This window comes from Quercus lobata, chromosome 11 (genome assembly GCF_001633185.2).
Source record: "Quercus lobata isolate SW786 chromosome 11, ValleyOak3.0 Primary Assembly, whole genome shotgun sequence".
In the NCBI taxonomy this organism is placed as follows: domain Eukaryota; kingdom Viridiplantae; phylum Streptophyta; class Magnoliopsida; order Fagales; family Fagaceae; genus Quercus; species Quercus lobata.
In genome coordinates, this window is record NC_044914.1 from 33,876,780 (window position 1) to 33,948,292 (window position 71,513).

General features: G+C 36.3%; 7 protein-coding genes and 1 pseudogene across 7 annotated transcripts; 6 read left to right on the plus strand and 2 right to left on the minus strand.

Annotated features, from left to right (window-relative positions):
- The first annotated feature begins 103 nt into the window (after positions 1-103).
- LOC115966754 lies at positions 104-1,141 on the plus strand. The gene has a single exon (XM_031085922.1). It carries the CDS (start codon positions 104-106, stop codon positions 1,139-1,141), a length of 1,038 nt encoding a protein of 345 aa, XP_030941782.1.
- Positions 1,142-3,605: 2,464 nt separating this feature from the next.
- LOC115966756 lies at positions 3,606-5,058 on the plus strand. The gene is made up of 3 exons (XM_031085923.1): positions 3,606-3,910; positions 4,373-4,566; positions 4,685-5,058. Exons 1-3 carry the CDS (start codon positions 3,606-3,608, stop codon positions 5,056-5,058), a joined length of 873 nt encoding a protein of 290 aa, XP_030941783.1.
- Positions 5,059-22,003: 16,945 nt separating this feature from the next.
- LOC115966757 lies at positions 22,004-24,317 on the minus strand (annotated as a pseudogene).
- A 6,014-nt stretch (positions 24,318-30,331) lies between these two features.
- LOC115968191 (reticulon-like protein B11) lies at positions 30,332-34,928 on the plus strand. Its single transcript, XM_031087501.1, has 6 exons — positions 30,332-30,496; positions 30,762-30,942; positions 31,659-31,800; positions 31,918-31,987; positions 32,071-32,240; positions 34,496-34,928. The coding sequence occupies exons 1-5, from the start codon at positions 30,436-30,438 to the stop codon at positions 32,238-32,240; spliced, it is 624 nt and encodes a 207-aa protein (XP_030943361.1). The 5' UTR covers positions 30,332-30,435; the 3' UTR covers positions 34,496-34,928.
- A 1,277-nt stretch (positions 34,929-36,205) lies between these two features.
- Positions 36,206-36,937, minus strand: LOC115968192 (protein PELPK2-like). The gene has a single exon (XM_031087502.1). The coding sequence runs from the start codon at positions 36,846-36,848 to the stop codon at positions 36,423-36,425; it is 426 nt and encodes a 141-aa protein (XP_030943362.1). The 5' UTR covers positions 36,849-36,937; the 3' UTR covers positions 36,206-36,422.
- A 667-nt stretch (positions 36,938-37,604) lies between these two features.
- LOC115968193 (protein TIC 21, chloroplastic) lies at positions 37,605-41,049 on the plus strand. The gene is made up of 4 exons (XM_031087503.1): positions 37,605-37,985; positions 38,828-39,085; positions 39,443-39,646; positions 40,569-41,049. The coding sequence occupies exons 1-4, from the start codon at positions 37,692-37,694 to the stop codon at positions 40,680-40,682; spliced, it is 870 nt and encodes a 289-aa protein (XP_030943363.1). The 5' UTR covers positions 37,605-37,691; the 3' UTR covers positions 40,683-41,049.
- A 7,964-nt stretch (positions 41,050-49,013) lies between these two features.
- On the plus strand, positions 49,014-54,105 carry LOC115969103 (receptor protein kinase-like protein At4g34220). Its single transcript, XM_031088672.1, has 2 exons — positions 49,014-51,185; positions 53,234-54,105. Exons 1-2 carry the CDS (start codon positions 49,547-49,549, stop codon positions 53,896-53,898), a joined length of 2,304 nt encoding a protein of 767 aa, XP_030944532.1. The 5' UTR covers positions 49,014-49,546; the 3' UTR covers positions 53,899-54,105.
- Positions 54,106-60,170: 6,065 nt separating this feature from the next.
- LOC115967269 (probable carbohydrate esterase At4g34215) lies at positions 60,171-62,185 on the plus strand. The gene is made up of 2 exons (XM_031086345.1): positions 60,171-60,900; positions 61,645-62,185. The coding sequence occupies exons 1-2, from the start codon at positions 60,334-60,336 to the stop codon at positions 61,864-61,866; spliced, it is 789 nt and encodes a 262-aa protein (XP_030942205.1). The 5' UTR covers positions 60,171-60,333; the 3' UTR covers positions 61,867-62,185.
- The last annotated feature ends 9,328 nt before the right edge of the window (positions 62,186-71,513 follow it).

Genomic DNA, 71,513 nt, shown 5'->3' on the forward strand with positions numbered 1-71,513 from the left:
AAACCAAAAAGGTACCAGTGCCAAACGAAGGGACCAAGAGAAGCCAGAGGGTAGCAACGCCCCAAGCAGACTAGAGCAGTAAAAGATAAGCCTTCCATCCCTCATGGATTCGGCCCCTCCACCTATTATCGCAGAGATGCAGGCGATGAAGGAGCAGATGGAGGTCATGATGAATGCCCTCAAGGGACGAGTGTCTAATGATCTTGACGACCTGGTAAACAGAATTGACTCACCATTCACTACCTTCATCAACTCATTCCCCCTGCCCCAGAAATTCTGCATGCCCCAGATCAAAAGCTACGACAGGGTCAAGGACCCCCTCGATCATCTAGAGACTTTCAAGACCATAATGCACCTTCAAGGGGTACCAGACGAGATCATGTGTAGGGCATTTCCGATGACGCTGAAGGGCCCTACGAGGGTTTGGTTCAGTAGATTGACACTAAGCTCCATCAATACTTTCAAAGAGTTGAGCGCCCAATTTACCTCGCACTTCATTGGGGGACATAGGTACAAAAGGTCCACCGCGTGCTTAATGAGCATCAAGCAGCGAGAAGACGAGACGCTGCGGTCCTACATAACTCGTTTCAACAAGGAAGCCCTTTCAATTGACAAAACTGACGATAAGATACTCATAGCTGCATTCACTAACGGGCTACGGAAGGGTAAGTTTTTGTTTTTTTTATACAAGAATGACCCAAAGACCATGACGGACGTACTCTACAGAGCCACCAAATACATGAATGCAGAAGATGCATTGCTAGCCCACGAAGAAAAACCTAAGAAGAGGGAGAGACAGGAGGACACACGACAGGATAGGGGGCGAAAGGTTGCTAGAACCGGAGATCAACGAGATGAAAGGCACCCTAGACCCCCCACTGGAAAGTTCACCAATTTCACCCCATTAACCGCCCCGATAGATCAAGTCTTGATGCAGATCAAAGATGAAGAAGCACTGACGTTCCCTGGTAAACTAAAGGGAGATCCCAACAAGAGGTCAAGGGATAAGTATTGTCGCTTTCACCGAGACCACGGGCACGACACAGCCAACTGCTACCACCTGAAACAGCGGATTGAGGCCCTTATTAGACAAGGGAAGCTACAGAGGTTCGTCAGCAAGGAAAGAACCAATTCGCCATAGGAACAGGCCCCATGACCGGAGAACGAGCGCCTTAGACCACCTATAAAGGACATAAGAATGATCGTAGGGGGCATAACCACAGCCGGATCTTCCAAAAAAGCCCGCAAAACCTACCTAAGAATGGTCCATAACGTCCAACTTATAGGATCCGTACCCAAGATGCCACGAATAGATAACCCCGTTATCGGATTTTCAGAGGAAGACACTCGGAGACTTCACCATCCTCATGACGATGCACTTGTGGTCAGCTTGCAAATAGGGGATTATAACATGCATCGGGTCCTCGTCGACAAAGGTAGCTCAGCAGACATCCTGTACTATCCGGCATTCCAGCAAATGAGAATAGACAGGGAACAGTTGACCCCAACGAATGCCCCACTCGTGGGATTTGGGGGAACGAAGGTGTTCCCTTTGGGTGTAATAACACTAGCTGTGATGACAGGTGACTATCCTCAGCAGATCACTAAGGAGGTAACTTTTCTCGTAGTCGACTGCTCGTCCGCCTACAATGCCATCCTCAGGCGACCCACTCTTAATTCCTGGAAGGCAGTGACTTCAATATACCATCTGATGATTAAATTCCCGACAGAGTATGGGGTGGGAGAACTGCGAGGAAATCAAATAGCAGCACGGGAATGCTATATTGCCATATTAGAAATAGAGGATCAACAGCAAACAATGTGTATCGAAAAGCAACGAGCACTAGCAGAGCCGATTGAAGAGCTGGAAGAGGTGAGACTTGATGACACACGGCCTAAACAGACGACTAAAATTGGCATACTAGCTAGTTGGCCGATGCGCCAAACGATCACGACTTTCCTCAGAGATAACCAAGACGTGTTCACCTGGAGTCATGAAGACATGCTAGGAATCGACCCGTCAGTCATGGTCCACAAGTTAAATGTGTCGCCCTCATTCCTTCCAATCCGGCAAAAGAAACGAGTCTTCGCCCAGGAGCGGGACAAGGCCATAGCTGAGGAAGTTCGAAAGTTACTGGAGGTAGGTTTCATCTGGGAAGTATATTACCCCGACTGGTTGGCAAACATCGTCATGGTTAAAAAGGCCAATGGAAACTGGAGGATGTGCGTAGACTTCATGGACCTTAACAAGGCTTGCCCTAAAGACAGCTACCCACTCCCAAGGATAGATACCTTGGTAGATTTGACTGCGAGACACCAGCTCCTAAGTTTTGTGGATGCTTTTTCCGACTACAACCAGATCAGGATGGACAAATTTGATCAAGAGAAGACCTCCTTCATTACAAGCCAGGGATTATTCTACTACAAGGTGATGCCTTTCGGACTCAAAAATGCTGGGGCAACATACCAAAGGCTAATGAACAAGATGTTTGCACATCAGATCGGCAGGAACGTACAGGTTTATGTTGACGACATGTTGGTAAAAAGCCTGCATGAAGTTGATCACCTAGACGACCTCAGGGAGACATTTGACACACTTCGATCATTCAACATGAAGTTGAATCCAAACAAGTGCGCGTTTGGAGTGACAGCCAAGAAGTTCTTAGGCTTCATGGTGTCCCAAAGAGGAATAGAGGTCAACCCAGAGAAGGTGCGGGCCATAATGAAGTTGGAGCCACCAAGGACGGTTAAGGAGGTCCAAAGTTTAAACATAAAGATTGCAGCCCTAAACAGGTTCGTCTCAAGGGCGACGAACATGTGTCTACCATTCTTCTGCACTCTAAGGAAATCATTCGAGTGGATGGATGAATGCCAGATGGCATTCAACAACTTAAAGGCATATCTCTCATCTCTAACGTTGCTCAGTCCATCCATGCCGGGAGAAGAGCTTTACCTATATTTAGCTGTTTCACAAGCTGCAGTAAGCACAACTTTGGTAAAAGAAGAGGATGGATCCCAGAAACCAGTCTACTTTACTAGCTGAGCACTCTGAGGGGCAGAAGAGAGGTACCCTCAAATGGAGAAGTTGGCTTTCGCATTGATAATCGTGGCGCGAAGACTTAAGCCATACTTCCAAGCGTATACCATCGTTGTCTTAATAGACAAGCCATTGAGAAAAGCCATGAGTAGCCCAGAAGCAGCAGGAAGAATGGATTTGCGGGCAGTAGAGCTGAGCGAGTTTGACATCCAATATTGCCCGTGGACAGCCGTAAAAGGGCACGTTGTAGCTGACTTCATCGCTGAGTTCACTCTCGGAGACGGCCAGGTGGCAGAAGAGAAAGGACAATGGAATATCTATATAGAAGGATCTTCGAATAGACGAGCCGGAGGAGCCGGCGTAGTGATCCAAACTCCGCAGAGGGACAAGATCCAATGTATGATCCGACTGGATTTCCCCACAACCAATAACAAGGCAGAGTATGAAGCCTTGGTGGCAAGGCTAGACCTTGCAAAGGCTACGGGAGCAGAAAAACATAGTCGTACACTACGATTCACAAGTGGTAACAAGTCAGATCGATGGTGACTACGAGTGCAAGAACGATAGAATGAAGAGGTATTTAGAAGAAGTAAAATACCGAATCAGCGACCTCGAAGTCAAATTCATTCAAATCTCAAGGGAAGAAAACGAATGTGCCGATCATCTAGCAAAAGCTGCATTAGCTGAGTTTATGCTTGTCCCCGAACAGGTATTATCATTCGTTCAACTCTCCTCACTTATCAATGACGGAATAAGTATGCAGGAAGTAGACTCTGAATGCAATTGGACTACGCCATTAATATTCTACCTAAAAACTGGTGTGTTACCGGACGAGAAGGGCGCCGCAAGAAAGTTGAAGGTCCAGGCATCACGGTTAGTGCTGATAAAGGACGTCTTATATAAAAGAGGTTTCTCTCGACCGTACCTGAGGTGTTTAGGCCAAGAGGAAGCAAATTATATGATGAGAGAAGTACACGAGGGTATCTGCGGAAACCATTCAGGCGCGCGATCATTAGTACACAAGTTGATCCGAGCAGGATACTACTGGCCTACAAAGATGAAGGACGCGCAAGCTTATGTCCAGTCCTGCGACAAATGCCAGAGGTTCAGCAATTTCATCAGACAGCCGTCCGAAGAACTGACCCTTATGACGGCACCCTAGTCGTTCGCACAATGGGGACTTCATATCATGGGCACATTCCCGACGGCGATCTGGCAGCTAAAATTCCTAGTAGTTGGCATAGACTACTTCACTAAGTAGGTAGAAGCGGAAGCCTTAGCCACCATCATGGAGAAGAACATTCGAAGTTTTGTCTGGAGGAATATCATATGCAGGTACGGGATACCCAGAGTACTGGTCTCTGACAATGGTAAGCAATTCGACAACAGCGCATTCAGAGACTTCTGTTCAGAGCTAGGGATCAAGAATCACTACTTGTCTCCTGCACACCCACAGGAAAATGGGCAAGTCGAAGTCACGAACTGGTCCTTGCTCAAGATAATCAAGACACAGCTTAAGGGGGCAAAGGGTATCTGGCCGGACGAACTACCAAGCGTCCTATGGGCATACCGGACCACAGCAAGAACAACCACTAGAGAACACACCATTTCGACTTGCATATGGAACTGAAGTTGTCATTCCCGCAGAAGTGGGGCTCACAAGCTACCGGGTGGAGAGCTACAGTGAAGATAGGAACAAAGAGGCCATGCGCCTCCAGCTCGACCTAGTGGACGAAGTCAGAGCGGTAGCAGAGCAACGGTTAGCGCTTTATCAGAATCTCATGGCAAAACACTACAACACCACAGTGGGGCATAGGGACTTCCAGGTCGATGATCTTGTACTACGGAAAGTAATGGGTGTCGCTAGAGATCCTTCGCAAGGAAAGCTTGGCCCCAACTGGGAAGGACCCTACAGGATCGCATCATGGCAAAGGAAGGGGACCTACCACCTCGAGACAATGGACGGACAAAAGTTGCAGCACCCTTGGAACACGGAGCATCTACAGAAATACTACCAGTAGAGAGAATATGAAAACCAGCGATGATCCCCAATTTCCCAATTTATTTAATTTTAGCTACAATTACTAGTTTTCATTTAATAATTTTTGCTACAATATCTTATGCCTTTTTAAGCCCAAGGGGGCAAGTACTTTTCCTACAATTGCATTTTCTTTTTAAAGAGGAATTATTCAGACACAACCATGTTTTTCCAATTAAATTCAAATAAAAGGACGGATAACCATGGGTGCAGATAACTACCAGAGTCCACAAAGTGGATGGATCACCCATAGGGTGAGAATATCTACAAAGTCCACAAAGTGGACGGATCACCCATAAGGTGAAAATATTTACAAAGTTCACAAAGTAGACGAATCACCCATACGGTGAAAATATTTACAAAGTCCATAAAGTGGGCGGATCACTGATAAGGTGAAAATAGTTAGTCCACAAAGTGGACGGATCACCCATAGGGTGAGAATATCTACAAAGTCCACAAAGTGGACGAATCACCCATAGGGTGAAAATATTTACAAAGTCCACAAAGTGGACGGATCACCCATAAGGTAAAAATATTCAATCCACAAAGCGGACGGATCACCGATAGGGTGAAAATAGTTACAAAATCCACAAAGTGGACGGATCGTCCATAAGGTGATATACAAAGTGGACGGATCACCCAGTGGGTGGTAATACCTACCAAGCCCACAAAGTGGAAGGATCACACATGGGTTGGAGATATTTACCAAGTCCAAAAAATGGATGCATCATCCTAGACGGGCAGTAGTCAAAGCCCATTAATAGACGGATGAAAGTAAATTACGCTAAGTAGGCGAATCGTCCCTGACATAAGAAAACTCCTTAAGTCAATAAAAATGGACAGTTAAAATGAAATCCACAAAATAGACAGGTAGTCCCAGACGAATAGCATTTAATATGGAAAAACCGCCAGTTGGGTGACGACCAGCCCATAAAGTGGCGAATGACAATAAATTCAAATTGGACGGACACAAGCCCGTCAACTGCACGGATCACCCTGTTAGGTGAAAATTTCCATGTCCGCAATAAAGGACGGGATAGGTTACCTAAATATTCAAGTAGGACGGATCGTCCAAAAACAAAAACTATACAAGTCCATAAAAATGGCCAGCTCTCTGTATAATGAACAACTTGAAGAGGACGGATATTTATGCATCATTCAAAAAAAATATAATAAAGATTGATATAGCAAGCATAAAATTGTAAAATAATGCAATAACAACGGATAAAACCCTCAGAAGGTAATTGTTTAATACACAAAATTAAGGACGGATCGTTCTCAAAAAAAAAAAAAAAAAAAAATCTACATTTTCGAGTCGGCATCTTGAACATTTTTTGCTGGAGCTGATTCTCCGTCGCCTTGAATTGCCTCCTCAGCAAAGAGGTCGTCTGTGTTCTTTGAGGCGATGGGCAAAGCAGACGTCTGGTCTTGATCATTGACATTTATCATTGACACGTCCAGTTCAGGGTAGGCTTTCTTAACTTGATGGAGCACGTCATCAAAACCTTGAAGGAATGAGCCCCCCAGCTCGCCCAATAAAGCATCAGAATCACAGTATTCTCGGACCGCTACCTCCTTAGCCTGACGGAGCTTTTCCTTCAAGTCTTAGATTTCCTTTTCTTTGACATCTAGGGCCTTCCCAGCCTCATCCATCTTTTACTCAAGCTCTTTCCTTACCTGTTCTGAAAGGTCAAACTTTTTCTCCATAGTGGACTTCCACTTGCTAAGTTGACTTGGCTCACTCTTCGTCTGCTCCGCCTTTGCTCGAACACGTTCCAAGGCCGCCTCACGGTTAAGGCACCGGTCCATTAGGCCATTCATCATGACCAAGGACTGAAACAAACAAGTTAAGAGTGTTAGACAAAAACAAAGTAGAGTGGACGGGCGTAAACCGACAGACAAACATTACCTGTGCAACAGCAAAGAGACCCGTCTCCCCCATCGCCTTCTTCGAGTGATTACCCAAATCCTTGTAATCCTCAAATGAGATTATAGAAGAAAGCTTCTCCAGGGCAAATTTGGAGTCGTCACGAAGGAGAGGAGGAGGCTTCTCTTGGCTTGTGGACGGGGCCTTAATCAAACCTTTGCCTAACCCATGCTTTACTGAGGTGACGATCTTCGCACCCTCAGTCATTAACCCGAAGACGGGTTCCAGAGAGACTTTTTGTTGCTTAAGTGGACAGTCAGATTTGGACGGAGGCTTTCTTTTTATCGACGGAGCCGTCCCCTTAGGAACCACTTCGCCGAACTCTTTTCTTTTGGCAGCCTGTGCCTTTATTAAAGCCCTCCTCTTAGCATCGTCCATCTCTACAAAGAAGGACGGATAAAGTCATTAACTAAATTGAAGCCATTTATACAAAATGAAGGTTGACGGACTTACGTCTGTGAATTCTTTTGTTATATCTGACGGCTTCGGGAGTGGGTTCAGGACCGTCACAATACCAATGAATGGTGTTTAGGTTTATCAACTTTGCCCAAGTCCTTTCTTTTGGCTTGGTCTTCTGAAAAATCTTCTCGAGGAAGCTAAACTCCTCAATACTAACTTGTGGGCGCCATCTACCTGCAGAGGAAATGGACGGTTAGAAGAAAGAATCATAATTGACGAATATAAAAAGTATTTGCGAATTAGGATGGATGCATACGAGATGAATGTAATACTCCCCAAGTTGTGTCGACGGGCATATACTTCGTCTCTCCTGGATGGCTCATCCACTCGTCACCCTCTAGGAAGAAGTAACGACTCTTCTAGTCTCTATTTGAGTCGGGAGTTTCAAAAATGACCTTCAACAATGGGCTCCTACTGGCAAAACTATTCATTTCCCTTGACTTGTCAATTTCGTCTGGACGGTAGCAATGAAGGAATTCACGCACCGTCAGCCTCCTAGTGCCGTCTGTCATAGCACCATAGAGAATCTCCATTACTATGAAGACCCTCCAGGCATTTGGGGATATCTAGGTGACAGACAGACCCAAATATTTTAAAAGTTCTCTATGTAAGGTGCTTAGCGGAAACCTAAGTCCCGCCTTCAGCATCTGCTCGTACACTCCGACACCTTCTACCCCCTCGTAATAACATTTCTCTAATACGTAGGGTAGACGGATTGGAATGTGGTTTGGAATTTGAAAGTTAGCCCTAAAAGTGTTGAAATGTTTCTCCCTAATGACAGATGTGAATTTATGCACTATCCACTTTGATAGCATGATGAACTCCCTAAGTCCATCAACACCGATGACGGATCCCAATGGTTGATCCTCGTCGTCATCAGACGTATCTTCTACTTCAACCATCTCCATATCGTCATTTGTTGAGGACGAGGAAGAGGCGGACGGACTCCTCTCTTCGCCAGGACTCTCTAGGTCTTTATGACCGGACGGGTATACTTCCTCGTATTCCACCCCGTCACGAACTACTGACTGATTACTTGACGCACTAGACATTGCCTACAATTGACGAGAAAACCTAAGACTGACGGATCTAGTAGTGACTGACGGGTGTGTAGGTCTAGCAAAATGTAAGCACAAAATGCAAGACTTGGAAAAAAATAATAATAACAATACTCACTGCTCTCTGAGTAACAAAAATTCGACGGTTGTATAGTTGATGGGTACAGATGTTCGACAGAGTGCTCTGACAAGGTTGACGATGGTGCTCTGACAATATGTTTTGGCTGAAAAGTGTAGAAATGAGGGAGGAGAAGTGTGTTATATATATGTGAGATGCACGGAAGACGAAGCGACGCTTCGATCCGGTACAAAATCCAATCAAAAAGTGACACGTGGCATGCCTCATAAATGCTTGACAACCGGTCAACAAATGTTCGCAATTCATGTCCTCTTGAAGAACCGTCAACTTCAAGAATCTTCAACCGTCAACTTCAATAATCTTAAACCATCAAACCTAAATAATCTTGGACCATCAACCCCAATTAAAATTGAACCGTCACCCTATTGGTCTGTCCACCTAAATCGTGACGGACCATAGGGTGAAGGGGGTAGCTAAAGGGGTAAAAAATAGCATGGCAAACCTTCACCATATTGGGCCTGACGGATCCTAGCCCATGGGCCAGCAATAGGTGAGAGCCCAGGGCCTAGCATGACTTAAAATACGTGTTACACACGTTTGAAATCTGGTAGAATCCCAAAGGAAATCAAAATCCTAGTACAAGGAAGATACGTGCGTCAATGAAAGACCCTCTCTACAAGGAAATGTCTTGCCCATCACGTTTGAGATTCCTTAAGTAGAGTCTTATAAGGAAAAGACTTCTACATTAAGGAAGAAAGGCCAACCTTCTACTACTATAAAAGCCCCAATACCCTCACAAATCAAGGTACGCATAATTTCCCATTCTCTAGCACTCTAGAGTTGAGAATAGTTCTAACTTGACCTTCGGAGGGTATTTGGCCGGCACCACATTGGTGCCCTCTACTAGATCACTTCTTTCTTCTTGCAGGTTGTTAGTTCAAGCGTGCGAAGATCGTGCAGCTCACTGGTGATTTTACGGCATCATCACTAACAAAAGGAAAAAAGAGAGAAAATGAGGATTAAGTTTACAAGGTGAACAAACATGAACTTTGCAGTAGTTTATTTTGGTCGAAGTTGTCGAAAAATTGTTTCAAGTGAAGTACAACAAAAAAGAATATTGTTCCATTATCTCATAATATCCTATTTCTGTCAACACAATTAAAAGAAATATAACATATATTTTTGCAATAGAAAAATAGTTTCAAAATTAACTAACCAAAGAGAAATGCATCCAAACTTTTGTTTGGCATGCATTCATATATCAACATCCTCTCATCTCCTTTGACACAACAACCAAGAAGCCTAACAAGATTTTGAAGATGGAGTTTAGAAATTACCACCACCTCATTCATAAATTCCTCTAACCCCTGTGTAGAGGTTCTAAAAAAATTTTTTTACTGCAATTTCTTATCCATTTGACAGTTTTCCCTATAAACAAAACTTAAATCATTAACTATATATTCATGGAATTCGATAACACACACACACACATGCATAACATTTATTGTTATTATACTCCAATTTAGCCACATCATCGACAATTTCATTATTGTTTTTCTTCCATATTTTTGCTATAGTTTTATTAATATTTAAATTCAGTCACATCATACCTATCATTAAATTATTTATATGTTCTTTCATTTTCATTTTAAAAATTAAACATATAATATTTTACTTAAATTCTATTGAAGGTATTTTGGAATCAAGGACCCATGCATCCATCACACGTGAATCAAGGCTCCTCGAATCAAGCAATCACACCAAAGCTGGCAACCAAAGTCAAATACGTGCCAAATAAAGGAAATCCCTCAATGGGATATTTTCATTTAATGTAAATATTATAATGGCAGATTTGTTGCCTTTCATTGTGTACAAATTCAACCTATATATATATATATATATATATATATATATTTATATATGAAAGTCCCCACCACATATTTGCAGTGTGTGGGAATTCAGAATCACTTTGCTCTTTTAAATTCAAATAATAAAATTGTCCTCATGAAACGTTGCAATGTATCAAAGGAAAAATGGAACACAAAAAACACATGCCAATTTAAAAACATTAAATTTTAGAAAAAGAATTGATAAGGATATCAGGCCAAAAATAACATAAACAAATTAATAGTTGTGGATATACTAACAAATTAATAGTTGTGGATATACTAACTTAAAGCATGGGTCCATGACTAGTAAATCTTTAGAAGAGCAACCATTACCCACTACACGGGGCCGAATCCACCCTGACCAAGCTTGTTAGAGAGATTGAAGTTGTTTGTTGCAATCGCTAGCTTCTCAAAATTGAATAGTGGTAGTTCTGGACTTCAACCTCGTTTTTGTTGTCACTAGGAAAAGTTTTCTGTGATTTCCCTTTGTTGAACAACAAGAACCCCTTTTCTTTCTTTTTCCTTGCTGATTTATAGTCTATGAAGCATGGGTGTGTTTCAAGACTCGGGTGCGGGTGCGGGTGCGGGACTCGGTAATTTTTGAAAAAGGTGGGTACAGGTGTGGCGGGACTTGGCAATTAAAAAATTATTAAAAATATTTTTATTTAGATTTTCTATTTATTTTTACTATTAAAATATTCTTAAAAAAACACATTAGATTCACAAAACAAAGAAAGAAGAAGGCAAAAAACACAAAACAAAAAAGAAATGTCCTACCCTCTCACCTAATATCAGATCATGCATTGTACCCATCTCAACCAACACGTGTACATCAAGGTAAAATGACCAAAACAACCACATGACTTTGGGTGCAACTAGGGGGTCCAATAGAATACAAAGCAAAGGGCATTTTGGGGTAATCAAAGTCTTTTTATACTGCAACTCTTTGTCATAGGACAACAGAGTAGCATTTGTGTTGTGTTGTTGTGGAGACGTCGAGACAGAGAGCAGAGACAGAGAGAGGCAGAGAATGATTCAGTGAAGCTGAGCACACGCACACCGCAGAGAGCACAGAGAAGAGAGATGAGTGACGGAGTGAGAGAGAGTGTTTGAATTTCGGCCTGAATTGGCTATTTCGGCTTGAACCGGCCATTTCGACGATTTCGTTGGTTTCTCCGAGTCGGCGCGAATCAGCATGAATTGGGCAAAGTCTCAGCCGCGTCGGCGCGAGTCGGCCAAAAAAAAAAAAACCACGTGGCAAACGCAGCCCGACGCAGCACCGACGTGCGGTCAGCGACGTCCCTCGCGCGTTGCCGCGTCGGATGCGGGTGCGGTGCCTCTGGAGCCGCATTCATGCATCCTAATTTATGGTACAGTTGTGAGTGATTATCCACCTCCATAGTAAGAAAGTGCAAATTGGAATAGAAACTGCTCCTGTGATCGTAGTAATTGTGACAGCTATTACATTAATTCAGAAAAATAGTTAATTAAATATGGTTTTTTTCCAGTTTATTTATTTATTTATTTTGGTCATGTTGATTGTATTTTACAAGGATTTCATTAGATTGGGGAGCTGAGGTGTTATGTGGGTTAGGTTGAAGTTGGAAAACAAAACAACTCACCAAGTTCTGAATAGGCAACATGAACGTTGAGATCAATTCCGGCACTAGAGAATTTCTGTGTGTCAATAAGCTTCCTGTCCATGACAAACAACCAGTGCCAATATTAAATGCGTAAGTTGTACAAGGGCAATTCTGTAGACACTGCTGTTTGCAATTGGATTCAAGAACAAATGAGGAATCTACAGTCTGGGACTTTCATCATATTCAATGTCACAAACCCATCCATTTTACCGATTTCACCACCGGTGGCAACCCTCTCACACTGCAACGGTGTGCTCCTCACACATCCACTAGTCCAATTCCCTCTATTCCATTCTTCTGTGTTATTTGGCTTAAACCCCAGTAAACAACTACAAATTGGCAAACTTTGTGAATTGCAGCTACCAAATGCCCCACACCACACTTACCATAAACATCATACTCACTTTGCAAAGCTTTCCACATGACCTTCCAATTGTTTTTATTATAATTCCAAATTATGTCCTTTGTATTTCCTTGCACATTGAGGGATAAATGTATCAAAGAATAGTTCCCATCAGAAAACATAAAAGAGTTCCTTCTTCTTGATCATCAATGAGACTTTATTCGTTCAGAAGTCCTGAAAGCATAGTGGTATTCCAAAAAAGAGCTGACCATTCCATGGACCACTCTGCGCCAATATGGGCTACCATCTTTCCATATGAATACTTGAGGAAGACTAAGTGGTTGAATACTAACCAAGAAGCTTCCAATGAATGGATCAGAAAGGCTTTTCTAGGATGTGAACTGGACTTTGTTGCCTGTTATTCGATTAGTACTCATTTTTAGTATGGACAAGAGTGTATCACAAGGATGTTGGAAACTCTGCCATATGATTGTCCCTGTAGTTTTTTGTTGCAAGACAAGGTTCCCTGAATACAAAAGCTAGGTAGTTGAATTGGGAACAAAGGTTGTAACATTGGCTGACTAAATTACCTCCTTTTGTCCGTTTAGTAGCACTAGAAGTCCGTCCACAAATATAGTAAGAACCCCAAAAGAATCATGGTTTGTCTCTGTTAGCAACCCATACGACAATGAACACGAAAATGTTGTTATACCATATTCCGAGGGAGCGATTGGTAGAGTTTACTTGGCTGAACAATCCCAGTTTGAAACTACTGCCATTGGAAATTATATAATCAGGGTCTTTGATGGATTGAGAAGATGTGATAGTGTCTATGGCAGAAGCCGTACAACCAGATTCTAAACAAATGCAACAGAGGATAAACAACAAATTATTCTTGCTAAGAAGTCCCATAACTTGTTCGGGACAGCAGAGTCTCATTCTTGTAACAATTTACAACTTTGGATTGGTAGTTATCTGAGAGAGGCTACCCAAGTACCCATAATATAACTTTTAAAAGCCTTGCTTCAAATAATTTTAAGGAAAAAAAAAATTATAATAAACAATGGAAGTAGGTTTATCTGTCTTTGTCTCAAGATTAGAAATTGAACTGCGGATCAGAGAATATATATATATATACACACACACTCAAAAAATAAGTATAAAAAATCTTCTCCAAAAATCAGTAATCAAAGCAGTTCGTTCCATCTTCCATGCAGTATTAAACATGGTTTATCTGTCATTGTCCCAAGATTAGAAGTTGTACAAAGGATTAGAGATTCAAAAAAAGAATTGGTCTACAGGCTACACTACATAAGTTGCCTTTATTTATTGCTTTTCTAGGTTGCTTACTAGTGAAATTTTTTTCATTCAGTTCAAGTATTTTATTGCCTTTGGCTTCTTCAAGCAAGGATTAAATTGAAGTATTTTATTCTTACTAACAAGTCCCATAACTTGGGTAGCAACGGAGGTTGTTAGCTACACAAGCACCCATAACTTTTAGAAGCCTTTAAATAATTTTAAGAAAAAAAAAATTCAGAGAACACACATCAGATTCAAAGTTCTTCTGGGAAAATTAGTAATCAAAGGGTTGATTCCCTGCAGTATTAAGCAAGGTTTATCTTTCATTGTCACAAGATTTGAAGTTGTTTAACCATTTGATATGGGGATTAGAGATTCAAAATCAGAAATAGAATTGGACAATTGGGCAACTGGCCAAATATACTTTGCCAGGTCTGGAATATTTTACCTTTTTTTTTTTAGAAACCTCCCTACTCAGGAAGGGATAAACATAACTATTGCAAATCTTTTACAACAAAGTTGAAAATATTTGGAGGCACTTCCTCCATCCAAACTCTTAAAGGAAATGAAAACCTAGCATCCCTAGCTAGAGCATGGGCTACATTATTGCCCTGCCGCCTTACATGGATGATAGAGGAGGACTGAAAGTACCCCCTTATAGACATAAAGTCTTTTACTAAGTGACCTGTCAATGCATTTGATACCGACCCTGACTACAAGCATTTCACCACTAACTCCGCATCCCCTTCAAAACAAACCCGGCTAAAACCAAGTTCCCTTGCAAACGTAGCCCCTCTTCGTGCCGCCAACATCTCTAGGACTTCCACTGTTGCTGGTAGCCTAACCTTTTCTAACAAAGCCACCAGAACCTGCCCTTCACTGTCGTGTAACACCACACTGATACCTGTTTCCTGCTCCTCCCCGAATACCGCCCCATCAAAGTTAGCTTTAATGAAATTCTTCACCGGAGGCTGCCAGCGCACTAGGCCAACTTGTTTCTCTACACCTCGACTCTATTTTCCTTGCTGAAACTCAGCCAACAGCGATGAGGTTGACTGAGCGATCTTCGAACATGGCTGAGTAGCTTCATTTGTGCGCAACTTGTTTCTCTGCATCCAGATAAGCCATGCCGACATCACAAACACCTCCATGTTTTTACCTTCAGCCTTCATAATGCTCATAAGATCACACATGTTCTCAACGTTCAGGTACTTGTTCCTCACATCAGCACAGGAATGCTCCCACACCTCACGGACCTACACACAGTCCCAAATGGCATGGACCTCATCTTCATTCACACATCCGCACTGGTCACACACAGAGGTATCTACCACTTTCCTTTTTTTCAAATTTACCTTTGTTGAAAGCGCTCTTAAGCAAGCCCGCCAAGTGAACACCTTCACCTTGTTAGGAACCTTCAAGCGCCAAATGAATTTCCAGAAACTTTTTACCCCATCAGAGTCGGAACTAGAAGGCAGTGAGCTCAATTCATTTTTGCACAGCAGCTGGTATCCCATTTTGACTAAGTATGAACCCGACCTGCACCTTGGCCATGATAAGCAGTCATCTTGGTCCGTAACGCACAAAGGAATGCTCTTAATTCTTTAGGCTTCAAAAGGCAGGAAGAGGTCATCCACAAGCTGCTCATTCCAACCTCCTCTCTCCAGCTCTAGCAAATTTGCAACTACCCAATTTGCCTCCTTCTCAATTTTTGGTGAAACAACACAAGCCGAAGCCTCCCCAGGCAGCCACCTATCATTGTAGATATTGATCTTTGTGCCATTCCCAACTCGCCATAGCAAGCCCAATTGGACAAGCTTAGTAGCCTTTACAATGCTTTGCCACGCATACGACCCCGAAACTATCTTTGCATTGAAAATTGACCCACTTGGGAAGTACTTGGCACTAAAGACCCGGTAAAAGAGGGAAGAGTGATCTTCTAATAGCCTCCACACTTGCTTTGCGTGCATAGCCTCATTAAAATTTTCCAAATCCTTGAAGCCCATACCTCCTAACGCCTTTGGTTTGCACAAAGTTTCCTAATTCTTCCAATGAATCTTACATTGGTTACCCCGTTGACCCCACCAAAATTTCCTAATCATCATCTCAATATCGTTTAGTAGCCCGGATGGGAGTTTGAAGCAACCCATCGCAAAGGTGGGTATAGCTTGAACTACCACTTTTAGGAGCACCTCCCTACCTGCATGTGAAAGGAGCTTCTCCTTCCAACCTTGAAGCTTATTCCAAACTCTTTCTTTGATGAAATTGAGGCTAACCTTTTTATTTCTCCCAACTACCAGCGGAAGACCAAGATACTTCTCATATTCCTTCACTTCGCTTACTCCCAATGCTTCTATTATCTCAAGCTTCTTCTCCTCCAAAGTAGCCTTACTAAGAACTCAGTGGTTTTTTCTCTATTAAGCTTTTGACCAGAGGCTTTCTCATACAACACCAAAATACCTTGAATAACATCCAAATCACCCTTATTAGCTCGGCAAAATAGGAGAGTGTCGTTGGCAAAGAATAAATGAGAGATCTTCGGACCATTTTTGCACAGAGAGAATCCCCTAATGTCTTCGGACCTGGCTGCCTGTTGCAATTGGCAATTTAAAGCTTTAGAACAAATTAAGAATAGGTAAGGAGAGAGAGGATCTCCTTGCCTAATGCCCCTAGTTGGTCGGATATCACCCTTAGGAACTCCATTCACTAGGATTGAGTAGGATGCCGAGGTTATGCAACTCATTATCAAAGCCACCCAACTCGCATTAAAGCCCATCTTCAACATTGTTGCCTCCAAGAAATTCCACTCCACCCTGTCATAAGCCTTGCTCATGTTGAGCTTCAAGGCCTTGAAACCCCCTTTTTTTGATTTTTGGTTCTTCATGTGATGTAAAGTCTCAAAAGCTACAAGTATGTTATTGGATATTGCCTTGTTCGATTGGAAGGCACTTTGAGATTCCAAAATAATCGCTGGTAGCGCCTTTAAGCCTGTTTGCTATCACCTTTGATACCAGCTTATAAATTATATTACATAAGGAAATAGGACAATATTTAGAGACTTTTGTAGGACTTTTTACCTTTGGGATAAGGGTGATGAAAATTCGGTTTATGGATGGAGGGATAACACCCAAGGTGAGGCAGCTCAACACCGCTTCAGTCACATCTTCACCCACTGACGACCAATAGTGCTGGAAAAAAAGGGGAGGGAGTCCATCCGGTCCCAGAGCCTTCAAAGGGTCCATCTGATTCAGGGCCGTGACCACTTCTTCCTTGGAGAACTCACCCAAGAGCACATTAATCATCTCCTCTGTTACCGAACACGGCACACCCACCATGACTTCCTCCATCCTACTTGGAATAGGGTGGTAAAGAGGTGTTGGTAATAACTTACCAATATATGAGAAATCCCCTCCTCATCTGTGCACATCTCCCCACTTGAATCCTCAATAGCGTCAATTCGATTTCTTCTAAACCGATGAGAGGCTCTACTATGGAAGTACTTCGTGTTGTTGTCACCCTCTTGAAGCCATAGGGTTCAAGATTGCTGCTTCCACATTTGCTCTTCTGACACCAATAGCTTTGAAATCTCTTTCTTCAACCTTTGAACACGAGAAAAACTTCCGCCCCTTATTGCCTCTTCCTCGGCTAATCTTAGTAACTCCTTCTTCATCCTAAGGCTTCGGGTCACATTACCAAAAGCCACTTTGCTCCACCACTTCAAATTTTTGTGGCACCTATCCACTTTCCCTTCCACTCTACTCATCGAATTGCCTTGATGAACATGGGACCATGCATCCTCAATTACTTCTCTACAACCCTCATCCTTCATCCACATTTGTTTGAACCTCCAAGGTTTATTTATTCGCTTTGGTATCCCTAATAAGTGAATCATAATCGGCTTGTAATCCGATGTACCACACTCCAAATGAACCACTTTTGTGGCCGGGAACATTGAGAGCCACTCCTCCGTACCAACTGCTCTATCGAGTCTTTCCCACACCGTATGCCCCTCCCCATGCCCATTGCACCAAGTGAATTTGTTACCACAATAGCCTAAGTCTTGAAACCCACATTCATCCAACACATCTCTAAACTCCTCCATTTGCCTATTTGGTCTATGCCGCCCTCCCAATTTCTCATGGGCTCGAATAATTTCATTGAAATCACCCGCACATAACCAAGGTAATGAATATTTTGAATTTAGTCTTTTCAAAGTAGCCCAAGAGATAAAATGATTGTTTGTTTCGGGTTCACTGTAGAAACCGGTAAATCTCCACTGACCCTCCTTCCCTTTATTAATGACCGCATCAATATGATTTGGAGAATAAGTATCCACCGAGAAATCCACTTCTTCTTTCCAAAAAACCACCACCCTTCCACCCCTCCCCTCTCTAGAAAATTCAATCATCCCATCAAACTTCCACTTGTCATGTAAGTAAATTAGCCTAGCTTTTTTCAACCATTTTTCGGCCACAAACACGATTGAGGGAGAATGAGCTCGTATTAAATCTCCAAGCTCCTGCTCTGCCTGAGGGTTCCCAAGTCCTCGACAGTTCCAACTTAAGATATTCATTGCTGTTGGCGGGGCTGCACCACAGCCTCCACCATTAAATAATCATGTTCCTGACCAGAGTATGAAACCAACATCTTTTTATTAGGTAACTCACTGTGGTCCCCCTCAGATGTTAGCCTTTTAGCATTTTTTTTTAACTACCCCAGGAATGACATTCTCAACTAGCTGTGCACTATCTTTTTTCCTTATTCTTTTGACTTTTTCCACCCTAGCACTACTTTTCCTAGAGCCAATAACATTAGAGATATCACATAAAGCTGATTGGGTGATAGGTACACTTACCAAGTTGCCCTCCTCTTCACGTGCATGTGTGGTCACCATCTCCTCCAATACTTTTGCTTCTACACTTTCCATTGCCCCTTGTATTAACTCAGCCCTCCCTACTGTACTAACTTCCTTATTTCCCTCATACTTTCCTTTTATAGAAGCTCCTTCAGTCATGCCACTCCCCTTGTCAAATCGCGCTAGCTCCTTGTCAATTGCACCTAACCTGTCCTCAAGCTTTTCCCTGAATCATGGCTTTCCATCACAGCAACATCAGAGTTCAAGTCTTCCCCTCCTGACACAATGGGTTTCGCATTTAATGCTCCCTGGAAAGTACCTCCTTCCTCTGTTTGCACCAGCACCGCCATAGGAGGTTGATCGTCGGCCTGAACAACCATCGGCACCACCACACTCTCATCGCTTAGAACCTGTTTTTTCTGCGCTTTCTTTGCGGCATAGAAGCCTAGCACTTTTAGGACTGAACTTCTTCCCTTCCCAAAAGATGTTGCACAAATCCATGCACTGTAGGCTTGATTCTCCTTTGTAAGCTTCCCTTCACTTTCTATCCACAAGTCACAGTCTCTATCCACATGATTTAGACACCCACACCAGTAGCATATGTTGGGAAGTCTTTCATATTTGAAAGACACCCAACTTTGCTCGCCTTGTGACAAAGATATCCTTCTTCCCCTGCACAGGGGTTTGCTTATATCTATAGTGACCTTCATTCTTAAAAAACTCCCTCCGTCCATCTCTCCCTCCTCATTGTTCTTACACACCTCCCCTACAACTTCACAGAGCTTCTCTGCCACTGTTTTGTTCATGAATCTAATTGGGATGTCATGTATTTGGACTCATATCGGAATCTTGTTGAACTCTAGGGCCCGGAGTGGAACTTCCTTATCATACCACTGAAGCACAACGAGATGCTTATCAAAGCTCCAAGAGGCGTTGCTCATTATCCTCTACACCTCTTCCTTTTTTTCAAACGTGAATAGCATAACATGGTCACTAATTTTTCGAACCTCAAATCCCTTTACCGATCGCCACAACGGACTGAAAGTTTTGGTCACTGCCTCCACGTTTAGTGCCCTTTTAGTAAGAAATTTTGCTGCCATTGTGAAGTTTTTGGTTGAGAGCTCATCGTCCAACCCCAGTTCTTCTACATCCCTGGCATTCAGTGACAGATTTTGCCAATGTTTTGTAAGGTTTTCCATGTTCTAAGACCCTCAAAAATGCTCTCGTATCTCTCCAGCCCCAAGGAACTAAGGGATAAAAGTAAAAAACTAGCAACAGAGTGCCAACGTCAAACCACCTCCAAGCAAAATAAATTTTACTTGAGATACAGTGACTCCTCCCAACAGGAACAAACGGTTCTACAGTCAAAAGGGAGTTTTCCTGGAACCCCAGAGAAACTTCCTTGGAGACACAGAAAAAAGTTAAAAATGGAATATTTTACCTAAACAGTCTAAACTACACACTTTGCCTTAATTTATTGCTTTTCTGGGTCGCCCACTAGTGCAATTTTTTTTCTTTCAGTTCAGGTATTTTGTTGCCTTTGGCCTTGTCAAGCAAGGTATAAGTCGAAGTATTTTATATTGGTCAATCGAAAAATGATTTTTTGTTTCAATCTATTGGTACTATCGATATAAAAAAACTATTTAGTGCCAAACTGAAACCGACTATTCTGTCTTAAATAATTAACAGGAACACAGAAGCAACAATTCCCACGGCTTTGGTTGGCTGATGAGAGAGTCAAGGAGTCTTGCAGGACGTATTGGATTTCTTTTTTAAAATTGAAAAACAATACTACTACTCTTCTTCCTTCACGCATGTGATATGTTCTACACAGTACATACATCTTAAAATTTATACATGTGAATTTCACTTTATGCTTTACAATTTGATCCAAAAGGAAAGTTCAATAATAAACAGGACAATTAGTTGACTTGATAAGAAATTTGGGAATTTGGGTTGCTTAATTCTATGATTTTGTCTATTAAATTTTTTTTTTTAATCATTTGAATGATGATTTCTCTTGGTGCTGTGTTTTTTGTTTCTTAACTAATCTCCTAAGAAATCCCATAAACTCTCAGATTCATTTGCCAAAAATCTGCTTTCAAGATCAAACAACACAAAAGCACGTTGAGATCGACCAAAATATAATCAATCAACTGTCTTTGGATGAATTCAAATTTTTTCTCATTATTGAGATCTTTGAGCTCCTTTTTAAAATAATAATAATAATAAAATGATGTTGGTCATGGTTTCGCTTGAGTGCATACTACATGTGCCCATCTAATGTTGATATTTTAAATTAATTGAAACTTTTTCAAGTGCATTCTCTCCAATCTAGCATTTAATTAATAAATAAATAATTTCCAAGTTTCATATTGTAACATCCCAAATTAAAGAACCTTTCAATAAAAATAATAATAATAATAATAATAATAATAAAAACAGTCATTATCATAAATTTTAATCTTGTCTGGTATATAAAATCAATCAATAATGACATAATATAAAATTACAAATAAATTAGTTTTTTTATTATTTTTATTTATGCTTTTTTGGTAAATAAGGACAATTTTTTTTCAGAAGTAAAAGAGGGACCAGGGCCACTAGGGGAACCAACTCTAAAGCCCATTAACATCAATAAGAACTCAATACAGAATAGAGTTCCCAAGTTATACAAAGATAATGGAACTCGGATTTTTTGAATGGGATTGGCTGTGTTGGAGTGATTTTTTTTGGAAAGAGAATAACTGTTTCATTGCTTTGAAGCAAGGTGAAGGAGGATGAAGTCTGTTACTTGGTTGATTTTAGTTGTGGAGAGAAGTTGAGGATTGTAGGGACCCGTGAAACAGTCAATATATTAGTATTTCAGCCTGATCCAATGAGGTAGCAAAGACTGTTGTTAACCAATGGAACAGAGTTTGTGAATTCCTTTCCAGATGGGAGAAGCTGATTTCTTCAATTTTGAAGATTGGAATGGGATACCACTAAAGATATTTGGATTTGAGAATATGAACCCATGTCTTACTCTGCAATACAAGCTACTGGTGACTGATGAGCCCAACTTAGAGATCAAGGCTTTATTTAGATCATCAGTTCTTCTGAGCTGAATAGCTTCAGCTGATTTAGGTTTACAAAGTGAAGACCATGCTCATAGGTGCCTATCTTAATGGCAGAAACCCAGAAAAAATCACGGAGTATGTTTTCTATTTTGTGTGTAAGATATTCTACCGAGCTAATATGAAAGTTCATTTGCTATTGGTAGGTGCCATATTAATTAGCAATTTTGTGTCAAAGAGAGGCAAATCATCATAAGTGTTCCAAGAAGAGAATATGGCTTAATGGCTTACTTCTTCACAGATTGGACTAATATTGGAAATCAAAGAGGGAACAGAGGAATCTGTATTAACACCATATAAGATTCTTCGGAAAGTGTTCAAAATGAATATGTAAACACACCATGACTATGTCAATAACATATGCTAACTATCTACCTTGTACCTTTGTAAAAGTAACATTGTTAACAGATAATTTTCTTTGGCTGCTTTGAGTGGACTCTCTGTCTAAGGCAATCTGCCTTTCAGTAAATGCCGGCTGCTTTGGACAAGGAAGATCAACAATCTCACTTTTAAGCATGGAAATAACAACAGATACAGTTGGCCTATCTTTGGCAAATTCTTGCACACACAACAAGCCAACATGTATGGATCTCAAAATTTCTGTTTCAAAGCATGGTTCAGATATCATTGGGTCTATAAAGGCTACAATGTTGTCTTCATTCCACAATTTCCATGCCTGGAAACATAAAAAGAAGATTGAAATTCTTAGCATCAATAATAAAACTTATAAGAAACAAGCCTTGGAGGTTTCAAAAATAATGCTATGAGATAAGGATGACTTACATGTCCTAAAAGGCTCATGCACTGCTCATCATGATAAAAGCTAGTGTTTCTTCTTCCACTAATTATCTCTAGTAACATCACCCCAAAGCTAAAGACATCCGACTTCTCTGAAAATCGTCCATCCATTACATATTCAGGAGACATATAGCCACTAAATTTCAATAGCAAAACACAATTAAATCTTGTCATCTCAAATATTAGTATTAGTACCTAATTGAATTGGGCAAACTGAAAGCTACTTACTAAGTTCCAACAACCCTATTAGTGTTGGCCTGGTCTTCGTTACTTCCAAAAATTCGGGCCATACCAAAATCTGATATTTTTGGATTTAGCTCTTTATCCAACAAGATGTTATCTGCCTTTAGATCTCTATGAATAATCCTTAATCTAGAATCCCTATGAAGGTAGAGTAGACCTCAACCAATTCCTTCAATAATGTTGAAGTGTTTTCTCCAATCTAGCACATTTTTTTTTGCGTGGATCTAATGGGGAAAAAAAAAATGGAGAGAAGAAGAAGAAGAAAAAGAGAGAGAAAGAAAGTTAGGATTAAACTTAAAAGGTGAATGAACATTAAGTTTGCATAAGAAGTTCATTTGGTGGAAGTCATCAGAAATCTGTTTGAAATGAAGTACACTACAAAGAATAATGTTTCGTTGTCTCATAATACACTATTTCCATCCGCAACTAAAAAAGGTTATCAAACTTAACTAACCGAAGAGAAATGCATCCAAACTTTTGTTTGGCATGTATTCATAGATCAACATCCTCTCTTTTCCTTCAACACAACAGCAAAGGAGCCTAACAAGATTCCAATGTTGGAGCTTAGAAATTACTACGACCTCATTCATAAATTCTTGCAACCCTTGTTCAGAGGTTTTGGATAGTCTTTTAACTGCAATTTCTTGGCCATATTGTAGTGATTCTGGACAAGTTTTCCCATCAAAAAAAAAAATAAAACAAAAAAAAAAAAAAAAAAAAAAAAAAAAAAAAAAAAGAAGAAAAAAAAAGAAAAAAAAAAAAAAAAAAAAAAAAAAAAAAAAAAAAAAAAAAAAAAAAAAAAAAAAAAAAAAAAAACAAAAACAAAAACAAAAACAAAAAACATCAAATCATTAACTAGATATCCAAATTATCAGACAAGAAACCTCTAGATGAGCGACCATTACCTAGCATACAGGACCAAATCCACCCTACCCAAGCTTGTTAGATTGCTGGAAATTATTTGTTGCACTCGCCAGCTTCTCAAAATTGAATAGAGGTAGCTCCTGGACTTGAACTTAGGTCAGGTTGTCTCCAAGCACATTCTCAGTAGGAACTCTTTGATGTGCTTCCCCTCTATTGAACAACAAGATCCCCTCTTCTTTCTTTTTCCTTGTTGATTTTCACTACAGTTGTAAGTAATCTCTAATATACAACAACTTTTCATAGTGTTAATTTTAGTCAGAATATTACCTTTTTGTTTAGCCATCCATCTACACAAGAAGTAAGTGCATATTGAAATGGAAGCTGTTCCTATGATCACTGCGATTGTGACAATTTTTATCACATGTCCCTCTATATCTGAATTTTTATTTTCGAGAATCTGTCCCCCTGTATCTGTAAATCAGGGAAAAAAAAAGTATTACACTAATTCAAACTGTTATGTGGCTTGAAGCCTTGAAATAAGATTCGTGTACAGCACATGAATAAATTAATTAAGAACTCAACTTCCACCTGGATTCTGAGAGTGCGCACCAAGGCAATTGTGCACCAAGTTATTTGTTGGCCTACTCTATTAGTTCTGATATGCGTCATAACCTAATATAAAAGGCGCAAACTCACGCACATTCAATATATATAGGGTTGGATTCAAGTTACACTTGATATATTTTTAAGTAATATTACACCACGTAATAACTCTTTGTTAGATTAATAATTTGAAAGTCTCATTGTTCGATTACAAGTTCTCTATGTTCTTAACATTTATGTCGAATTTCATGTATGATATTATTTACTATTTGATCAATAAACTCATCTTTAATATATAATTTTAAACTAAAAAAATTTATATTTCAAATACTTAATTGACGACATAGTTATTGATCTTTGATATCAAAGTTTGTGAACATAGAGAGTATATGAAGATAATGTAATTAAATGGTGAATTTGTCAAAATTCGTCAAAATTCACACCCAATAAAAAAATATTAAGTAGTGTAACATTGCTTAAAGTTACACTAGGTAATAGGGCTGTAAATGAATCAAGCTGATCATGAACAACTTGAACTTGGCTTGATAATATGCTTGTTCATATTTGTTTGTTTATAAATAAACCAAGTTTAAGCCTTAGGTTGCGTTTGGATTGGGCGTTTTCTGCCCAATCCTGCGTTTGCGTTTTTCCAAAACATTTTTTTTTTCACGCGTTTTGGAGCGTTTTGGGTGTTGCGGCTACTGTTCATGCACTGTTCAATGAACAGTAGCCGCAAACTTTGACTTTTCAAATTTTTTTGGACCAATCACAGCACATCGTGTACTGTTCACGGACCCACAAATTTCACTTTTCAGCAACTTTTTCATTAAAAATGGGTCCCACGATACTATTCACACATTTAAAAATTATTTCGCTACAGTGTTTTTCAGTTTTCAGCTGTATCCAAACGGACCCTTAGATTAATTTTGTTTGTTCAATTCTCAAATGTATGAGCCAGAAACTGATCTGACTGTAGATTGGTACTCAATTTCTTAGGTCATTTGAGTAATTTGATTTATATCTAACATTGGATCCAGCTCCATGCTAGTCAATAGGTCATAAATTCAGGTGCACTCTAACACTATTAGAGGTGTTCATGGTGCGGTTGGTGTAACAGACTATTTTGCACTGCACTGCAAGGGTCAGTTTCTCAAAAAACCCCCCACTGTGCTGCACCATGGAAGGGTGGTTGGCCAGCTGCACTGGGGTTGATTTTATTATGCTCAGTGCGGTGTGGCCTGGCTTGGTTGCTGTAGGCCAATCGACGGGAACAATGACATTTACTTGAGGGATGACCTGGCAAGGAAGTGGGATGCAACAAAATGATGGGAATGGTGATGAATGCCGAGATGAGGAGAGAGAGAGAGGCTGAGGGAGATAGTGGTGGCATGAAGGGAAGAAACGAGATGAAAATGGTTCTAAAAAATGATGTTGTATGCTTTAATATACACACACACAAATATATTATTTGATCACACACACGTATATATTATTTGATCACTAAAAAAAATCATTTTTATAGATTGCATTATATATATAATATAAGAGTTAAATAATATATAATATTATATACGGTCAGTTATTGGCTGGTTTTAAAACACAAGGCTGATAGCCAAACCGCTGATGTTGGTTTTGGGAAAAACCAATTGACTGCTGAACCGGAAGTGGTCATCAACCACCTAAGCTGGTAGTGGTTGGCTCGGTGTGGTTTCAGCGCTCTGGTAGGCAAATGAACAGTTAAGTTTATGTATTTTTTTCCTTCCAAAACTAAATACATATGTAAATTTATATATGTGCAAGTGCATGTGTATGCAGTTGTAAGTTGGGGGAAAGTTGGAAAGACCATCAGGTGTTAAGCATTTGATAAAGATGTGATGTTCAGTAGGATTCTTAATCCCTAACCTGTTAAGAAGTGTTGCCACTTTTATTTTATTTTATATCTTTTTTTAAATGAAGTGGAGCAGCACATTACAAGTGTTGTGCGATCGTAGCATTCCCATTAATTTAAAAGAAATTTTTTATAAGACTGCTATATGACCAGCTATGCTTTATGACACCAAATGTTAGGTTGTTAAGAAGCAACATATTCATAAATGAGTATTACTGAAATGAGAATGCTAAGATGGAAAAGTGGAAGTAGATAGGATTTGAAATGAGGAAATTTGCCTAAAGATAGGAGTAGCTCCTATTGCAGAAAAGAGCAAGTTTATCTAAGTTGAGGGAACAAAAAATAAGTAGAGGAAGACGAAAAATCACATCAATAGAAGTAATAAAAAAGAACATATCAATTATGGGAGTAACATAGAATGTGACTTTTGATAGAGTAGAATGGAGATAAATAATACACATAATCAACCCTAACTAATATGTTGATGATCCATAGCCGACCCCAAAATTTTGGGATTCAGGCCTTGTTTGTTGTAAAAACAAAAGGTTGAACCCTGTCTGTTATTGTATTAGTGATGCTTCAAATCTGTTCAAACTGTATTCTTGTATTATAATTTTAGTTCTATGATAAACTAATTTTAAACATGTTGATATCATATCTCATTCTGCCAATGAGCCCTCACTCAAATAACACCTCCTCCCTCATAAGAGTGGAGGCTTAGATTGTGGATTCTAATTCCCCTTGTTATGTAAATAATCTTACCAAAAAAAAAAGTATCTCATATGTATACTTTTTGCATGATGTGATGTGAGAGAGGTTATGAATAGATGGAGAAGCTTGCTGATAAATTTGTACTTATTCCTTTTTTGGCTCTTACTACAGTATCGCCAGATGAGACGAAAAGAGCAAGATCGGCTTTCTAGGATGGATGCTGACTACCAGATAAAGAAAGAAGTGGCTGAATTCAATATGAGAAGGGAGGAAAGACTGAAAGCTGCTGAGGAACGTACCGCAAAGAAGCGTGCAAAACGTCAAAAGAAAAGGCAAAGGAAAAAGGAGAAGAAAATAAAAGTAAATTCAGGAGCAGAAGAGCCTCAGAAAGAAGAGTCTTCAGATGATGAAGGGGACTCTGATATCGGGGAGGCAGAAGAATGAATGAGGAGACTCTGATATTGGTGAAGAGGTAGTAAAATGAATGATTTAAAGCTTTTACTGAAGTCTGATTTTCAACTCTTGTTCAAGATTTTACATAAGCATCTTCAAGTAAAAGGGCAATGGGTTATGCCACTTCATGGATTTCAGTTCCTGTATTCTACCGTTTGTCATTTGTGGAAGCTGAAGTCCCCTGTATGTACCTGCGGATTAGATAAAGTGAAAATAGTTGATTTAATTAAACAATTGCTATCCGTCTTTGCTGATGGACTGCTTTCTCTTCTATTCAATAGCAGTTGTAGAGGATAATTGTGTTTTTTTGTTGTTGTTATTTTTAGGTACCCTAAACTTGGCATCGTAACAAGTCCAACATGCACATATTGCAGAATATTCTGGACTTCAGAAAATAATAAAATGGTTTGCAAACAAGAAAAGAAAATAATAAATGAATTATTCTTGAATGTGCTTTTATGTACCTGCAAAATGACTTTTAGGATGCCAACTTAGGGTACTCTGATACACTATGTTTTCTAACACGCTTATCCAATTTCATTTCAAGCAAATAGTGGATTTGTCAAAATTATTAAATAGTTCAACATTATTAAAGTTAGACTAGTATAACTTAAATCCTTCTCTCTCTCTCTCTCTCTGCAATAGGACATACATGAGGACATACTTCTTTTCCTTGTCTAATATTCCCCCTTTCTACATGAGTATGAGTTGGGATTCAATCAAGACTTGACTGAGTCACTTTTCATGTGTAAATTACTATTGTCATTGAACTGTTTTTTCTTATTAGTTTAAGCAAGAGGAATTATAAAATAAAAATGGTTGTTTTTTCTTATTTTTACCAAATATAATTTGGTATGTGTAGATTACAATTGTCATTGAACTGTCTTTTTCTTATTATTTTAAGCAAGAGGAATTATAAAATAAAAATGGTTATTTTTTCTTATTTTTTACCAAATATAATTTGGTATGTGTAGATTACAATTGTCATTGAACTGTCTTTTTCTTATTATTTTAAGCAAGAGGAATTATAAAATAAAAATGGTTATTTTTTCATCTTTTTACGAAATATAATTTGGTAAGAAGGTGCTAGGTAAGAAGTTACCTAACAACAAAAATATGCTTTATAATATGAGCGGTGGATGGTCAACTTGGAGGTTGATATGACCAACCATATGTATAGTCATTCTCACCAATCGCACTAAAATGGAGATGATCTATTTTTTTATATACTGTCTGGTAGTCTCTCTTTTTTATTGCCATAAAAGAAAGAAGTTTTACATAATGGCTCATCACTATGTTGATTCCGTTGGTTTTTCTTTTTTTGAGAATCGTTGATTCCGATGGTTGAAACTTGAAATCACATTCAATTTCTATATGGGTTACAAATTGTGTTGCAGTATGGACAGTTTTTCTCTCACCTAAATTGGTGAAATTTCCTCCAAATGCACTCCTTAAAAATAAGACATTAGTTATTTGAACATGTGATTCTCACCTGACTTCTTAGCAAAGGACTTGGATTTGGAATACTCATGGGCTTAAGAATTGAGCCTGGTTTGTAGGTCCAATTTAGCTCAAGGGGTTCGTTTCAAATTTTTATTTTTATTATACTGTCTTAGTAAATATCTTATAAACTTGTCATATGGACTTATTATTATTGGTTTGTGAGAAGCCCGCTTCATGAAAAGGACGTAATGTACTATTACCTGACTTGAACCTGCACAATGCAAATGACTACATGAGTGGGTTTCCAAAAAAAATGACCACATGAGTGTCCAAAAGGCAAATTGGCTCATTGGCTTATTTCCAACTAACTTTAATATCTTTTAAGCAATTGAGTGATCTTAAAGTAACTTCAGCTTCTTAACAAAGTTATATAATTCAAATGATTAACAAAGTTATATATTATAGCTTTCAGTTAATTTAACTGGTATAATTTTATTTATTTATTTTTTTATTGTTGAAGATTTTATTTGGGGTTCAATCTATTTGTGCACAAAAAACTTATTGGTGTGTTAGGGTATGTTTAGATACTGTTTATTTTGTTGAAACTGAAAATTTATTACTGAAAGTACTATAAATAATAATACCATAAAAGTATTATAGATAAAGATAAAAATTACTTGAAATTATACAGTGAAGCTCATGAATAGTAGCAAAAATAAGCTGACTAGTGAAATAATTTATAATTTTCATTACTTCCCAAAAACACACTTAGTCTACTAATAAAAAAACATTTATCATAGAATGAACATCATAAGTTTAAAATACTATTGTATCTGTCCAAATAAAACAATAAAATAGTCTAAATAAAGTTATATGCCACGCATTTTAATGTTATTTGGGGATCATTCTAGTGGCAACACATTGAGCTATTTGAATGCCATCCAAATATGTAGGCCATTTTTGTTGAATAATACATTTTAAAAATTATTTACTAAAACAGTAATGTTGTAAATCATTTTGTAAGATAATCGCTTTTAAATTTGTCTCTCTAATAGATGAATTCAAACATTAAACTCATCTTCCAAAATATGAGTTCTCTATGGATCATGTTGAGTCAACATGTTAATTAGATATGAATCTCAAATATAATTGCCTTTAGAAAATATTAGTTTCACTTCAAATATAAAAGATCAACATAACACAGTGGAACGAGAGACGAGAATCAAAATTATCTCTCCCAAAGTCGAGTTTAAGAGAAGTTATTTAGCAAATTAAGTTTAAAATAATGTTATTTTACTTTATCAAATAATTTTTTTTTTTAATTTATATAAAAAAAAGGCCCAAACTTGTGTAATAACTAATAAAGGACTAAAATAATAAAATTGTTTGATTTGTGATTTTTGTCTTGGGATGGAAATGGGAAAGTGAAACACACACTATTGTCAATTTGTCATCACTCCTCAAGCCTTGTATTGAAAGACATTTTGCCTTTTGTCATTTTCACATTTTGCCAAAATATTTTACTTTTTCTATTTTTCTTTGTTTTATTATTATTTTTTTTTTATGATTGAGAAAATTCCCATATTTCTAGTTGCTGCGGTTTCAGTTTTTTGTATTCACTGTCACTCTCTCTCCCTCCCAATCTCTCTCTCTCTCTCTCTGAAACCCTAATCACAGAAGCTTAGCACCATGGTAGAATCCAATCCTCCTCGTCGCTTAAACGTTCATCAAGCTCTTGGCGGTGGCTCAGGTCCTCTCTCTCTCTCTCTCTCTCTCCAAATCTATGCATACATATTCATATTCATATTCATCATGCATATATACACAGCTATGTTTGAATTTACGTATATTACATGCTCATCCATGAATCCGATTCTTGCTTTGTCATCGATTGCCATAATTGATTCTCTTTTCTAATTTCCCATAATCTTTTTGGTCTTCTTGTTAATCGATTGATTGATTGATTAATTGTATGTAGTATAAAATCTTTGTTTTCTTGGATTTGATAATGGTAGTTGCCGATGTGATACTATGGAAGAAATGGTACGGTGGGGTTGTGGTGTTAATGTCAACGTCGACCTTGTGGTTCCTCTTCGAACGAGCTGGCTATAACCTTGTCTCCTTTGTGGCTAATGTTCTTTTCCTTCTTGTTGTCATTCTCTTTTTCTGGGCCAAATCTGCTTCTCTTCTCAATAGGTAATTTTCTCATCTTCTTTATTTGTATCTGATTCATTCTCTTGTTGTTTTTGGTAATTTCTGTTTTCTTGGTAATATTTTGTGATTCTGTTTTGCTATAATGGAGAAGATGGTGTTAGTGGGATAATTTTCCTTAAGAAATTGACAAATCTTGATCATGAGGAAACGGGTATTTAATATTGGTGCATTTGGATAAGTTGTTGCAAAACAGTGTTTTGGGTTTAAAATGAGCGTTTGTAAAAAAGCTATGAGGAGTTGCTATTGTGAAATGGAGTTTTGGGTTTTAAAAACGCGCTTTTAGGCTTCCAAAACGCCTAACCAAACAGACCCTTTGTGAAACACTTTTTGCCATGAAGATATTAGCATCTTGTTTATTAGGAATTATGCTGATGGATAACTTGTGGAAATTAACCACTAAGAAGACAATATGGAGCATTGGAGAGAAAATGGAATTTAGGTTTTCGGTTAGGGCCCATTTGGATTGAAGGGAGAGGAAGGGGGAGTAGAATAGAGTTAGCTGAAAATAGGCTAATTTTGGATCAACTCTACTCTACTCCCCCTCTCTCTCCCCCTCAATCCAAATAGACCATTAAGGATTTGATTGTGATGTGTGCTGTCCTGGGCTTTGCGTTTCTGAGAATTAAAATTTAAGGGTCACATGTGTTTTTGTTATGATTAGTGAATTATTTATTTATTTTTTATGCTATGTGATTCAGGCCTCTGCCTCCCATTCCTGATCTGGAAATTTCTGATGAGTCTGTTGTGAAGGCTGCTGATGCAATGCAAATATGGATCAACTCAGCATTGTCAATTGCGCATGACATTGCACTTGGGCGAAATTTGAAACTTTTCCTTAAGGTTTGGTGCTATTGCTGTGATTCCGTGATATCTTTTTTTCCCCTCAAGAAATTAGAACTATTTACTTTTATTGGATAAAATGGTTTTGCATTTTTAAAACTGGGTTTGGGGTTTCAGGTTGCTGTTGGTTTGTGGGTTATATCTTATATTGGTAGCCTCATCAACTTCCTCACTCTGGTCTATATTGGTTAGTTGCTTTGCTACCCATTATTTCTTTATAAATGCATAAATCTTAAAAGATTTTCTTAACTGTTGATTTGACTTCTGCAGGGGTTATTCTTAGTCTTTCAGTTCCTGTAGTGTATGACAAATTCCAGGACCACATTGATGAGAAGCTGTGCATAATTCATAGAATTTTACAGGCACAGTACAGGAAAATTGATGATAACATTCTAAAAAAGATTCCTTTTCCTTCAAACAAGCAAAAGAAGATACAGTAGGTAAGTAAAATCTGTGTGCGTGTGTATGTGTGTGAGACATGGTTAGACTTGCGTAAACATCGCATTCTGCACTATAATCTGCATAACCATAATCTGAGCAGTTACTTCACGGTTTCCTGACAAACCTAATTTTAATCTATTTGTGCACTTCATTAATTTGGTCGTACTAATTTTAGAAAGTTGCTGCTAACATAGAGTTTCAGTAGTGTGGATTGAAATACCTTGAAATGTTTATGCTGTCTCTTTCAAGCCATACAATAGTTGCTAAGATCTTACTAGGTATAAAATAGCCTGTAAGGGGATGGTGATACTCAATCAAAATATTATTATTGGTTTTGAACAGCCTATCACTAAGATCAAGACATCAATTGGGTTCCATTATGCATATTCATTCTATTTTCTATCATCTTCCTAGAACCTAGTAGTGTAGTTTTTATGTAATGTATTAAGAAGAAATATTCAACACTCTTTTTTAATATCCGCTAACTGAATGTGTTTGTAGACTTGGGTTTGATTATTGCACTTCATGTGAACTGTCATGCTGTTGGAGTCTTCAATGCACTCAATATCCCAAACTATTATAAGATTACAGATTATCTTATGACTAATTCAAGTTTAATATTATTTTAGAGCATTGGACATGGTAGGTAACTCTGTGTTGTAAGAGTTGATCAACAGCTTCAGAATGGGCATGCAATTTTTTTTATCCTGTCTATAACAGTACAACTTTGGTTTCTTATAATGCACTAGTTATTTTCTTGTAATGTTACTTATAACTAGCAGTTTATATATATATGTATATATATATAAAGCCATACTTGAATAAAGCATTCCTTAGAATCTTGATGGAAATAACTGCTGTTGGAAGCCAATGGCCATGAGCTTGTCGCAGAAGATTTTGAAGCGAAGCAAAACTGTTAACAACTTTATTCTGTCTCAATTATGATTTGATGCATTTAAGAAACTTAAATAAGGCCACTAAAGATAGATTTTTGAATACCACTCAGGCAGTTTCTTTTCGTCCAAATTATACCTTGTTTCGTCCTATATCAATCAAGAGAAGCAAAGAAGGGAAACCTTCATAAAGACAACAACAATTGTGGCTTTCAAATTGAGTAGTGAATTTTCTTTCTACTTGAATTTTGTAATTGAAACTCCAATTAAAAGTAGACTCAATTGTCACCCTTTACATGTGTGAATTCTCCAAACCTAGTCAAAAGCATTTCCCCCCTCCCCCCTCTTTCTGTTAGTGTTTCTTCTAGTGGGAGCATTTTGCAAACGTATCTAGTGGTGTGTGATCTTGCTTTTCTTCCTTATATAGTCACTGCCTTGAGAAAGTCACAGGCTGCTGGTAGATCTACCGGTGACTGTTTTGGAACCTGGGGATGGCACCTTGTGCTCTATCTAGGTCCCAATCTTAAGTATGCCACACCTCACATGGATGGGGCCCATGTGGTTGGGAGGGGATTAAATCATTCATTAATTTGTTACATACGTCTGTTAACTTAAAAGAAAGATTTACAATGGTGGTCTTCTTGTCAATCTTTGGGTTTGAGCTATGCCCTGGCTACAGCCTACAGGCAACCAACAAATTCTCTCTCTCTCTCTCTCTCTCTCTCTCTCTCATTGCTTTGTAAATGAAAAAGTACATCAGTGATAGCAAATTGTGCTGCACACGATGTTTATGATTCTTATTTTTACTGAGGAATATTGCATAGTAATTAGCAAAATGCCCATCAGTTTGAGTGTTCCCTTCTTTGATTAAACTCTGCATTAGAAGGCCTTTCTTTGGCGCATAATTAAGTGTTCTTTGATTCTAATTTTGCATAAGGGGGGAAAAGAAGGGGAGTGGGGGAAATGGATTTATTCTCAGGGACACTGGTAGGATATTTATTGACTTGGTTGTTGTACATAATTATTGTTCTTCTGAGAATCTGAGTTGACTGCTTAGCACTGAAAGTAAAGTAAAGTGAAATGTTTTATACAGTATAATGACAAGCTTACTGCGATACTGCCATGTCTCGGTGTCTGTCTTGTTTTGCATTTATTTATGTCTCTGTTTGACTGAAAATAAATGAACATATCTAGTTTTCTCTATTCTTTGACCCAATTGCATGTTACCAGTTGTTTCAAATTGGTACTTCAAGCTTCATCTTTTGTATTTAATACAAATCTTATGTAACTTGGGTTAATGTGTTTGGTTATATTTTCTGCTCTATTAAAGAAATACTAAAGAATGTGTACATTTGGTGCAGGGTATCAAGTAGCGCAGCAAACTTTGATTAGGAGATTAGAGATGGGTTTTCAATGTATGAAGTTTTTTAGACTTTCTGTTTGCTGGGATGCTGTCAGTTCATCTTAACTGCCACTTAGCATGGATCAAGGGGAAAAACAACCTCTCAGTTAGCACGATAATCAATCAGGAGTACGTCTGACACTAATAGATACCACATTGGGGAGAATGTTCAAATTTTCTTTCTTTCTTCCATATATATATTTTTTTTAATTTGGGTATTTTCCTGGGGATTCGTATTCTTAAAATTTTTGGTGTATGGTTGTTTGTCCTTATGATTGTTTGAAAATTTGGTTCTGCCCTTTGTGTTCATCTCCTCTGGATGAAATTATCTCCCTATGGTGAGGGGGAAACTTGTGCTTGGCAATGAAATGTTGAATTTTTAGATTCCCTAATGTGCCTTATGCCTTTTTCCCATAGTTTTTCAAATGTCGTTTATTTTTCAAATGATGTTTCAGTGACTAGTTGCGCCTATGACCTCTAACTCAAATGATCCTCTTCGTATAGTTATGGAATGAAGGGTAGGGTCTTGGGCATTAGACCTATTGGGTGTGTCTAATTTGAATTATAAGAAATTGTTATGAGAAAAGTTGAGAGTCTGCACATTGCAAATGTGATTGATGAATCTATGTGACTTTGTCAAGAAGATGATTGGGCATTAGACCTATTGGGTGTGTCTAATTTGAATTATAAGAAATTGTTATGAGAAAAGTTGAGAGTCTGCACATTGCAAATGTGATTGATGAATCTATGTGACTTTGTCAAGAAGATGACAGCATAAGAGCTCTCTCTAGAGCTATGGTCATTATTCATCAGTGAAATGAAAAAGGTAATGGTTATCAGTTGTCAGTAAACTTGTAAGGGAGGGGAATGTTTGCCAGGCAGAATTTTATAGATTAGGGTACTTAAAAGTTTTAAAACCAAAATATGGCATTTTTGGGAATTACTAGCATCTTTTAGTGGTTATCAACCATAAGTAAGACAGATGACATTGCGTGGTCCTTTAATAAATATAATTTCATGTAGTTACATGGATCATCCCTCTTGACTCTTTCAGAATGATGCTCCATGCAGTTGTTGTCTGTGAGACAGTGGGAGGGACTCACCAATGATCATGGTAGTAAGTGTATAGTTCATCAATGATCTTATAATATAGTGTGATACTGTTTATTTCAAAATATTGAATAGCGGAGCAAGGATAAATGTGTGTTTGAGAGACTGAGACACAGAAGGTGCTATTCTACTCCAGATTTATTACAGTTTGGCACTTGATGGCCTCATAGAGCGTAGACGCAAGCTAAATCAAGTTAAACCTTTTCTCCTGCAACATTTTAGGAATGTTAGTAATATTCTTGTGATTTTATAACAAGCACATAAAGTTGCATTTCCTAGGATGCTCAAGCCTATCATGTGCCTTTCTCCCTGTATTTTCTCCAAATTTATCGAATTTAACAATCTAAATTATATAGCTGTGGCTAATTGTCATGGTTGTGCTGTTAATCTTGTATTTTGCATTAGAATAATTACATGGATTGGTATTGCGGTGGATACGGAAGGTTTTGCACACTATAGATGTCTCTTCTTTTTTTCTTTTTCTTTTTTTGAGTGTGAAGGCACCCCATAGATGGTTTCTTTTTGTATTTAAGCTGTTTATGTAATCACCACAAAGAGGAGCTCGCAACCAACAAAGTAAGAAATCTTATTCACAATCATGAGTACAATAATACTAGAAACAAATGATGCTGAAATAACTAGAATGTAAAGCACTCAAATAGAGAACCAAGATAGGTTCCAATATGTTCGAAAAACAATACAAGTAGTAATGCAAAGAATCATCCAAACCAAGCTAGATGGAAGAATGGAAATGCAGCATCTCAAGGACTAGTGCTTCAATTTGATGGGGGTGGGGAGAAGAAAGGAATTGTTGGAATTGTGGTTGGAATGTTGGGAATTGAAGGGATTGTGGTTGGAATGGTGGGCAATGGAGTAGCTGGCAGAGGAGGCAGCGTAACCTTGGGAACTGTGGGCATGGTTGGCAGCGTCGGAACTTGGGTGCTTGGCAATGGCGGCAATGTGGACTTTGGAAGAGTTGGTTGAGTTGGCAGTGTTGGCAATGGTGGCAATGTGGTAGTTGGTAGTGTTGGCACTGATGGTAGAGGAGGCAATGTAGCCTTGGGCAAAGATGGGATTGTAGGCAATCCCAATGCTGGAGGTGGAGCAGCTGGTGTGTCCAAAAGATAGCGAGCTGCTAGGCACACGTCGAGTGACAGCATGATGATCATAGAGAGAAGGAAACAATACTTGGAAAAAGCCATGGTTTAAAGTGATAGAAGCAGCAAGTTCTCTCCAAAGCGGTTTGCTTGTAGTATTGGCAAGTGGTCTTAGACTCTTAATTGAACACAACATGTAGCCGATGGTATTTATAGAGTTCTAATGTTGATGGATTTTGAGCTCTAGGAAGAATTATTGGGAGTTTGATGAAATATGGTTGTAGGAAGCATGAAATAAACATTAGTTAGTTCACCTTCCTAACAAATAACAATATAAATTAGAAGTTCTAGACTACTATCTATCTATGGGTTGACACATAAGAAGGTTTTAAGGAAATCAAACCTACCAGATTATCAACTTATGGCCCATCAAAATATGTCAACAAGTATTTCAGAGGAGCAATGCTAGAACCACAAAAACTTACACAATTGTTACTACAACTTGCCATGTGACGAGTTGAGAGTAGTAGAAAAGTGGTGGGCCTATGTGGGTGCACACCTCCACCACTCACAACTTGCAACGTAGCTAGTTGTGACAAAAATTGTGTAAGTTTTTATAGTCCTAGCATTTTTAATGGTTCTCCCTTGCTTCTCTCATTCTTTTTGGGCCAAAGTTTGAACAAACCACTCCCACCATTAGGCCACAGGCCTTTAAACAAAGTAGTGCTAATAAAATCCAAAAACAAACCCCAAATAAATGGACATCCATTATTAGCCCACAAGGTTGTGAACCCATATATCCATAAGTTCACATACAATACCAAAAAATGGTTCACCAACCAAGCCCACACCAAAGTATTTGATAGCTTCCTCAAATCAAAAATATACACAAAGCCATCACAGGTGAGTCGACAGCACAGCAGATCACTTCACCTCCTTGAAGAAACAATGCAAACGCTTCTGTTGCCATCGACGGCGGTGGCAGCGGGACCCTCATCCTCTACTTCTCACATCCCCTCTCGTCGACCAATCCCAGCCCGCCACGTCTCCAATTTCACTCTCTCCCTTCCTCGTACTAGTAACTCTAAACCCCTCTCTTCCTCTAAAACCCACCGATCCCTTAGTTTTCCTTGGCCCTCTTACGCTGCTCCCGCCCACAGAGGACCCAAGCTCTCCTTCACTGTTAGGGCTTCTCAAATTTCCACACCCAACGATGACACTGAGAAGGCAAAGCTCACCCAGGTTGGTTCTCTTTCTCATCTTCAAACTACAATTTGGTTGCTCTGAAAGATGTTGGTTTTACTCAAAATTCAATTTATGTCAATTGGGTTGTTTTGCTTTTATTTATTTATTTTTAGTCTTTGGATAATGTGTAGTTGTAATTAGAGCAACAAATACAATGCTGGGTTTGAGTAATTTTTGGGTTTTGGAAATGTTTGTAAAATCATAGGTAATGACTTTTATTTATAAAGAATTTTATATAATTGAATTTTTTTATTTGACAACCCTCAAGGTGACTAGAGATTAAAATCTATAAAGTATTCAAAGCTTATAAAATTGAATTATAAGTTAATGAATTGAGAGTTACACCGGTTTAACATTAACAAAGAGTTACACTGAGTGTAATTATATATGTGCATGTTTGTTTTGAATTAACACACATTGCAAATTTTATATTAATGGCATTTCCTTTGGTAAAATTTTGGTAAAATCATGTGCTTTTTGTATAATTTTAAAATATAGAAAACCTAAGATTTGAACATTTTATAGATAAGATAGTTATTAATATCTGATTATCTCGATATGTTGTGAGCATGAAGAGAAAATACGATCTAACTGTGCATTTGTGTAAGATATTCATCAAATAAAAGTTATTGAATTTTGTAACATTGCAAAGAATTACACTATTTTTAACTTGAACCCCCCCCCCCCCAAACAAACTATACACACAGGCGCGCGTGCACACACACACACACGCATAAGTTGCTTTAAATTCTGCATTAGGGTTTTGCTCATCATATTTAAACTGTCTACAATTTGAAGTTGATTAATACTAAAAGAGGTAAGCAATTTGGATGGTGTAGGTGGCGAAAAGATTAGAGAACACTTCGAGGAGTTTCAAGAGGTATGGTACCATGGGGTTTTGGGGACAGCTTGTATGCACTGTTGTGGCTGCTGTGATTCTTTCGTTTTCAGTTGTTATTACTGGGAAGGTCTCATCGCCCGCTACTTTTTATGCTACTGCTGGTGGTATTGCAGCAGCGTTCATTTCGGTGTTTTGGTCATTTGGGTATATTCGGCTTTCAGATAAGCTTCGACGAACTGCCAATGATCCTTCAAAGGTATTAGCATTGCTAAAAAAGGCTTAATATTTTAGTTTTAGTATGGTCTAATTGACCTACATATTGTGTTTTACTATGATAATTGAAGTTAGTGAATGTATATGAAATCAAATGTGAAAATGACTGCATATTCCAACTGAATTGTATAAGCCTTCTTGAACTTTGTCTGATTGGTGATAGTACTGTTTTTAGTTGAATGCCACTTTACATTGTAATAAATTGACTAGATATGTATGCGTTTGATAATGTCGTTTCATAAGTGAATGTACCCGTGGAGTGGACAGAATGTGTATTTTAGTATTATATTCATAAAACCTACTAAGTTTCTGTGTTCTATTACTTGCTTGTGGTGTTCAGGCTCCTCCACGTGCTGATGTTGTGAAAAGCTTAAAAAATGGCATAGTAGTAAACCTACTTGGACTGGGTGCTGCCATTCTTGGCATGCAAGCTACAGTGGGATTGCTGGTTGCCAAGGCTCTTACTTCCTCTGCGAATCCTTACTACCAGGGAATCGCTCCTGGATACAGTCCTGTTCTCGCTTTGGATGTATTCTTGGTGCAGGTACTCATTTGACATATTATAACTTTCCAATTGAAAAATTAACAAAGTTTTGAATTGGAACACATCAGAATAATAAGCAGTCTTATAGCATGACAAATTTGCAACCTGGCCCTTGTGAGTGTCTAATATTTTCTATTATCAGCAAAACCATACATGTAAAGTTTTTCAAATTTCAAAGTGAGTGTTTGTTTCAGGGCCCATTTCTAGAAATTACTAGCTTTCAGTGGCTTGGTTTCTATTCACGTCACTTTTTGCCAGCCATAATCGTTCTTTCTGCTATTGCTGGCTTGTCTTGTCACTGTTCTTCCCAAATTTCAGAAAGAATTAGAAACAGACCTTTTAACACTGTAGAGCATAGAGAAGGTGAATCATTTGAAGTCGAAGTCAAATTAAAGGAGCTCCAAGGGACCTGGAGCCCTTTATAAGCATCATATTGTGTGAGCTAAAAGCCAAAAAACTTGCTTTACCTTAGAAAAAGAAAGAATCGAGATGAACCCTGGAGGAAAACAAAAGAACAAAAAAGAATATAGATATACCTAAATTGGTTACATTTTTGCTTTGTAATGAGTTGAAAGAGTTTTGAATCCTGGAAGTGCATTTTTCTTCTCAAGTCAAGTTTAATATTCAACTATGCCAAGACAAACTTTCATTGGATATGTCCCAAAAGCTTTGGATCGGTAAAATTAGTGGATTTTTATTTTTTAATCAACTGAGTTTGGGATAAAACTAGCTACCAACCACTTCCTAAATCCTGCAGAAGCAAGAGTGTTTTGCACTAGATACGACTTTCTGAGCTGGTGGGTTCCAAAAGAGTTAATTGAAGATCAAATTTTAAGCTAATCGTTAATTTAAATTAACACGTGTAGTTTAGTTCTTCCCTATTAAAATAATACCATTGTCATCCATTTATTTCTTTTTGCAGGCATCAGCAAACACCATCCTTTCTCATTTCCTGGGGCTTGTTTTCTCATTAGAGTTGTTGCGATCAGTGACATTACCACCTTCAGAAAGTATTCCTGTTCCTAGGGTTGCATAAACTCTTCCTTTGGGTAGTTGACATAATGTATTTCTAAGGTGAGATATGTTCTTGGAGCCCTGGTTACTCATGACTAGAAAATTCATTTTTCTGTGTGAGAACTTGAAGTTGTGTGCATTCCTTTTTCCAAAATCTTGCAGCCCATGTTTCCTAATGTAATATAATTGATTACAAATACTTGTACTTGAACCCCTGAGGAAGAAGTTAATCCTTCCAAATGAGGGAGGTATGAGGTTGCATTAAGTTGCAGAGATAATGGCTAAAGTTGAGGGTGGATGGCTTTATCCTGTATGCCTGAGAGCCTTGATAATGTTTGAATGTGAGGCCTCCCTCACCCAATAATCTTAATTTGCCTGTTTATGCTTTATTGTTTTATATTTTTTTACGGGATTAGTTCAAAAAAAAAAAAATCTTAGATATTATAAATTTATTCTATTTATTTGTATTATTAAAAAACTACTAATTATATTATTTAGAACCCCACCATTTCGACCATTGGTTAGACCACAACAATCGAGGACCATCTTTTTTGGTTCTTTGTCCAGTCTAGGTTTTTAAAGAATGGTATTTGTATGAATGTGTACCTTAAACTATAATTTATTTTACTGTCAACTCTTTAATTTGATATTAATGTGCCATTAATATTTTAATCTAGATGCTACTTTGATCAGTGTGGTATTAACCTTAAATTAGGGTATTTAATTTAGAATTTTGTTTATTATTGTGCACATTATAAATATAGGATTACTGTAATTAACCTAAAGTTAGAAGTGATGAAGGTTAGAGCTCGTGAGTTAAGCTCATAGGCTGCTCTCATTAGTCATTACCCTATCTACAGGTTAAAGGTATGATGAATTGAGATTTTGTAGACGAAAAATTTTAGAATCACAACCAATTCTACACCAATTTTCACAACCATACAATGAGACTGACAGTGCAAAAAAAAAAAAAAAAAAGTAGTGAGTCTATGTGAAAGTGATAGTAGACTGGCAATGAGCACTAATGGAACATGAATCAGTAGAAGTACTTTCTACTGGTCCAGGAGGCCCAGTGGCTACACATAGGGAACTGTTTACTGATTGTCAATGCGCCAGGGCTTAACTACCAAACATAACTCTAACCTCTAAATATAATTTCTTTTTGGAAAATTAGTTGAGGCATGGTTCCCATTGATATATCCAGCAAAGAGAGAAATTTTTTAATAACTTGTTGAGGTGGTAAAGTTGTGATTAGTGTATTATCATTCATTTTCCTATAGGACATTCTATTTTTATTGTATACCAGTTATAACTTATAACATAACAACTTGAGCATTATTGGGAAAAAAATTTGTGTTACACCATTAGTAGACTTATTGAATCTTTCACCTTAGAAAAGGGCCCCCCTCTCCAAAAATTTTAAAAAGGTCTCTAGGCCCTCTATTGCATAAACAAAATGTCATTAAAATTGTGCAAAAATATCCAAAAAAAAATTGTAGAATAATTATTAATTTTTTTAAAAGAAAAAATATAGGTGCATTTTACATGCTTTCCCCACCTCCAACTCCGAGAAGGCACTTAATTTAATCCAATTAAAACTTAATTTAATCAAATTGAAACTCTAGACTGTTTCATCAAGGGAAAAAAGAAATTCATAGTATAAAAAGTTAAATAAATAGTATTTAAGTGATATTTAAATACTAAGAAATCACACTTGGATTTATGCCTTTAGCCTGAAATTGTATTGAGATGACTCTTAGCAAAGAATAACATATCTCTAAGAAATAATATTACAAATTGAGAGTATATATTAATCATCGAATTTAGAAAATTGTTTATGGGAAGTTGAAAAAGTTGTCAAAATAGTTAATTATTTTTTTATTTTTTTATAAAAAGTTTCTTAAAATTGTTTATTAATAATATATGCCATTATTAGGACACATATTAGTAAAACCTTTAAATTTATAACTCACCTATAGATACAGTAAAATATGTAAAATTGCATTGACAGGTAAAACTTTAATCCTGAATCATTATGTGTCAGTGTGATATAATTGCAACAGTTAGCCATCAATTTTATTAAACAGCAGTTGGCATCTAAATTAACATAATTGTTTTCACCTATGCAATGAATGAAAAGAACACAGTTATGGAAACTTCTCAACTCTGGAGATTAAAGTGATTTGCATTATGGACTTTAAATTATATGTGTCCTTTTAAACATTATAGTTGGGTACGATAATGCATGCGAGGTTGTGTCATAGGCAGGAAAACCTTGAATAAGATGAGTTTTAAAGGAGAGGTTGAAGTGTGCATTACTATATGGTCTTGAAGGGATTTCCTTTTACTGGATGAGAAATGATATTTATAGCCTGTGGAGATCATAAAATATTACTATTAGTATAGTGGGTGGGGTCGTTCAAGAAACTACAATTGCAATGCCTTCATTCTGTTTCTCTCGAGCACACTTGCTTCAAACTTCATACAAGTTTTCTTTTTTTTTTTTCAAATAATTCTCCCAAGAAAAAATAAAAGGTAAAGTGGTCGAAAACTGTAATGGGATAATACATCAAATGTGGGTCAGTCAAAAAACAAACTCACCCTATACTGATGTCCATATTGTCTAAGAAGATCAAGGTATGTAGATGGTCATGGTCACCACCTACGGATCCATCCATTCTTCACGCTCAATCGGCCACAATAGTAACCCACAAAAATAGTGCCCACTAACATTCAAAAGTTGTAGAACTTATTCAATCTCCTTATATATTGGACTACTACCTTGACACACGTCCCCTCAACTGATCTCAGTGAACGACTAATTAACAATCTACTCCTAATTTTAAAACAATCTCTCACCAAATTCGGCATTCCCATGCTCTATAGATACGCCTCCTTTTTGCTAAATTAGTTATAGAACCACACTTGTTGAGACTCAACCATTTTGATTTTTCTTCTTCTCCCATAAGTCTACTAAGTTAACCATAGAGCCTTCTTGGCTAACGTTTAGGTTGACTAGGGCCAAACTGAGGTTTCTCTTTCTTAACAGATTATAAGGATTTATCACTATTTGAACCTGAAGTTCTTATTGCAATTTTGTTTCTTCTATGAATTTTTTTTTCCACCCATAACTATGCTAAGAGTGTACTAATCACTTCTTCTATATGGGGTAAGGGAGGCAATTGCCTCCAGTCCCGCTAAAAATTTCGTAGCGCGTGTGTTTTTTTTCCCATCCCATCTATCCATCTTCAAAAATGATTTTTTTTTTTTTGGGGATTTCCTAATGTATTTATTTTTAATTAATATCAAATTTTATTTAAAAGGAAAATATTTCCTATTATAAGTTGAAATTTCAAAACCTGTCCTTTCAAAAAATAAAAATAGAATTAAAATCAAAGCCTATAAAAGTGAAACAAAGATTGAAGAAAAAGGAAATGAGGTAAGAGTTTTGATTGAAAAGAGAAAAGAAGAACATTATTTTTATCTTCTAAAAGTGATAATTTTTTTTTTTTAAAAAGAACTCAAATTATTAATCTAATGATTTATTTATATAATAATTTATTCTTGTTCATAAAAATTTGTATACGAATCATAAAATATAAGGATGTCTAGTTTAGCTAATAAAATCTAAAATTTTAGGTGCATGAGTATAGTTTTAAAAAATGTTACATTTTCATCATACATGAGTTTATATTAACTAGAATATTGAAATTCACTAGTTGTACTAGATGCTTGTTTAACTACTAAAATTATTTTCATGTAAATTGTAAATGAAATTTTGAAATAAATAAAAACCACATAATAACCTATTTATGTGTAAAAAAGAAAAAGAAATTTAACACAATATAATTAATGCTATTTAAAAAAAAAAAGATTTTCTTGCATTAAAAAAAAAATGTATTCATATTAATGGTTTTGATTTATTTATGTGCGTATCGTGTACAAATTTTATTCTTATGAAATCAAATTCTGACTGTTGTCAAAGATTATTCATGCATTCTCTCAATTATTTTATTTGTTTCTTTTTGCATTACTTTTTTTTTTTTTTTTACACCTACTCAAAGCTCTGTAAACTTTCTACATGTGATAACAAAAAACACAAACCCACCAAATTCTTTCCACATCTCAATCTACATAATATTTTTCACTCGAAAAATGTTACATCAAATAATTTGTGCTGTTTAAGATCTGCTTATTTTGTTGAAATTGAAAATTTTTTGTTGAAAGTACTATAAATAAAAGTAAAAGTTAACTGAATTAGTACAGTAGGATCTATAAATAGTATCAAAAAATATAGTGAGACTCATAAATAGTAGCAAAAATAAATCGACAAACAGATACTAAAATCCAAAAAAAAAAAAAAAAGATTAAAATAAAATAAAATTACTGGACCAATATCTGAAAAGTAAACTTACAAGGATGGCTATCGACCCGCTTGTTACGTCCGTGACACTCAAAAAAGTTTAAGTGTAAGGATGAAAAGAAGTTGAAAATTATTGGCCCTCTTTCACGGGTCTTGTCTTGTTTACTGATTACTACAGCTTGTAGTACCAAAATTCAGTTCAAACTCAAATTGATGACTCTGTTTGCCAATCAAGAAAAGAAAAATATGTACAAACCGCCGTGCCAAAACAACCTAACTTGATGCAATTTTGAAAAGAATATTATTACAAATCATTGTCATAATTTGAACTGGCATAAATCATTATCAAACAAACTGGTCTTACTTGGTCTCTTACGCTCATGATAAGTTTTTTATGACTTTTATAGAAACATGCCACATTTCAAATCACAATTAGGATTCATTTGAAAACGGTTTATTTTGCTAAAATTGAAATTTTTTTTTGGTGAAAATGTGTAGAAAAAAAAACTAAAAGCTGAACTTTTGGAGTAATAGGACCCACTTTAGGGAGAAGGTATTTGATATCAAATAATATTATGTCAGCAATATTAAAATCCAATAAGTTTAAGACATGTTAGCAAAAAAATAACTAACCCACTAATAATTGAAATACATTTGTTAGTGAGTAGTTACTTTTACATATATATCTCTCGTTTATTAGATTTTTATATGGATGATGTGGTATCATTTGATACAAAATATTTTTTCCACTTTAAGAGCAAAAATAAGTTAACTTTTTTCTCAAATTCCAAATAAAACCTTAGTCACACGAAGAATTGTGGCAAAAAATTGCACATTTTTTTGGTGGTACTAAATTTTTTGCTTACTAATAGTAACAACTATAAGATAAAGAGGTAAGGTAATCATATAGAAGTACATAATTTAAAAAAGTATATTGTTTTATCTTAATTATATGTGCTTTTTGAGAACTAATATAGAGTATTGTCCTTTCTCAAAACAAAAACAAAAACAAAAACAAAAACAAAAACAAAAACAAAAACAAAAACAAAAACAAAAAACAAAAAACAAAAAACAAAACAAAAAAACAAAAACAAAATATATAGTATTGTCCACGGCATCACAGGGTCGACTCCGTTTACCAAAGTAATAACTTCCAAACTTGCTCGTTTGGTAGAGGAGTTTGAGTAATGTTGTTTATAGTTTTTTGAAATACGTATGAATAAAAAAGTATATGAAAATATGTATGAAAATGTGTGTGAAAATATGTGTAATATTGTTTAAAAACTGAAAATGAGATGTTTATAACAACTTCGTACAGTTGTTAAACATCTCATTTTAATAACTCCCATTTGTTGAATTTTCGCTTTGGATCATTGTGACACTACCACAACATATGTACGGCGTACGCTAGAAGATGATCTAGATTCTAGTGCCCAAGTCCCAAGTCCTAATTTATATTATACCAAAATAAGTCTAAAGTACATAAACTTACTATAGTTTTTTTTTTTTTGGTTATATTTATTAGAGCCTAAGCTTTAGTTTATAAAGGGGAAAATATATCCTTACTTTCTTTTTTTTTTTTGAAACAAAAATATATCCTTACTAAATTTACTATTAGTTATTTATTTTGTTAGATTATTAGAGCCCAAGGTTAGTGTAAGGCTCATGGCTATACTTGCATGACAAGTAACCTTGTCCTAGTATAATTTGAATAGAGTTAGTCCATAATTTTTTTATAAGAGAAATTACAATATTCTCTCTTAAGGTTTGGGAAAATATTAGATACCCTTCTTATTTTTAAAAAGACAAATAACCGCTTAATATTAATTTCCATTACAAATTAAGTCAAATTACATATTTCTTAAATAAAATTCTTATCCAGATTAATCTCAAAACAGCGATTGCTAAGAAGATTTGGTTTTATGATACAATTTTTTAAAAAAAAAAAAAAAAGATAAGATTAAAAGAAAAACATAAGACAATAAGTGTCATTTTTAAAAATTTGAAAAAAATTTAAGTGGTAAAAATTGTGATACTCACATTGTGTGGATTTAATTGAATTAGATGCATGAGCGTGAGTTGAGCAAACGTGCGCTAAGCCCCACATTCTAACTTGACTAGTCATTTTGGCTTTTTTAAAATATAAGTGCATATGCGGCTAGTGCTTCACTCAGGTCATTACAAAGCCAATCAAAATTTGATGGTGATAAAAAAGACCCCAATAACCTCATCTTTCATCCTACCGAAGTTGCGTTTCTTCAAAAGCTCCATTCTATTAAGTTTTGTCTCTTTTCTAAAATATTTAAGCATATATAAAAAGTTTGGACATTACGTATGCATTTTTTTAATATCCAAAAATATGAACTCATGACCATGACCAAAAGTATCAATGGCGCTGCATTTTTTTATATCCTTGTTGATGGAGTTGTGTGACTTTTTTCTTAATTTCAAATACGCATGGATGAAAAGTAAATGGCCCACCAATCAATAAAAGCATCACAAAATGGTATAATGCTGTTTAATATTAGGATTACCCATGACTTGCTATCTCAAGTATGAATATATGTAATTACAATCATAGGATATGATCAGCTGCCAATATTATAAAAAGGGGAAGGTAGAGATAGAGAAGTGGATTAGCTTGGGATGTTAAAATTTTCAGGTGTGTCCAAGGGTGGTTGTTGCTGTGGCTTGATAAAAGGTAGAGTAGTTACTATAATAGATTAATAGGTGATGGCCCATTTCCAATAGTGAAGTTGGGTGGAGTCCTTTTAATTCTTGACTATTTTCATGTCACTGTGTGAAACAGTTTAATCTCTTTTGCCCCACTTTCCTCTTCTTTTTAACTTGACTCTTCTGATGTGGGGTACATATTAACATACATGTCCTTGCAAAATTGCCCCTATTGTTTGACAGTTCATTGAGTTAAATAAATACAAAAGCAAAATGTGGTACAAAACATAAATACACAAAACAGGACCAAGGAAGAGCTAGATGCTAAAAAAAATGCTGATATCTCTGCTTTTCCATATGATGTTCATATAAAGTTTGAAAGCAATGTCTCTTTCAAAAAAAAAATATGGAAGAAATGTTTGCTAAAGCCAATGGTTCAGCCAAATTGCGTTTAGCCACTTGTAATCCACCACATGCTTCATCTGCTGAAAAATAGAAAATCCATCAAAACTGTCTCAGTTAATCTTGTCATTACAAAGATCAGAATTAGTGCTTCTACATCCCCTGTTATTCAATTTTCATGAAAAATTTCTTAAAATGATTGATTAATGTATGCCCTAACTACATATATTAACCAAACCCATAAAACATTAATTTTTTTTAACCCATAAAACATTAGTTAGAAGTGGAATTAGTGGGGTCTACAGCTTTGCTACCTAAAATCAGTAACAAAATGGTGGTTGAGAGACCCCCTTGCAAGTTGGGTGTAGTTAACAAGCATAGGCTTTACTGACTAATTTGACTTGCAGGCATTACAATGGGATGGTGGCCGTTCATTTGTCACTATATTTAACCAAATGTGAGTTAAATATAGAAGGTATTATATAAAAGATGCTAAAATGTAAAGAACTTAACAATTTCTTTTTAAGAATTTTAGTTTATACACTAGTATGCATCATTTATATTCTTTTATCTTGAGTTAAAACTCATGACAATTGAAAATCTTAAAGTTCATTTTATTAATATGGGTAAGAAAGTAGTAAAAACAACTATTTGTTATATGAATTAAACTGATAACCATGATTCAAACCAAGTGTTTATATTAATAACTACAAGATGATTAACTAAGCAAGGGGGTCAACAAAAGTAGGAAGCACTAAAAAGCTCAATATAACCCCTAATCTTTTTCTTTAAAAATAAATTTTTGCTAACGAGGACATCCAAAAAGTTCTCCCAAGTAGGTTCGTTAAGATCATTTTGTGTTGTCTAAACTTTCACTCATGGTAAAAATTGGAAACCATTTTAACAAAATCAAAAAATAAAATTTTGAGTCAGTCACTCAATTGCAGGTTGGACTTGGTTCCTCTGCAACATGATATGGGCTCCAACTGACTTGGGTGTCCTATAGCATAAAAGAGATTCCTCTCTGCTTTCCCTAGACGCCCAAGTTTACTAAAGAGTAATTCAGAAAGAGCTGGAATTGGCAGAGGCAGTGCAAGAGGGAGCCCATTTTCATTTTTCCCATGTTCAGCTAAAGTACCATTTACTACTACTCAACTGCACAGAGTTAGACCATCCCTTTGCTTTCTCTTCTACTTTCACTACTTCTCTCTGTAAACTCACACCAACTTGTCTTCCATTTTCTTAATATCAATCTTTTATTACCTCTCATTTTGCTCACTGCTCTCCACAGTCACTTCCTTGTTGCATCTCACACCAAAGTTTATAGATTTGGTCACCAAAACAACCATACCTGTAGTTGTTCACCCTCTCATTCCTAGACTACTACTATTGCTCCTATTTCTTCACAATGAACTTGTAGCAAACATGCACAACCAGTTCAAGAAACCATGAGGGCCAAATCCAACACCATGAGCCTCCATTTCTGGTGCAGAATCACTTCCTTTGTTCTGCTTCTACTTCCTTCACTTTCTCTCAACTCAGATGGGGTCTCTTTGCTTAACTTCAAGTACTTAATCCTGAGCGACCCACTTTCAGTCCTAAAGAACTGGAACTACGACGACCAAACACCATGCTCATGGACCGGAGTCACTTGCACAGAAATGGGAAACCCTGGCACACCAGACATGTTCAGAGTCACCAGCTTAGTCCTCCCCAACAGTCAGCTTCTGGGTTCAATCACTTCCGACCTTGGAACGATCACACACCTTCGCCATCTTGATCTCTCCAACAACTTCTTCAATGGGTCTTTGCCTATTTCAATCTTCAATGCCTCGGAGCTTCAGGTTTTTTCACTTTCAAACAATGTCATCTCTGGTGAGCTACCTGAGTTTATAGGTAAGTTAGTTAGCTTACAGTTACTCAATCTTTCTGATAATGCATTGGCTGGGAAAGTACCAGAAAATCTCACTGCTTTACAGAATCTTACTGTTGTTTCTTTGAGGGGTAATTATTTTTCTGGTTTTGTTCCAAGTGGGTTTGATTCTGTTGAAGTATTAGATCTGTCTTCGAATCTGTTTAATGGGTCTTTGCCTTTGGATTTTGGTGGAGATAGTTTGCGTTACATGAACCTATCTTACAATAAGATTTCAGGGCATATACCACCAGAGTTTGCAAAGCAAATACCTCAAAATGCTACTATTGATCTCTCATTCAACAGCCTTAGTGGACCTATTCCTGAGTCTCTAGCTTTGCTCAACCAAAAAAATGAAGTCTTTGCTGGAAATGCGGACCTATGTGGCAAACCTTTGACAAATCTTTGTTCGATTCCTTCCACTATGTCTACTCCACCTAATGACACAACCGAATCTTCTCCAGCAATTGCAGCTATTCCCAAAACCATTGACTCAACCCCAGTAACAAGTTCTAATGGGACTCAGGACCAAGCACAAGGTGGTCTAAAACCTGGTACAATAGCTGCAATAGCAGTGGGAGACTTGGCTGGTCTAAGCCTCCTTGTCATGGTCATTGTGTATCTCTACCACTTGAGAAAGAGAAAGAATACTCTCAATCAAACCAATGCAGCAAATACTTCGGAAAAGAAACCAGAAGTGAGTGTGAAACAAGACCCAGCTGTTGCTAAAAAGCCAATGGCGTGGTCTTGCTTAGGGGAAGAGATTTCAGAAGCAACAAGTTCTGATGGTGACCAAGACGATAATAAAATGGAAGTTGTAGATGAAGTGAACCCAAATGAGGATCAACTTGATCAGAAAGGTAAGCTTGTGACTGTGGACGGAGAGACAGAGCTAGAGCTAGAAACATTGCTGAAAGCTTCAGCTTATATATTGGGAGCAAGTGGACCTAGCATTGTGTACAGAGCAGTGCTTGATGATGGGACAGCATTGGCAGTGAGGAGGATAGGAGAGAGTGGAGTTGAGAGGATGAGGGATTTTGAGAACCAGGTCAGGGTTATGGCAAAGCTACGCCACCCCAATTTGGTTCGGGTTCGTGGGTTTTACTGGGGAGAGGATGAGAAGCTTGTTATCTATGACTTTGTCAGCAATGGCAGCCTTGCTAGCACTACTCACAGTAAGCTCTCTCTTCATTTCTCTAGCGCATTTTAGCAAAATCCCTTGTATTATTCTTTTTTACCCATCCAATTTTACACTTAATTTCACACATTATTGGTGGCTTTGATTACGAGTTGTGACACTTTTTGCCAACTTCTATTTACATGCACTTACTATTTTTGATGGACCACTCACAACAACAATCTTTGCCAAATCATGTTTACACGTATGACACTTTTGAGTGACTACTCACAATTAATCACATTAGTATTATGTAAAATTTGAGGTAAAATTAGGTGGGTTGGTAGTATTGTTAGTTTTAAACTAAAATGGGCCCTCCCTCTCGCGCATGTTAGCAATATTTTTTTACTTTTTCACTAAAATGTACATTTATCCACCATAAGTAAATCTATATATCTTTGAGATTTGAGATGGAAAAAATATCCATAGACACCGACGCATAGGTTCAGCTCAGTCAGTCCCAAAAATATGTATACCTTGCATGAAAGTGACACATAGCCATAGGCTCACCTCATTGCATAAAGTGAATTACATGCATTAACATAGCATTGTGTGTGTTTGGTATTCGATTTGAATAATCTTGTTGTACATGAAGATCCTGATATTTTAGAGTTGTTCCACATTGTAAAATTACAGAAAATGGTGTTAGACATAGTTAATAATCTCACCTAATATATTACCTCCAACATAAATAGGATTTGATTGACATGAATTATAGAGAATAGTCTACAAATAATGGAAGAGGATCCTCGACTTTTATCCTGATTTGTTAACCTAACACATGCCAATGCATGTGTCATTTTCGAAAAAAGACCCTAGCTAACTGTGAACTGTCTCAATCTCTTTCTTTCATTCTTTGTAATTTTAGGCAAATCTAACTGGTGCTAGTGGTGACATTGAGTCACTGAACAGTGAGAGACCACGCATTAATGTGTTTGTTTGTGCATTTTTTATTGTTTGTGTAAGTTAATGATTGAAAACTTAGGAATAATATGATTCCCTCCTCGATCCTTGTGTGGCTTTGATGAGAGAAAAACAGTGAAGACCCAGAATGTAATGTAAATGCCCCAGTATCTGGACCCGATGTTATTGATGGTTTACTAATCATATATAGCTGTTATCTCTTTTTTATTTATGTATTTATTTTATATACCATGGTTGTTAATTGTTATCAAACATCAATCATGACAATTAAAACTTTTTATAATAAAATTAATAAATAATTTTACCATTTTCCTTTTGGTTCAGTACATTATGATTTAGACATTAGATGAATAGAGCTAACTTTTCTAGGCTATTGTTACTTTTCAAATTTGTATTCCCCCTTCGAAATTATGATGGGTTCCAGTTAATAACTTTTGCGTAAACAACTTTCCAATTGTTTTTAATTTTTTAATTTTTTTTTTAATGTGGATGTATTATAGGATATAAATAGTTTAGCAAAACATAGTACTTTGCTAATTGCTACACGAATTTCAAAACATATATGGTCTGTAGCTAATATTTTTATATACTTTGCTCAAGGCATGTGGAATCCATTTAATAATAGGTTTTTTTTCAGATAGCATTTAATAATAGGTTTAAATGCCAACCGTAGTAACTAATATATTCAACTACATAGTGCCTTCCAAAATAAAAATTACATTGTGTAATTTACTGAAATTCATGGTTTGTTCGAAATAAAAATTTGGGTTTACAAAGGCCCCACACAAATTTGACAGTTGAGACCCTTATCAAACTTTTGTTGTTATATTAATTATAAACTCACTTTTTATCTATATCTATATAGTTTCTTTAACAAACGAACTATTTAATTTAGCAAAATGTTAACGAATGCCTTAAAAGCATTGGTTTATGAATTATTTTTTAAAATGTTTTTATAGCAAAATGATAAAGCAATTAACATTGTTGACAATTTTTTATATTTTTTATAAAAATTGTATCAAAATTTTTCTAATATGGTTTATTAACAATTACCCCAACTCACTAAGACCCCATTTATATGAACCTTTAATTTATGATTATCAATGTTTTTGTTGAATTCAGAAAAAGCAGGCTCATTACCAAGTCATCTTCCCCTTGAGGTCCGGGTCAAGATAGCAAAAGGAGTAGCTCGTGGACTAGCTTACATCCATGACAAGAAACACGTGCATGGCAGCATTAAACCAAGCAACATTCTCTTAAACTCTGATATGGAACCCATAATCAGTGATTTTGGTCTGGACCGGCTTGTCTTAGGCAATACTAGCCAAAAAACAAACACTTCAGCCCGGTTCTTGGGAATTCAAAGATCCACAACCACCCGTGAAGAATTGTCTAATCCTGGTCCCAATTCTTATGCACAAGTTGGCTCCTCAATGGGAAATGCATCATCACCATATCAAGCACCTGAGTCCTTAAAGAACATCAAGACCAATCCCAAGTATGATGTGTACTCTTATGGGATAGTTTTGCTTGAACTTTTAACTGGGAAAGTGTTTTCAGACCGGGAATTGAGCCAATGGAGCGGCGGTTCAGCGGCCGAGGAAAAGAACCGGGTTTTGAGGTTGGTTGATGTGTCAATCAAAGCTGAAGTGGAAGGCAAAGAGGATGCATTGCTGGCTTGCTTTAAAGTAGGACTAAGTTGTGCTTCTTTTGTACCACAAAAGAGACCGTCCATGAAAGAAGTCCTTCAAGCCCTAGAGAAGATCTCAAATTCCTTGTGCCAATGATGTGTTTGGGTCCCACTTTGTGTTCTTTTTCATCTTTTTTTGACTTGAATGTTGCATAAAGTGCATTAGGAATGTGGATAACCGACGTGATAAAAAGAAAAGTGAAGTATGTTTGACTGATTAATCAAATTTTTAGTATGTATAAGATACTTTTGGTGGTGATTGTAGTTGATGACAATTTGCAAGAAAAAGAGGTTCTATAAAAAAGAGTGAGTATTGGCTAGCTAGAGAACCTGTTTTAATTGTGGGGTTGGGTATGTCATGTGTAATCTGCATCTCTGGCTTTGATGTTATCATGCATGGCCCTAATTAATTAAGCACTCTGCAGGTTCTTTAATTTACAATGTGATCATTGATGAGTTTGGTGTCTTGTTGGATCATAATGGATTAGTTGGTTCTTTATTAATTTTGATCAGCTCCAACGGGTAACCATAAATAAAGTGGAGTAGGAGATCAATTATTAAATGATAATTTAATTGACTTAAAATTATTAAAAATACTAAAAAATTGATTGTAATACTAGATTACAACCTTACTCAATATCTTTTTATTGAAATTGAATTTTGACAAATTCACCATTGGATTACATTTTTTTCTTATATCCTCTATACTTGTAAAATTTTTTGAAAATTAAATATCAATAACTATATTATCAATAAATTGTTTAAATTGCAAGTTTTTGTAGTTTAAAATTATATATAAAATATAATCTTATAAATTATATAGAAAATAGTATTCGATTGATATAAAATTTGATATGTTAAGAGCGTAATGAACATGCAATCCAACGGTTAGATTTTCAAAATTTGAAGTAATTTTAATGATATTGAGTAAGATTGTAACCTTAGTCTACAACCAATTCTATAGCCAAATTTTATCTTTATTAAAATATATATATATATATATATATATATATATAAATAAAAAATAAAAGACCTTCCAATCTGCTGATCACATTTATAAAATGTTAGAGCACTCCCATTAGGTGTGCCAAATGTGCCAAATGCCAAATATTTGGCACATTTGACACACCAAACACAAAAACAAGCCCTCATTAGCCGTTCTAAATCTCAAAAAATTTGGAACATGTCTACAGTACCGTCTCAAATATGAGACGGTACGGACAACAATGCCATTACTGTTTGGCTTTATTTAATTCTTTTTTTCTCTCTCCTCCATCATTTGTCTCTCTCCGGCTCTCCTTCTGCAACCCATCTCTCTCTCTCTCTGTCTGGCATTCTCGCCACGCCATCTAGCCAAGCCGTCTCGCCACGCTGATCTCACCACGTCGAGAGATAGAGACCGCCCAAGCTCGCCACTGATCACTGACCCACTTTGCGACGAAGAGGAACTCCAGTGTGAAGGACATGGTGGCCAGAAGTGAAAACTTCCATCAGCGACGGCGACGGAGACGGTTGTCCTGATCTGATTGTCGCTCTTGAAAGGTAACAAACACTAAAAGATGAGAGAAAAAAAAAAGGGTTTGTACCGATTCAATTTATGATTTTAGTGTAAATTGTAATTAATTTTATAATTGATTTGGTGGATTTGGGATGTGGTTTGTTTAATTTGGTGGATGTGGGTTTCTGCCGGTGGTGGATGTGGATTTGTGCCGGTGGTGGGTTTGGGTTTGTGTCGATCTCTCTGGTTGTGTTTTTTTTTTTTTTTTTTTTTTTGAGGCGGCGTTGGCGGATGTGTGTTTGTGCCGGTGGTAGATGTGGGTTTTTACTGGTGGTGGGTTTGGGTTTGTGCCGATCTCTCTGGTTGTGTTTTTTTTTTTTTTTTGAGGCACCAGTGGTGGTCGTCGGTGTTTGTGCCGGTGGTGGCCATTGGTGATGATGATGATGATAGTGATAGGGATAGGGAGGAGGAGGTAATATATTATTTTAATGTGAAGTAAATATTATTTTAATGTATAGAATTAAAGTATAGAACATCTGATAAATGATATGTTGTAAAATGATGTGTTAAAATGATAAAGTGGGTTTTTGGTATGTCAAAATGGTATTTTTTTTTAGAGAGCTGATGAGAGAATGCTCTTAGGTAGAATTCTAAAAATGTTAGACTCCAGTTGAGCAACAAGACTCATAAAAAAAATCATTTCAATTTGAAATGATTGTACATTTCTATTATTCTAAACAATAACAGAACAAAGAAAAGCCAAAAATTATTTATTAAACTTTTATGTTTTATTTATAATTTACTCATAAAAAATTTTGGCATAATAAAGTGAATAGAGAGGGGAAGCTCAAAATTGGTTACTTGGGTAGCCAAACACAAATTTTTATTAATGGTTTTCTCATTTTCTTTATTTCATGACTATCGTGAATGTTGAAAAATGAATAATGGAGATGAACAATGGATTCAAAATATTGAAACAATTTCATAAATTTATTATGATTTTAATTAACAAAATAAAATAAAATAACGGTTTTTATCTATTTATTTATTTTGTTTATGCTTATTTTAATTAAGGGAAAAACATTTCTTTAGACCTTTTTTATTATTCAATATATCTATCCGACCTACTCTGAAACCGTGCTTAACGTTACCAATGAGCCTTTTATATATTTAATTTCCCAATACTACTTTGTTTAATATTATTATTAAACATGACAAATTCTTCTTGGGTCTGTTTCCAGCACAATGATACCCCTCCTGACTTATGAAACGCCTTTATTGGAGTTCTCTTTCAAATTTCAATAGACGTTTTTGTTTTTAGAAGAAAAAAATATATTATTCTTAGAATGTGAGTTGGACAAGTATGTTCGAAAAAGACATAACTAATAAGTGATTCAACATTGACAACTTTTTTTTACAAGTCTCATAGAATTTTATGATCATTCACATTGGGTGACTTGAGAATGCAAAATGCATAAAAAAACACCAGCTCCAATAGATGATGCATTTTGCATCTTAATTTGTATGCTTGCTATAGTATTATGTATGTTTGCATAACTCTGTAGCATCATTCTTTACCCAATTTATTGTTTTTAATTTTATTTTCCCTCTTATCTCTTTACCCTTCTCTCTCTTTGTGGTGTAGGATTTTGGGTGGAAAATATAATTAATATGATAGAATGCAAAATAAAGAATGAGATGTAGCATATATTGTATGTATTAGAAATAAAGCGGCTTTTGGTAATGCAAAATGAAAATTGTTTTTTATTTTATAACTTGATGAGAATGCTCTACTATTGTCCGCTCTATAAGAGCATCCATATTGGTGGAGCTATTTTTTTTAGCTATTTGTAGGGGTGTGCAAAAAACCGACGAACAGAAAAAATCGCTTCAAACCAATCGAACCGATGCAAAAATTTCGGTTCAATTTCGGTTTTATTATATAAAAAACCGAAAATTTCAGTTCGGTTTCGGTAACAAATTCTAATACATTGAACCGACCGAACCGAACCGAAATACATTAAATAATAATTTGTACAAACTATTTCAACAAAGTTCCTAGTATCCTAGTGGCAAGGACACGCGCTTGTCTCCAGTCAGCCCAGGTTCGACCCTTAATAATAGCCTTTTTATTTTTCCTCTCTTTATTACCAAAACTACGTCGTTTTGGGGTTTGCTTTATAACCCTAATCCTATTTTCAGCATTTGTCTTTCACTTTAGTCTTCAACAGTAGTCGTTTAGCATTTTTCCTCTCTTTCTCTCTCTCTCCATCACGCCGCTATTTCTCTCTCTCTCTCTCTCTCTCTCTCTCTCTCTCTCTCTCACATTGCTTCAGTACACTTCTTCGCCGATACGCTACTTCGCCATTCTCTCTCTCTTTTTCTTTTTTCTTTTTTAGTTTTGTGTTTGCTACTTTGCTTGGTGTTTGGGTGGTGAGAAAACGTGGGAAAGCAAAGGGATTTTCTAGGTTTGTTAATTTTTTTTTCTTTGTTTGCTTTCTTAGAAAATAAATGATAAGGAAACCGAAAAAACCCACCAAAACCGACTGAAACCGATGGTTTTCCAATTACTTCAGTCGGTTTCAGTTGAGAATTTCACAAACCGAAAATTTTGGTTTCGGTTGGCCAACACTTAGAAAACCAACCGAAACCGAACCGACACACCCCTAGCTATTTGGCACCACAAAAAACTGTTTTATCTATTTTACCTTCTCATTTTACAAAACATCCAACATCAATGGTTCTATTTTTTTTGCCTCTTCATTTAAATATTATTTCTTTATTAATTTTTTATTATTTCTTTTACAACTCACTTTATTTGTCTCTCCCTCTCTCACATTTGAAGATTTTGAAGAACTAGCAAACCCAAAAACCCAGCCACCTCTATTGCCACCCACAACCCACAACCACCTCCACTACCCACAGGCCACCATTACCACACTGCCAACCACAACCCACAACTACCTCCACCGCCCACATCCACCAAATTTGCAACAAAATCATCTTAAAAACCAACCAAAATCACACATAAAAACAACCAAAATTCAACAAACCCATAAATCCTCCAACAAAAAAACCCAATGAGACAATTGAAAGAGAAAGATTTAAAAAATCATCAACCCCACAACCTAATCACAAACACAGACCCACGAACACAAACCAACCACGAACACAAACACACCTCAACATCATCCCGATCCTAACCCCGACCACAAAAACAACCCAATCAACAACCCACCACCACCACCACAAACCCACCTCAATAACCACCACTCACTTTTTGATTTAAAAAAAAAAAAATCCCACCACCACCAAGCTTGGGTCGGCGGTGGCTTGGCGGGCAAGGGCTAATGTGTGGCGAGGAGTTGGAGGAAGAAAGAAATAAAAAATGAAGGGGAGAAGAGAAAGGCTAGATTCAGTGAACTAGAAAGAAAAAATAAAGAAAAAACGGCTGGAGGAAGAAACAAAGGAGAGAGAGAGAGAGAGAGAAAAGAAAAGAGAAAAGAGAAACAGATGAGAAGTGCTAGGTTTGGGTTTGGTGAAGAAGAAACTAGAAAGAAGGAGTGTGAAGAAGAGAGAGAGAGAGAGAGAGAAAAGATTAATTTAATACAAGGAGAGAGAGAAATCAATTAAAATATATATATTTATATATATATATATATATATATATTTTTTTTTTTTTGCCTTTGAGCTATCATGTACAACCATCTTTAGCTGTGCACTGTAGCTGAGAAGCCAAATCTTTTGGCTATAGCTCCACTTTTGTGATTGGTGGTGCTAAAAATAGCATTATGTTTTTTGACACCACCAATGCTAATGCTCTAATAGTGTTCTCTCTCTCTCTCTCTCTCTCTCTCTCTCTCTCTCTCTCTCTCTCTCTCTCTCTCATCTTTTTTTTTTTAATTAAAAAAACTGCTATTTACTATTAGGTCAATATACTGATTAATTTTTGATGCAAGTGAAGTTTGAATTTCAAATCTAATTGAACTAATTGGAACCCACTAACGTTGACAAAATTGAGATTCATGGCTTATGTTTGGAATCAAGTTAAAAGAAATTCAAAGATTGTAATTTTTGTTTTCTTGAAATGTCAAGATTGCAAGAATTAATTGCTTAATTATTAGAAAATTCTCATCTAATTATACAAAATTCATTTATTTTGCATCACCAAAAAGTTATTTTCTACATTATATTATTACTTAACAATACATCCTAAATCTCATTCTTCATTTTATACTAATCAAAAGTGAAAGAGCATAGAGGAGAGAGAATGGCAAGAGAGACCAGAGAAGAAGAATAAAATACACAAAAATAAGTTTTACATAACAGTACAGTGCTTTATGTATATTCACATATACACATAAATATTATAGCAAAGTTGTAAAAATTTTGCAAAATGTCTAACCAAATGTAGGGATATTTTTTGTGAACAGTGGAAATGCTGGAGATATAACACTTGCTAGCCTATGTATACTTTCAAGAGCACACATTTGTGTATTATCTATTATGTTCTGCAACATTATTCCTTCATTGGTGTACCAAAAATCATTAAATCACATATGTCAAACTTTTTGCTCCCAACAAGATACTCACTCTATTTTAGAGGGGAACCAATTGATATCAGCTCACTGGCTCTGAACTCTTTGATACAACAAGCTTAAAAAGACAAAAGGAAAAAAACTTATAATGTTGTAGCCCAATGGATCTTAAGTTTTTCATCAGAAACCCAATTCTCACCAGGCCTAAATCTTTCCCATAATCTACATTGGTACAAACAGGCCTCTAGTCTAGACTCTAGAGTGCTTAGCCCAAACACCAAAGTTTGAGAAACAAAAGCTTAGGACCACTCTGATTCAGTAGTCATGACTCATGACTCATGGCTCATGACATGCCCATGTTCATGTGCCCCTTTTTATGAACTAAAAAGGCTACCGACCTTGTATTCATTCCTTTTTTAGTTTTAACGTTGCTTGAAGTTGAAGCTCTTTGAAACAAAACTCAACTGCCAGTCTGCTACACCCAAATTGTGAATCCATGGAAATGGAAACTCCAATTCCCAGTTCAAAACAAAACCCAGAAATGGAATCATCACAAACCAAACAGATCTTCATCCTGTCAGGTCAGAGCAACATGGCCGGCCGCGGCGGCGTAACCAAACACCACAAATGGGACGGCGTCGTTCCACAAGAGTGCCAACCCAACCCCACCGCAATCCTCCGATTCAGCGCCAAGCGCCACTGGGAGGCGGCGCGTGAGCCGCTCCACTCCGACATCGACACCAAGAAGGTCTGCGGGGTGGGGCCCGGGATGTCGTTCGCCAACGCTGTGAGGGAGCGCGTGGGGGTCGTGGGGCTGGTCCCTTGCGCTGTGGGTGGGACCGCCATAAAGGAGTGGGCGCGTGGGAAGCACTTGTACGAGAGCATGGTGATGAGAGCGAAAGAGAGCGTGAAAGGTGGTGGAGAAATCATGGGTTTGCTTTGGTACCAAGGAGAGAGTGACACGTCGCATCAGCATGATGCTGAGGCGTATCAGGGGAACATGGAGAAGCTCATCAGCAATGTACGTGAGGATCTTGGTTTGCCTTCTCTTCCAATTATCCAGGTTAGCCTTACATGTTTTAAGGTTTACTTTTGACCTCAATTCAAAGCTAATTGACTCTTTCTTTATTGACATGTTAATGTTCCCATAGACTTTAACTCAATTGACACCAAGTGTTATGGAGTTTAGGAAGAAGGGATTCGAGTAGCAAGATTAGCAGCGTATTGGCATTTGGTTAGTTCAATGTGAAAATGATAAATTCATTTCGCACTCAACTATATTAGTTAAGTTTAATATGAAAAACAATAAATTGACACAGACAATTTCACACTTACTTAACTAATGTGTCAAGTTTTGATTGATGCATGATAAAAATATTATACACTTATTGCAAATGTGTATAACATTCCATAATATTAATTTACATTGTTAGTATAATGTAAACTAAGAATTTTTTTTGTGGAAATATATACCAACATCATTAACTTCTCTTCTTTAGAGGCTTGTAACTTTTTATGAGACTTGTAACTAAGTGACATTGACTGCTCCTCCATACTTGGAAAACCAAGATTCAAAATTCCCCAAATTTTAAAAGCAGTCCAATGTTCCAGAAGTGTATATACTTACAGACTAAGACAAGGAAAAAAAAAAGGATGGAATAAGTTAGCTTTTGTGGCACCCCCGGTTGCTAGCCTGGGATCATTATGGACCTGTTTAGGTCGCACCTAAAATTTCATTATTAGGGGATAGTAAATTTGGTTCATCATATTTTGTACTGATTGCAATGGAATGGAATATGTTATACAGGTTGCAATTGCATCAGGGGATGGAAAGTACATGGAGAAAGTTAGGGAAGCACAGTTCAAAATCAGTCTCCCAAATGTTGTATGCATTGATGCCAAGGGTCTTCCACTCAAGGAAGATAATCTTCATCTTACCACAGAGGCCCAGGTTAAGTTGGGCCACATGCTGGCTGATGCATATCTCACCAATTTTGCTCCACCACAAATTCTTCCTCCTCATCCTTGACTTCAAACAATTGGGAATCCATCGTCTCCTCTCCTTTCAGGTTTTGCAAGTGGTTTGCCCTTTGATGAGCTTTTAAGTGTCATGACCATCGGCTTGTTTTGTTTGCATAATCTGCTTCTCTAAAAATTTCACAATATTGTTCACAACAATTGAGAGGTAAATTGTGATTGGCATACAATAGAAGTGATGTTGTATTGATCCAAATCTACCATTTTAACAAATTGTGAAGTTTATTGTGTTTGTATCATTATGGTACTTATTCTCAAAAAAAGTTATCATTATTGTACTAAATATGTCGAATTTTGGATTTTTTGAGCTTTGTTCGGGTATATTGGGCCTAACTATGTAGCATTTATTTTGGTTTGGTGGGCACTTGCCCAAAAACAAAGTGATTGATGGGCCTTGGTGTTTACATCAGAAAGAAGTGAAATTTTTCCAGCATTCTATGGACTTTAGAAACACACACACCAAAGAAGTCTTCTAGTATAACATCGTAGTCCTTGTATATGGCAATTCATATTGGTTGAAAAGGCTAAGTAGGCACTCCAAGCCAAAAGTTGGGATCGCTAATTTATATGGGTTGTTGGGAGCTGAAAAGGATTCCTATTATAAGGCCAAAACATAGTAAACCAAAGAACACTCCCTTACAAACTGGTACAAATCGCAGGAAAGGGAAAGGAAGACCTGCTCGAGCATTAGCATTGGAAAATGCTAATGCTATCCTATTTTACCATTCTAAAAACTCACTTTATCATTATACCATCTTATTTTACAATACCTCCACATCCCAAAACTCTATTCTTATTAAAATATTATTTTTTAATCTTTCTCTACTACTACTTTCCAACCCAATCAAAACCCAGAGGCCGCTGCTTGATCAACCCAAATCAACCACCAAAATCCCACCGGAACAAAAACCCAAACACCGCCGATCAACCCCGATCACAACAGGGAAAAAAAAAAAAAAAAAAAAAAAAAAAAAAAAACCCAAATCAACCCGATCAAAACCCAGACACCGCCGCGTTGATCAACCCAAATCAACCACCAAAATCCAACCGGAAAAAAAACCCAGACACCGCCGATCAACCCCGATCACAACAGGAAAAAAAAAAAAAAAAACCCATATCAATCCCGATCAAAACCCAAAAACCGTCGCCACTGCTGTCGCTAGATCAACGTTTCCTCCATCATTGATCAACCTAGATCAATGTTTCCTCCACTGTGATGTGTTATGTTGATGGTGGGAGGAGGAGGATGTTCGGTTCTAAAGAGAGGAGAGGGTAGATGAGAAAGAGAGAAAGGAAGAGAGAGAGAAGATAACAGAAATAATGAGGGAAAGAGAGAAATTTCGGGGGAAAATAAGATTAAAATATTATTATTATTTTTAGAATATTGCTACAGTGCAATTCTAAAGATAGAATTGCACTGTAGCAAGTATTGTAAAAAATTTACAATACTTACCTTTAGCATTCCGGGATGTAGCATGTTTTGAAACTTAAAATGCTAAATATACCTTACATATAGCATTGGAATGCTCATGACTAATACCAGCCCAAGGTAAAAGACTGCAGCATATGCGTCATCCAGTACATTGAGTAGAGAATGCCCATCTCCATAAACCCATTCACAAAATCCTAAAATGTCGCACAGCAAAGAATTAAAAAAAAGTATGATGGGGAATAATCCCTGACCATCTAAGTGAAAAGCCTAGACTAGAGCTACAACAATGGAATGCAATAACTCGCAGGACAGGGCCGGAGGCATTAATTGACCCGGCCAGAGAGGGGGGGGGGGGGGGGAATGGCCCCCCCCTAAATTTAAAAATATATATATTAGTATATATATATATATATATATATGCATTAATTTTAGTGATTTTGTTTTATAAAATTACATTTTGCCCCTTAATAATATCATTGATTCTTTTTAGAGTAACGTTACAGTTACAAACTTATCTACAATATTTTTATAAACTGTTGAGATACAAATTCTTATTGGTTCGCATATGGGCCTATCACTTACATCATTTTTTTACTTATCAATAATCACTCACTATATCAGCAATATACCTCTAGCACTTTCCTCGTTTTAAAGGCCATTAAAACAATTTATAGATCTAAATTTTAAAACAACATATACTAGCCCAAAAACAAATGCAACAACAAAAATCACCAATAGCAAAACTAAAAAATTAAGTCTAATTAACCAATTTTACTCAAACAAACAATTGGCACTTTAAAAAGTTTTAAATAGAATAATTTTGTCTTTATCCAGCAAATGCACACATCAAAAACTCAAAAAAAAAAAAAAAAAAACTCCCTGACTAAGAAGCTGCCGAACTAGAGGTCAGAGTCGCCCCCCTTAACTCAAAGTCCTAGCTCCCTCCCTGTCGCAGGACCAAACTCCAATATGTTTAAAGAACTTTGAACAAGTAACAATATTTTTTACCACTGCGCACCCTTGGTGCAATAGTCACTCCACAAGTATAAGTGCTTGAGGTGTGGGGGGTAAAGACCAAGGTTCAAGACTCTAAGAGGAAGCTTCACATACATGTACACTTAAATATAGCTAGAGTAGAATTCTATCTCATAACCAAAAAAAAAAAAATTTTTTTTTTTTTTTGGTATAGCAACTACCATAATAGAAGATCTCATAAAAGGAGCAGGGTCGACTACTCTAAACATTCTGAGGGCTAAGAGAACAACTAAATTGAGGCATTTTTTTGTATTTAAATGTTAAAAAAAGTATTTATTTAATATTTAATAAAATTATATATTATAAAGTATAATTTTGAGTTTGAAGAATAAAATCTTCTTGATAGTTTGATTGATCCATTAACTTAATCAAGTAGTGAGTACAATCTGAACAATAATGCATAAATATTATATTAAACACAAATATTATATATTATTTCTAAGTGCAAAGAGCCTTGTAACTTAATTAATTGACACCTCCTAGTATTTCCAAAAGAAATGAAAAATAGTTGATTAAAGGTTTTGAAGTTGGTCTCTATCCAATTGTGATAATGTTATAATTATTTAATAATTAATAAATATTTCATTTGTAAAAATTAGCAAAATAGACTAAAAAATATCTAAAGAAATTTAAACAACTTTCAAATGAATTTTTTCACTTTTTTTTATAAAATAGAAGATTATAAAATCATGGACAGACATTAAAAAAAAAAAAAAAAAAAGGTTGTATTTAGTAATCCTTCAAGTAGAAAGTATTTTAAGTTATAATAAACCAATTTTCAAAATAGATTCATAAATAGCATATTCACATGCAAAAGCATAATTCTTAAATCACAAATAAATTTAGCAAACATTTTTTCCATTCAATTCAAACAATTTTTAATTTCTATCACCTTTGGATTGTTCAAAGCGGTTTTACCAAATTAAAAAAATTTGGCTAATATTTGATCATTTAGGGTCTAGATCTCTAGATTTGGCCAAAGCATGCTAAAAGGCCGAAGCAAGTATCTTAGTATAGACCATGTGTCATGCGCTAGACTGATTAGTTGGGAGAGTATTTGCTGCAATCTTGTATGTAGCAATTGTTGCATATAGGTAAGGTGGCAGCCTAAAAGAAGTAACTAGTATCCAAGGGTCATGTGCAATGCGCATGACTAGCTTAAACCATGATTTAGTGTCACTTCTCTTGAGCTGCCACTTTAATTACCCTGTATGCAGCATTTGCAACAAATCCTCTCCCTTTTATTTTTTATTCACTCTACCTTGCATTTTATAATAAGTCTAAAGAAAGATTATTTTTTTATAGTTTATTTGGCCAAAATACATAATTGATTTGTAAAGTTTTCTTCTTCTCAAAAAAAAAAAAAAAAAAAAGATTTGTAAAGTTTTCTTACTAAAATTTCTTTGATGGTTGAAACAAATGTTGTTGGTCTGATTGGGAACGAACTGATTAGGGGTAATTACAGTAAATCCACCTGTACTTAGGCTTAAATTCACTTTGCCTACCTATGGTTTGAAAATTATCACTTTACCCACCTAGGATTTACTCCGTTTGTTTTCTATAACCCACCTCCGTTAAAAATAAGGGTAAATATGTATTTTTGCACTCCTTTTATGTCTCTCTTCTTCCAACAAAAAAAAAAAAATACAAAATCAAAAGAAAATAGGATTAAAAGAAGTAATTTGTAAAAAAAAAAAAAAAATAGAAACTTGACTCAAGAACTCTAATACATCACAAAATGTCATTGCAACACTAAGAAGAAAACAACACAAAAGGAAAAATATACTAACTCTTAACTCTATCCATTGTTTCTTCTTACTTGATTTTATTTATTTCTCAGGCTCTCTCTGTCTCTCCTCTCCTTCTCTTTGTCTCTTTATCTCTTTGTTTTGTCTTTGTCTCTCTCATATCTAACTTTGGTTCATATTGGTGGTAGCTTTGGGTCATGGTGGGGACAGTGGAGGAGCACAAGAGTGGCTGTGTGGATTTGGGTTTTGATTTGTGGAGGAGGAGCATAGTTGCCTTGGGTCTAGATTTGAAGGAGAAGCGTGACATAAGGATTATTGTGGTCGATCTGAGATTTTGGGTTGTTGGGATGGTCACATCTTGGTTACGGTGTCGTCATGGCTGTGGTGAGTCATTGGTGTTACTGTTGGTGGCTCTCTTTCTTCGCTCAAAAACCAAACCCCAGACCCCCTGTCTAAGCCGTTGTTTGTTTGATTTAGGGATTGGGTTTCTTTTAGTTGTTAGGATTTGAATAAATGGAGTTTAGGGCACGGCTACTGAATGGATTGTGGGTTTGGATGTGTGTGGTTATGTTGGTTTTTGTATGTCTAAGCTCTTACATCAAATAGAGTAGGAATGGCTTTTGTACAAAAGACAAAGGAGACGAAAATGACTTGCTTCAAGCTGCTTAATTAACATCCTTTTGCAATAGAAGAGACATCTATTCACAATCTAAAATGAGTTATCAAATACGGTTCAGATTAACAATTTAAACCATCTTCCCAAAAAGTTGTCGGTCAAAATACTTATGGCGATAAATTAGAAACCAAGATTAGTACAAAACTTTAGAAGAAAAAAGATACCGTTTATTAAGTTCGAAATTGCAGCAACATTTGTATTAAACGTTGGTTGTATGTAAGAGTGGACCAACCACACAATAGGTTGGTTGCTCTAAGCTTTTAATGTCCTGTGAGTAAATGGGTTTGATGGGTTTGAAAAGTATTGGGGGAGGAGTTTGGAGCTTATTTTTTGGTTTCTTTGATGGTGGATTTTTTATTTCAGACAATGAGTTTCTTTGTTGTTGGATTTTGATGGTGGGTTTCTTTGACAGTGGATTTCAGACAATAGGTTTTGATGTCGGGTTTCTTTGTTTGAAGAGTTTTTATTGGGTTAGAATTGGTTGGATGTTCTTGATTTTTGCAAAACCCTTTTTTTATTATCTTATTTTCTCTTAGTTTTGTATGTTTTTTTGTTTTGTTTTGGGAGGAGAGACATAAAAGGGGAGGAAATATATATATATATATATATACACACATTTATCCATGTTTTTAATAGAGGTGGGTTACGAAAAATAAATTGAGCAAATTTCAGATGGGTAAAGTGATACTTTTCAAATCACAAGAAGATAAAGTGAATTCAGACCTAATCATAAGTAGGTTTAGAGTTTTCTGTAATTACCCCAACTAATAAATTAATATTTTTTTAGTGCAAAAAAAATTAATTAATCTAATAACAATTTTGTCCCTAACGATTCTAGACTTCTAGTAATGTATTTTTTTTTTTTGTTAAATTGCAAATTACACCACAAAAGTTTGGGGGTGATTGGATTTTTACACTTTGAAATTTCAAAATTTGGATTTTATCCCTTGAAGTTTAAGGTGCTTGGATTTTACACCTTGAAGTTTCAGAATTTGGATTTTAGCCCCTAAAGTTTAGGGTTGTTTGGATTTTATACTCTCAAATTTTGAAACTTTAGGGTGTGAAATCCAACATCCCAAAACTTTAGGGAGTAAAATCCAAACACTTCTAATATATAGGGGGTAAAATCCAATTTCTAAAAACATCAAGGTGTAAAATCCAAACATCACCAAACTTCAGGGGGTAAAATCCAAATTCTAAAATTTTAAGGTGTAAAATTCAATCATCTCAAACTTTAATGATATAATTTGTAATTTACCCTTTTTTTTAGAGTTTGTAATGTAATGAAATAAATGGGTAAAGCCAAACTAATTAATTATCATTAATTCATCAAAAAAATTAATTATCATTAGATGTCTGCTCTCATAATCAAAATAAATTTTCTTCATAATTTGAAAGTGAACAAATAGTATACGAATCCAATTACTCATCTCCTTTTATTAGTCCAATCGAAAATGATTTTTATTTATTTTTAAAAATCCTCTCACCAACCCAACGCATATGCCATGCCCATATGGGTCCCACAAAGTACTAACACTTCATTAGTCATACTATGCGGTACTAGTGCTGAAATTTATGTTGCTGTTGGAACGATTTCCTGCCACGCGACTTGAAGGGCGTGAACGATGATGCATCCCAAATATTCCTCACCAACCCTAAACCAGTTTTATGACTGATTTGTTTGTTTGTTTTTATTTTTATTTTTTTTAATATATATAATTTTATAATAATAATCAAAAAACATTATAATAAATTATATATTAAAAGGATTTGATTAATGTGTACTCTTATGATTTTACCAATATTAAGAAACTTTTTATGAGTCCGGTTAATGTGTTCCCTTAGGGCACACATTAAACTTTCTATTTTTGGAAACATTTTCTCGGAAATTGAAAAAACTGCCATTACTTTTTCAATTCGCGAGAAATTTTTTTCCAAAAATAAAAATTAATGTGTGCCCTTAGAGCATACATTAGTAAAATCCACTTTTTATATATAAAAAGGACTAACTGTTTTTTACAACTTTTTCAAATTTTTATAGAAGATTTCTTAAAATGGAAGTTCAATATAGTGTGTTGAGTAAGTCCAATATACACACGCAAAAAAAAGTTTTCTACTGGAAGTTCCTAAAATAGCAAAAGTAACTACATTTGTTTGCTTCCACATAGATGTACTAAAACGTCAGAAATGAGTCTACGAGTAACCACAACAAAAGGAAGGCTGGTCAGTTGTGAGGTGTCCACAAATTAAGCTGATCTGGCCATCGGCTAAGCTGGTAATTAGCTCAGCTTCCTTAAATTAGAAATTCTGAACCAAAACTATATTTGTGCTTAACTTGATTAACCCTTCTAGTCTCGAATTAATTCCTAACTACTTTCAGAATATAGATGATGCTTTATTTTGAATTCTCTCACATTTATGACGGAGTCTATTTATTAAATTCATGATGAATTTATCATAACTATGAATGGAGAAAATACCATTTATTCATGTGTGGAGAGTACTTAAAATTTTTTCCAATAAAACCAGTATGGAGCAATAAAATTAGGAATAATATTTATCCCAAATCATAGTGATCTTTAAATCGAAGATATGAAACACCACCAACCAGGAGTTGATAAGGAATTAATAAGGTTTTTGAGTTTTGACATGTTAAACACTTAAACCCGAACTGATTGGTGCAAAAAAACCACCACAATCAGTGGCGGTTCCAAAAATTTTGTTTAAGGGGGTCACTACAAAATTTTAATAAAAAGAAAACTTGAATATATTAAATTATCGAAAATAATAATAATAATACATAAAGTTTTACAATTTTATTCTACAAGTTTTCAAATTTTGAATATTACATGATAGTTCATTATGAATATCTAATGCTAATGTGGGTAGCTATGAGTCTATGATCCTTTTATTTTGTTAAGTTTGTCTAACATTTTTATCTTTATACAGTTGTTATTATCTATTTGACTTTGTTTTCATAAAAATATTTTAGACTAAATGACTAATTTCAACTCATTGGCTCCGTATTAATTATTAATGTACACAATCACACTTATTTATACATAAATTATACTATGTGCGAAACTCTCTCCTGAAAACTTAAACTCCGGCTCTTACCCCCTACACCTCACAAACACTTATACTTATGGAATGACCGTCGCACCAAGGGTGTGCAGTGGTAATGCTTGAACAATAATTAACTTTACAATTGTTTTCTTGAATTTTACTACTTTATTACAAAAAGTTATTATAATATGATAACAATACAACACATATAAAAAAAAAAAAAAAATCTCTATTTCTTAATTATTAAATTATATAAAGTTATATTATATTTATATTGTACAAACAAACATCTACACACATCATAATTTATACAAATACGTAACATTATAACAAAAAGTAAGATACACAATTAATATTAAAGATACTCACACACATATAATATGAATTTATTAAAAAAAAAAAATTACACTTACAAAAGAAAATATTTTTAAAAATAAATTAAAGTATTAAGCTAAAAAAATATATTTTATATATGGAGATTTTTATTTTGAATTCAGGGGGTTCATTTGAACCCCCTGAATTTGCAATGAACCCCCTGAATTTGCTTTAGCGCAGCCCCTTACCACAGTTTGATTGGCCAGATTTTGTTTTTTAATGAGCGAGACTTTAACCTCAACATCCTAGGGAAAAGAGAAAGATTTGAATATGTGCAAGTGTGCAACTTGTATTTTGTTACTGATAACGGGTCCAAAATAGGGCAACTAGAGATATAATGTATTTGTACTATACTTCTTTGTTTTTTTTTTTGGTAAACTGGAATTGCATTAAACTAACAAGACAAAGAACAATCAGGACAGAGCCTGTTACACCATCTACCTCTGCGGTCAGCCTCAACAGAGGGTAATAAGCTTACAGGAGGAGCAGAAAATAAAATAAAATCTAAAGACTGAGAATGGCCAGAATTAGCTAACCAATCTGCGCATATATTCGCCTCGCGATAGACATGATTTATACGGACTTGAGGAATCTGCAGAATCAGCTGTTTGCAGTCTTCAAAAATGGGCGAGATTACTGAATTTCTATAGGAAGGGCTGTTCAAAGCATCCACCAATGCCTTAGCATCAATCTCAACAACAATAGCAGAAAAATTTCTTTGAAGACATAGCATCAAGCCATCCCGTAACGCCCAGATTTCAGCCGTGAAGCTGTTAGCACTTCCCAATTTTCTAGCAAAACCAACCACCCAATTACCCAAACTGTCTCTGATCACTCCTCCTCCTGCTGCTGACCCTAAAGTAGCATTCCAAGATCCATCTGTATTGAGTTTCAGCCATCCCTGATCCGGTTTCTCCCATCTGATACGTTTAATCACCATCCGCTTATGACTCCTAGGCTGGGCTGCACACAAGAAGAATTCCGAAGCTAGCAGAGCAATAGTCTTGCCTAGATTCGGATTATGCCCCCTGCTTGAAAAAACACATTGGTTTCGCTGCTTCCACACCAACCAGATAATAAAAGAAAATAGAACATTCCAAGGGATGCCCACAGAGTTTTGGTTTGATTTGAGTCTGCAATTAGAGGTTAACCAATCTCTGATGTCTTGGGAGAAAAAATTGGAGTATAAACATTGAGATCCCAACTGGTACCAAATAGGTCTCACCAAATTGCAATCTCGGAGAGCATGTAAGATCGACTCAACCTCTATATGACACAGCGGACAGGTGGTTTCAAGCGGAATTCCT

Excerpts from the sequence above, each read along its gene's own strand:
- LOC115966754 (XM_031085922.1), top strand. The coding sequence starts at position 104 with ATGGATTCGGCCCCTCCACCTATTATCGCAGAGATGCAGGCGATGAAG.
- LOC115966756 (XM_031085923.1), top strand. The coding sequence starts at position 3,606 with ATGAAGAGGTATTTAGAAGAAGTAAAATACCGAATCAGCGACCTCGAA. Across the intron at positions 3,911-4,372 it reads TTGAAGGTCCAGGCATCACG|GTACGGGATACCCAGAGTAC; the intron begins GTTAGTGCTGAT and ends TATCATATGCAG. Across the intron at positions 4,567-4,684 it reads ACAGCTTAAGGGGGCAAAGG|AAGTGGGGCTCACAAGCTAC; the intron begins GTATCTGGCCGG and ends TCATTCCCGCAG.
- LOC115968191 (XM_031087501.1), top strand. The coding sequence starts at position 30,436 with ATGGTAGAATCCAATCCTCCTCGTCGCTTAAACGTTCATCAAGCTCTT. Across the intron at positions 31,801-31,917 it reads ATTTGAAACTTTTCCTTAAG|GTTGCTGTTGGTTTGTGGGT; the intron begins GTTTGGTGCTAT and ends TTGGGGTTTCAG. Across the intron at positions 31,988-32,070 it reads CCTCACTCTGGTCTATATTG|GGGTTATTCTTAGTCTTTCA; the intron begins GTTAGTTGCTTT and ends TGACTTCTGCAG.
- LOC115968192 (XM_031087502.1), bottom strand. The coding sequence starts at position 36,848 with ATGGCTTTTTCCAAGTATTGTTTCCTTCTCTCTATGATCATCATGCTG.
- LOC115968193 (XM_031087503.1), top strand. The coding sequence starts at position 37,692 with ATGCAAACGCTTCTGTTGCCATCGACGGCGGTGGCAGCGGGACCCTCA. Across the intron at positions 37,986-38,827 it reads AGAAGGCAAAGCTCACCCAG|GTGGCGAAAAGATTAGAGAA; the intron begins GTTGGTTCTCTT and ends TGGATGGTGTAG. Across the intron at positions 39,647-40,568 it reads TGGATGTATTCTTGGTGCAG|GCATCAGCAAACACCATCCT; the intron begins GTACTCATTTGA and ends TTCTTTTTGCAG.
- LOC115969103 (XM_031088672.1), top strand. The coding sequence starts at position 49,547 with ATGAGGGCCAAATCCAACACCATGAGCCTCCATTTCTGGTGCAGAATC. Across the intron at positions 51,186-53,233 it reads CCTTGCTAGCACTACTCACA|AAAAAGCAGGCTCATTACCA; the intron begins GTAAGCTCTCTC and ends TGTTGAATTCAG.
- LOC115967269 (XM_031086345.1), top strand. The coding sequence starts at position 60,334 with ATGGAAATGGAAACTCCAATTCCCAGTTCAAAACAAAACCCAGAAATG. Across the intron at positions 60,901-61,644 it reads CTTCTCTTCCAATTATCCAG|GTTGCAATTGCATCAGGGGA; the intron begins GTTAGCCTTACA and ends TATGTTATACAG.